Here is a 72,089-nt window from a genome sequence, read left to right as displayed (position 1 = left end):
AAACCGCCCAGAGAGCTATGCTAGTCGGGCAGTATAAAAATCTAACAGTGAGTGGCTCAGGGGTTACGTGCCCTGCCACCTGTGCAGCCGTGGGCAAGTGGCATAGTCCCAAAGAACCCAGTTGTTGAATCAGAGACCTCCCTCCTTTTTACCTAGTTTTCACTGGCCTCCCAACAACTACCTCTCAGCCCAGGACATTTCCTCACCTGAACTGCCCGATCCACTCGTGTCCATCTCCTGATCCTCGGGCCTTTCAAAGATGACTTTTATTTGTTCTTATTTGGAGACCAGGGGATGGATCTTATACTTCCTGCAATGTTGTAGAAAAACACTCCTACCTCCCTTGACCAAGGCCTACACAGGAGACTCTGCTGAGCCAAAAAAGACACAAATATGCCAGGGAGAATCTCAAAATGCCGGAGTCTGGATTAGGGTTGCCAGGTCGGAACCATCCAAAAACCTGAGAAAATGGGGGCGGGACCTAGTGACATCGTGGGGCGGGCCCTAATTGAGCATGATACATTAAGTATCAACCACAGTTTCTTGGAGCATACCGTTCAAAAAAAATTTCTCTGATTAGAAATTAAAATAGAAATCTTACCTAAAATAGGGTGTTCCCAGGTCCATCTGAAGTGACAAGGTCATTCCTTCTCACAAGCTTAGGGAGCATGGATGCAAAATAGAAATGGACTGCCTTCAAGTTGATCCCGAATAGGGTTTTCATGGTAAGCGGTATTCAGAGGTGGTTTACTATTGCCTTCCTCTGAGGCTGAGAGGCAGTGACTGGCCCAAGGTCACCCAGTGAGCTCCATGGCTGTGTGAGGATTCGAACCCTGGTCTGCCAGGTCACAGTTCAACGCCTTTAGGGAACATTTAATCTAACTTACTTGCTTCTGGCAAGAAGGGTTTACGTGCCCTCAGGCCAGGCCATTGTAGGAAGAAAGGAGCCTAGTGTTGCAGAGATGTTAGATGGGAGCACAGATGGATGCCCCTGAAGGCAGCAACTGTAAACATGCTTATTAAGGAACTAAGCCCCATAGAACTCAGTAGGACTTACTTCTGAGTAGATATGGTTGCAGCCATGTTAAGGACAAGGGAGGGCATTCTAGGCAAGCAGTTGTCAACTGCCTGCCAGCATTGTGCTGTTGCTAAGACTTGACTGGGGATCGTCCACAAAGTTATCCATAGGCCAGTGCAACTTTATGTGTTGGCTGGCTACTGTTCTATCTGTCTCTATTCAAAGAAATTGAACAATCACAATTATACAGTTACCTCTAGTATTAAGGTAAAGGTAAAAAAGTGAGGAGAGAGAAATAAAACCAATAGCACCAGGTTACCAACATTTTTTTTAATTAACAAACACTCTTTCAGAGAACAAAGGCAGGTTACATCACCAATCAAACTGCTAATCATAATCCAATTGCTAGTCCCAACTAGAGTAGAGACCCACTGAAGCAATTAACCAAGTTCCCATCGATTCAATGGGTCTACTCTAGTTGGGACTAGCAGCTGGATTTAGGCATTTAGAGCTTGGAAAAGTTACTTTTTTGAACTACAACTCCCATCAGCCCCAGCCAGCATAGCCACTGGATTGGGCTGATGGAAGTTGTAGTTCAAAAAAGTAACTTTTCCAAGCTCTCTTACAAAAGAGAAGTGGATGACATCCAAGGGATGTTCTCAAACATTACAAACAGTATTACTCTTTCTAAAAGAAAAACAGAAAGAATGAACAAGGTGCTTTCACTGAAGTAACTGGATTTAAAGAACAAAAAAGGCCGAGTTTAGAATTTGTACTTCTCCTTTGAAACACAAGCTTTAAGCAACCTTTGCTCTTCCTTCACATATTTGAAAAAATCAGCACAGTTCATGCCAAAGTTTAATTTGACAGAAAGCTCTGCTTTGACAAGGGAAGATAACATACGGTTCCTGTTGTCAGTCCGTACGTTGCCCATGAGTGAAAACACTCTCTCCACGAAAGCATCGCTTACTGGGATGGCAAACACTGCACTGACAACCTTCACCAGAATTCTTGATCTGATGCTCTTTAGCAACTTCACCCATTTCTCATCCAAAGGAAGATCAGATGTTCTGACCTCAGGTACAAACTTTTTAACCAGGCAAAGTTCATCAAAAAGTCTATCAACATCGACTTCAATGCCCAGATTTGAAGCCACTTTACTAACATGGCCCACTGTTAGCTCCTCTGACTCTCTGTCCAGATCAAAGGCTGTGAAGTCTTTTAATTGTGAGTTCTCAAAATCATACCATTTATCAAGGTATGCTATTGCCCGATTGTACATCTGGAGAGCATCTGTAGTGAAAGATGCACGTTGAGATTCAGGCAGGTGTTTTAGACCAGAAAGCACCTTTGCTCCAAAAAATCTGTTGTCCACACGATTTACCAGCTTCTCCCTCAAGCTACACATGAAGGTGTGGAGGTGTGGACTTACTGAGTGCTTTCTTTCCAAAACACTAATAGTCTCATGAAACAGTTGCATGTAGTGATGCACAAAGTAGAGGTAACATTCTGGGACAGAAATCTTTTCAGTTGTGTCACTAGTTGCCTCATCTGCCTGGTCTCCAATAAAGTTCCATATCATCTCATTGGTCTGCTCTTCCCCAAGCTCCAGGAAATAGGATTTTATAGCAGGCCACAACTGGAGTAGCCACTCACCAGCTGGGAACAGAGAGAGCCACCGTGTGTTTCCATGTCTAATTACTGCATGGTACTGCATGCCTAGCTCATCAAAGCATTCTCTGAGTTTCTCATTTTTAAGGGTGCTCCTGGAGAACTCCGTGTATACCTTATGAACCAGATACTCAACATCGTACTTCTTGTTAAACCAGCCATGCCTGGCAGCATTGTGTAGAACATGGCAAAAACAGTTTGCCTTCACAGTGGAACTTTTCTGTTTCTTTAGGAACTGGAAAACAGAGTTCCTTACACCGTAATTGACAGCAGCATTGTCTGCTGTGTAAACCACTATATTTTCAGCAGATAATCCCAGATCAGTCACAGTCTTCAGAAGGCTATTGCTGATGGCAACAGCAGTCTCTGATGGTAACTCATAGAAGTCCAGCAGTTTCTCTTGGACTCCAAGGTCAGCATCAAAGTAACGCACAGCTACAGGAAACATTTTACGGTTGCCTTTGTTAGAGGCATCCGTGGCAATTGAAAAAGGAACTTTTTTAGTGGAACGTCCACCTGGTGCCCGCACCACATTTTCTATTGATTTTGATCCAAGCACGTTTTCAACAATGCACTCTGCCTTGGTGCAGTTTTTTCACAAGAGAAGAGTCCTCGATCATTGTAGAAATCAGTTTTATTCCACAATCTGTGCTCCTGTAACTGTGCTGGTGCATAACTGCATGATACACGCTGCTAACCTCTAAAGCAGCAACATGGAGCATTTCTGGTGTACTTTTCTTTGCAAAGAAGGATGTCATGGCAGCACTCTGCTTCACCGTTCTTGAGGCTCTAATGTGTGCACCATTTTGCTTGTGTCTCCGAACGGCCCTGACACCATCGTATTTCACAGTGAAAGTAGAATTACAGTACTTACATCTGGCAAGAGAGTCATCTACTTTTACGATCCAGTCTTTGAAATTATCATTCTGCAACCATTCAGTCTGAAATGATGCTGCATATTTCTTCTTCGGCTTCTCTCCTTCTGGCTGCATTGAAACAACAGATGTGCAGCACAACAGCACCTGTACAGGAAGAAGAGAGGGTTCATAAGAAAAATGCCTAAATCCACAGCCAAGCAATACCTTTGTTAAGACCAACCAAAATGTCACAAACTAGGAAGCAAACTTTCAAGTTCTCCAGAATGCTTTACCAAGCTGTATGGCAAAGCTGGCTTGCTGTTGTTGCCACAGTGTCTACATCTGGTCGCAGTCTGGACAGAGTGTAGGAAGAGGAGATTTTATTTAATTTCTTTATTTTATTTATTAGGTTTATATCCAGCCCTTTCTCCCAGTAGGAGCCCAGGACGGAGATAGCAGACTGGCAGCACAATCCTAAACTCAGAAGTAAGTCCTGCTGAATTCAATGGGGCTTTCCCCTAAATAAGTGGAGTTAGGCTTGCATCCTTAGGCTGCACTCTCACTTACTTGCCAAAAAGCCCCATTCAAGTCAATGAGACTTACTTCTGACCAGACATATAGGGGATTACACAGTTACTTTTGATTACTTTGCAAATCTCATTGCATTTAATGTAACATAGTAAATGTGTTTAGGATTGAAGCTGGGTAGTTGGATTAATTGGATGCTATGTGGTTTTTAGGTTGTGTTACTAAATGTAGTAAGAATATGCTGAAGCCAGCATGCATAGGATCAGGCTACCTGGTGAGAGGTCCATCATCATAGTAATAATAATTTTAAAAACTCACCACAGTGCTCTTGACTGTGCTTCACAAGTCAATCAAATGATCCTCCAAACTTCTTCACAGACTATCCTTCGCTGCAGAGACAGGAATGAGTAATGGTTAAGAAGATTCTCTACAATTTCTTGGCTACCCTGTTGTGGGCAGCTATAAACTCACTTTGAAAGACAACCCAAATCTAGTGAGTAATAATTGACAGAGAGAAAACACCCATGGTTTGGTCTATCTTCACGGGCAGCAGCTTGGGAACAACAACTGCAGCCACATTTCCAAATATGTGGATTTTCTTTTACCACTATTGGGCAAGAAACAAACTGCCATGCAACCAACAAGGTGCATCATCAATGGGTTTTAGGGGGTTGAGCTGAGCGCCTGGAACCACTGCTGTTGCTTCTATAGCTGTAAGGGAGTGAGGTTAAAGGTACATGAAATGCAAAAAGAAAATGAAAAACAAAAGACAGTGATGCTTTCCTAAATGCAATACCATACCAACCACAACAAGATTTCAGAGCAGAGGTATCATGTGTTGATAGGATCTCACTCATGTCAGAAATCGTGCTGCAGCATTCTGCATTAACTGACAGGTTGCCAGGATTTTTTTAGTTTTGGTTTTTGGTTATGAATCCTGACTAGTTGTGGGATGCTGAGCTGTGTGCCTTACTCAAAGGAATCTTGTTGTGGTTGGTATGGTATTGCATTGACATCTGCATTGGTTGCTGATTTGCTACCAGGCCAAGTTCGAAGTGTGCTTTCCATGTTATGGGTGCCACATAGTACTTGTTCTGCTCTTGTAAGAAATCAGTCCTTCAGTGTGGCAGCACCTGCACTTTGGAATTCCCTGCAGACACCTTCATTGTACTCTCTTCAGCACCTGCTAAAAACATTTTTGTTTCGGCAAGCCTATCCAGGCATGTAGAAGCTATTGAGTTTTTAAATCTGTTTTTAACTCATTGTTGGTTTTATTATTTTGAATGGTTTGAATGTTGGTTTTATTAGCAGTCAGAATATTTGGTTTTTTTACAAGGGCCCCAGGCCAGGCACCGGTGGTGGGGCAGCTCCCTATGGCAGCCAGCCTCTGATGCTGGACTCAGGGTGGGATGGGGTGGGGAGGTGGTGAGTCACACAGGATGTGTTAAGCAAGAAGAATTGACTCTGGGCATGCACAGCATCCGAGCCCGTTCTGCTTGTATTTTACACATCCCCACAGAGCATTTATTGTGTTTCCAGTTCACATTGGCTGTACCAGGGAAAGGAAAGATATAGAGCTCAAGGTTTCTGACACCCGTGTGCATTGACATAGAAATTTATATCACATTCCCCCCACACCCATACCCACAAATGAAGGGGCCCAAAGCAGCTCACAAAGAAACATGCAAAATCAATAATAACAACTTTAAAAAACAGTAAATTACAAAAAGGCAGCAGTTGCACATTAAAATGGAAACATTAAAAAAGAGTCAGGATGTAATGTTGAAATAACCAAATAAAAGAATGTGGAAAAAAAAGTCAGGATGATAAAGATTACTGGAAAAGAAAGTCTTCTGGTGGCAACGAGAGACTGGCAACATGGGAGACAGGCTAACCTCTTAGGGAGGAAGTGTGGCATTTACCTTTCTGATGGTAGCACTTTTGTGCAGAATTTGGGATTGTACAGGTCTTCCCTATGAACAACCAGCCCTCAGGACAAGCTTGGTAGCTTGCAGGTCTTAAGTGCACTGAAGGGTCACACCCCAAAACTTCCTAAATTATTGCTGTATTTTTTCAATTTTTATACATCACTTTTTTGATCAAAAGTTCTCAAGCTGGTTAACAAGTTTAGATAAAGTAAAATAAACGCACTGTATATAGCATAATAAAACACAGCAAGACCTGATTAATGCATTCTCCATAATTCTACCTGATATGAGATAAAATGGTTTTTCAATGCTAGTGCTACTCAGAGTAGACCCATTGAAATTAATAGACATGGCTAACTTAGATCCATTAATTCCAATGGATCTACTCTGAGTAGGACAGGACTAGCATTGGATATAACCCTGTACATTGAGTGCAACAAATTAATCAGGCTCTGTTCCTGCAGCTGCTCTCACTCATCTGACTGCTGGGCTGAGACGCTGCCGGTGACACACTGGAGCTCGAGGGTGCCGTTGGGCTGGCCAGGTGCTGCGAAGACGGCCGTGTGGATCAAAGACTCCCTGGAGCCAGCCCTCGAGGCTCAGGAGTGCCTCCTTCTCCTCCTCAGGGCCACGGCTGGAGGATGGTGCTGACCAGGGCCGCGAGGACACCGCGCCTCTGGTCCCAGTTCAGGACCCGAATCGATTCCCAACAGTGGCAGCAACCGGTGGTGGTGCTGCTCCTTGGCGCCACCCGGGCAGGAAGGAAGGAGGGAGCGGGGAGGCAGCGAGCAGCAAGCAGAGAAGGATGGCTGACTGGGAAAGGGCGGGCGGCCAGAGCCTTCAGCGTATGTGTGTGTGAATCACGCATGCGTGGCTGGGGGGGGCGCTGGAAAACCAGAGATCCACGTGTTTAAGGTGAATATGGCTGGAGACCAGAGAGGGCCCCCTTTTGCCGAAGACTCCAGCTGAAAACCGGAGATCTGGTAACCCTAGTCTGGATACTTGGGATGGGAAGACTTGCATCTCAGTGCTGGAGAGCAGGAATGCTTCTCACTGTCTTCGAAATTAAACCTGAACAAAAGCATTGCTTTCCTTGTTTTCTTATTTTTCTCTGCGGTTCTTGCTGTAGGATAAAGAAGCTACTTTGCTATAAAGAGCACAGTGGGTTTCACAGGCAGGGTGTGAGTGCCAAGAGTGCAAAGGCCGAACGAGGGAGCTGCCTTTTTTGTCTAATGCTGGGCATCCAGGAAGCTGCCTTATCCCAAGTCAGACCGTTGGTCCATCTAGCTGCGTATTGCCTTCACCAAGGGCTGCATTCAGCTTTGGTAAACCCCGCAGGGTTTGCATGCCAGCAGTGGCTGTGGCCACCCCACACTGCACTGGGGGTGGGAAACTTCAGGCTTGGGGCCAAATGCAACCCCCTGGGCCTTTTCACATGGCCCTCTGGACTCTCCAAGCCACACCCCCTCTCCCTAGGCCACACCCCTCACTGCCCCTGCTTCACACCCCAAAGCAATATATTTATTTATTTTCTTCATTTATGTCCCACCTTTCTTTCAACAAGAAACCCAAGGTGGCATACATTTATTTATTTTATACATTTAAAATATTTTTTATCCCGCCCTTCTACCCTTTAATAGGGCACTCAGGGTGGCTTACAAAAATAAAATCAGACATGTACATAATAAAATTGTGGTCTCCCATCCTGGCACTGACCAGACCCAGACCTGCTTAGCTTCAGCAAGGTGGTGGCCTCATGTGCCTTCAGACCATCCCCTGGGCTTGAATAGATGCTTGAACTCTCAGCCTGTCTTGAACCGACTCTCCTTCTGGATGCTCGGGTGACGTCTGTGGCCAGGATGAACGGGAACACACATGAAACATGAGAAAAGCCCACCAGAAATCTATCTCTTCAAGTGCCTCCGGGCCTAGCTAACCTGAGCCTGCTTTTTAACTAAGTAGAACTCTGGGGAAAGATAGGGAAGTGTGGGCTTTTTGGGCCCAGTGTGTTATCTTCTGAAGTTGACCACTTGGCAGAAGCTTAACTGCAACAGGATCCATGTTGAAGGAGTACACTTTACCTTGGATATAATCACACTGAGACGCTGGGTTTTGGAAAACAATAAAGCTTGCCTTTATTGTAGGAAATATGCACTGGATAGGAAAGATCCTAGTTCAATATAACTAAATTAGCCACGCTCGCTCTTTGATCTATGCAGGAGAGAGAATTTAAGAAGATCTTGCTGGATCACGGTAATGCTGGGGACACCAGCTGTCGGTATGGCCCCAGATGAGGCTTGGTGCTTGCATCTCCGCCAGGCCGCTGCCGCCGCTACCTTCATAAATGGGGGCGTCAAGCCAGGCTGGAGCTGGAGAGGGGCTGGGGCTGCGGCCTTTCGGCAGGCCTGGCACCATGGCCTGTCCCTGGGAGATGCCGCGCTATTGCAATGTTTTTTCGGTGACTGCTGAGGGCAGGGGAGTGCCCCCGCAGCTGCTGCTATTTTACCATCTGACCTCTCTCTGCTTCGCCTTGATATCGGTCGTGCTTACATCCTAGTGCCTTTGTTTTTGGCTTCTCTGAAGAAAACCTCCCTGTTAGTCACGACTTCAAGGGGTCTGTTTGCTGCGCCCCACTCTCCGCTGAAAGTACTGGACGCTGGATGCTGAGATCAAGAGGGGGTGTCATTTTTCGGTCTTGCAAATGGACTATCACCCACACCGGTCTTGTGCTGGGGTGGGAAGACTTACATCAGGAGTTTCCATCTGAAGGCGCACTTTTTCAACTATACAGACGAGAAGCCTTATTGTAACTGAGTTGTTTCTATGTTATTGTTTAGTTTTATTGCTGTTTTTGATGTTCTTGATGTTTTATGTGTTTTTGCTTTGTACGTCACTCAGAGTGGCTGGGTACCAGCCAGATGAGCGACTGATAAATCAATCAAACAAACAAACAAACAAACAAACAAATAATGGTCCATCTAGTCCAGCATCCATTCATAGGGTTTTCATGGTAAGAGGTATTCAGAGGTGGTTTACCATTGCCTTCCTCTGGGTCTGGATGCATCTTAGTCTGGTGTCTCAGCTTTGACCATTCTGCCTCGGGTGCCTCTGCTAGGAGTCTACCCTCTTGGTCTAGACTCCTGACAGCATTGCTGTCCGCTTCTTATAACCAATAGAGTTGCTACAAGTTGCTACAAAGGGTGTGAGACAGGGGGGTATTTTATCACCCTATTTGTTTAATCTATATGTAGAACATATCATATGGAAAGCGGGACTGGACCAAGAGGAAGGAGATATGAAAATTGGAGGGAGAAATATCAGTAATTTAAGATATGCAGACAATACCATACAGTAGGGCCCCGCTTTTCAGTGCCCCACTTTTTGGAGTTCCGTTAATACAGCGCCAGCGGGGCGATCAGCTGGAGGGGCACTGGAGTGCCCCACACTCCAGCTGATCGCACCAGAGGAGGGGAAGATCAGCTGTAGATCGCTACAGCCGATCTTCTCTTCTGGCGTGATCAGACTCCCCCGCTCGAGCTGATTGCCCTGGAGGAGAGGAAGATCAGCTGTAGTGTGCTACAGCTGATCTTCTCCTCTTCTGGCAAGATCAGACTCCCGCTCGAGCAGATTGCGCCCGAGGAGGGGAAGATCTGATCTTCTCCTCCTCGGGTACGATCAGCAGGTTAGGTTCCAGACCCCCGTTCTACAGCTGATCCGCTTTTTGGCAGTTTTCGATTTCCGGCGGGGGTCTGGAACCTAACTTGCCGTATGAGTGGGGCCCTACTGTACTACTAACAGAAACCAGTAATGATTTGAAACCAATGCTGATGAAAGTTAAGGAGGAAAGCACAAAAGCAGGATTACAGCTGAACGTCAAGAAGACCAAAGTAATGACAACAGAAGATTTAGGTAACTTTAAAGTTGACAATGAGGACATTGAACCTTCAAGGTTTATCAATACCTAGGCGCAGTCATTAACCAAAATGGAGACAATAGTCAAGAAATCAGAAGAAGGCTAGGACTGGGGAGGGCAGCTATGAGAGAACTAGAAAAGGTCCTCAAATGCAAAGATGTATCACTGAACACTGAAGTCAGGATCATTCAGACCATGGTATTCCTGATCTCTATGTATGGATGTGAAAATTGGACAGTGAAAAAAGCAGATAAGAGAAAAATAAACTCATCTGAAATGTGGTATTGGAGGAGAGTTTTGAGGATACCATGGACCGTGAAAAAGAGAAATAATTGGGTGTTAGAACAAATTAAACCAGAACTATCACTAGAAGCTAAAATGAGAAAACTGAGGTTATCATATTTTGGACACATAATGAGAAGACATGATTCACTAGAAAAGACAATAATGCTGGGAAAAACAGAAGGGAGTAGAAAAAGAGGAAGGCCAAACAAGAGATGGATTGACTCCATAAAGGAAGCCACAGACCTGAACAGGGTGGTTCATGACAGATGCTCTTGGAGGCCACTGAGTCATAGGGTTGCCATAAGTCGTAATTGACTTGAAGGCACATAACAACAACAAAGTCCAGCATCCTGTTCTCACAGCGGCCAACCAGTTGCCCATGGGAAACCCGCAAGCTGAATCAAAGGACAAGAGCACTCTCCCCTCCTGCGGTTTCCAGCAACTGGCATTTGGAAGCATGCAGACACTCACTATGGAGGCAGAGCATAATGTTATGAGAGGAAAGCTTTTCTCTATTCACTCTCTCCATGCCATGCAACATTTTATACGCTTACATCATGTCACCTCTTATCTGCCTTTTCTCTAAACTAAAAAGGTCCAAATGCTGCAAACTTTCCTCACAGGGGAGTCTCTCCATCCCTTTGATCATTCTGGTTGCCCTTTTTCATCCTTTTTGAGGTGAGTGGCCAGAACTGTACAGAGCATTCAAAATGCAGCTGCACCATAGATTTATGTAACGGCATTATGATATCAGCAGTTTTATTTTCAACACCTTTTCTGTTGGCCCTTTGCATGAAATTTGCCTTTTTCACAGCTGCCGCACAATGGGTTGATAACTTCATCGAGTTATCCACTACAGTGCCTATGAGTTTTTTGCTCTAATATGCACAACTTCACATTTGTTTACACTGAATTGCATTTGCCATTTTACTGCCAATTCACTCAGTTTGGAGAGGTCCTTCTGGAGCTTTTCGCAATCCCTTTTTGTTTTATCAGCTCTGAACAATTTAGTATCAGCAAACTTGGTCACCTCACTGCTCACCTCTAATTCTATGAACAACTTTAAAAACACAGGTCTCAATACTGATCCTTGGGGGACTCCACTTCCAACAGCCCACCATTGGGAGAACTGTCCATTTATTGAGCTGAAAGGACCTTGGTGGCCATCTAGTCCCACCCACTCTTCATCGCAGGATTCAAGTACAGCATCCCTGACAGTCCACTGCCTTTGCACAAAAACGTCCAGTGAAGGAGAGGCTGCTGCCTCCTAAGGCAATCTGTGCCACTGGCAAGCTGCTCTCGCCACTAGAAAGCTTCACTCAATGTTGAGCCAAAATCATCTCATCTGCAATTTCTTCTTGCTGGGGATCCAGTGTGGGGGGATCCAGTGTGGTATAGCAGTTAAGAGTGTTGGACTAGGACCTGGGAGACCAGGGTTCAAACCCCCACTCAGCCATGAAGCTCACTGGGTGGCCTTGGGCCAGTCACTGCCTCTCAGCCTACCCTACTTCACAGGGTTGTTGTGGGGATTAAATGCAGAAGGGGGGAACCATGTTTGTATGCCACCTTGAGCTTCTTGGAGAAAAAACAGGGATATAATAATAATATTAATAAATACATAAATAAAATTAATAATTAATCATTAATAATTAATTCATGGAGTGGCTTGCAAGATTAAACATGAATGTTGCAGTTCTAATCCCATTTAGCTAGGAGTAAACCTCTTTTAATGCAATAGGACATACTTTTAGGTAGACATGATTAGCATGGTATTATACAACACTTGAAAGAGATGTGGACGCTAAACGAGACGTGTTGATGGGCATGTACTTGCATATACCAGTGCTACAGACAAGATGCCTCTGCTGCTTCCCACGGTGAGATTTAACTTTGGGATTCACAGGAAGGAGGTGACCACTGAACAAAAAAGCCTGGAAACACACACTAATTGTGTGTGTGTGTGTGTGTGTGTGTGTGTGTGAGAGAGAGAGAGAGAGAGAGAGAGAGAGAGAGAGAGCTGATTCACACTGGACCTGAATGTCAGATTAAATACGAAGCGTTTCTCATCACGATGGAGTTTAAAGGTTCACACTTGTTACCTTATATAAGCCCTCAATCTGCTGTTTTGCATGCACACTGAAGGGAAAGGGTTAATCTCGCAGCTTCCTAATGACCACGCCCTCTTAAGGTCAAACTATCTCTGCCTCTGGTTACCTTGGCCACTGAGCATGCACAGTTTGTTCCAGAGAAAGTTGCCATTAAAAATAATGAAATAAACAAAGGGGGCGGAGGGAGTGGGCGTGAGCTCACCAAAGCATGGGAGCGAAGCGTCTGCAAAGCCCTCCAGATGAGAAGCACAGACAGTTTTTCCTTCCCTTTTCGGATTCAAATTGGAATGGAAAGTGGGCAAAAGCACAAAATGAGTTAATAAATCCTCATCAAACACTTACTGAATCTGCCTAATGAAACACAGCTATAGATGCAACGTACTTTTACAATAGATTGAAAAAAGGTTCTTTGATCAAATACGATTTGTGAGTGAATTTCTTTTTATCTGTTTATCTCTCCATCCTAATAAACCATTAAGGCTGTTTCCAGTGCCTAGGATAAATCCTAATTTTTCAGCCTCAGAAAAACTTGGGATTAGCAAGGCCCTCCAGATAGTTTTGAATGCCCTTTCCACCAGCCCCATCCAGCATAGCTGGTGCTCAGGATGATGGCACTTATTGTGGGGTTTCCATTCCTGCAATACTTTTTCTCTTGCTCTCACTTTCTCAGTGCTTAAGCAGACTCCCCGAGAAGTAAGCTCCATTGCACTTAGACCCACTTGACTGCAGCGTCAACGTGCGTAGGCTTGTTGCCAAGGCTACAGTCGTGTGCCTACTTACCTGAGAGTAAGCCCCATGGAACTCAATGGGGCTTACTTCTGTGGATACATTATAGGATGTACTGGAAAGGATCGAGTTTCACAGAACTTAGGAAAAACTTCTAGAGGGGAGAACTACATGTAATTACTGATTACAATCTAGAGAGACTTGCAGCCTTTCCCAGCCTTTGGTTCCCCAGAGGTTGCTGGACTACAACTCTCATCAGCCTCAGCCAGCATGGCTAGTGGTCAGATATGATGGGAATTGTACTCCAGGAATATCTGGGGACCCAAAGGCTAGGAAAGGCTGGATTCCTGATCGCCAAAGAGGTAGGTCTGTGGGTCAATAGGCCAAGGGCTGGTCTCGTCCTTGATGAACGGGCAGGGATCAGGGCCAGGCCAGGTGAGGTGCGTTGTGCTTCTGGGCCTCATCAAGGAGTTTCTTCGAGGGATATAAAGGCTGGTTGGGAGGGCTTGCATTTAAAACACGCTTGCCAAACAAAGGTCAAACGAGGTAACTGGATGGAGAGAGGATAATAAGGGTCTCAGAAGAGGTTTGGAAAGGTGTCATCCTGACGGGCTCCCCGCTGAGAGAAGTGTGAGTTATGACAGAGGCTCTGATGTGTGTGCTGGTTTTGCTGTTGGCTGCCGGAGGCACCGCTACGGGGACCACAGGCAAGTTGTGTCATACCTGGGTGTACGGGGAGGAAGCGCCGGCCAGAGCATTCCCATGCTGGGTGTGGCGTGATGGGGCAGCGCCAAGTTCTGTTGCAGGACTTGCCACCTGCCCTTCTGCTGCTCATCGGGAGAGGTGCGCTTAGACCAGAGGCAGTGCCCCTGTGCTCTTCATCTCAAGGGGCAAACTGTCGGTGTTCCACCAACCACCCAGCCCCTGACTGATCCGTGGTTCCGCAGTAAGTAAGGCAGGCCCGTCCACCACTTCAAGGATGGTTTTGAGAGAACCCCTTGACCACGTGAGCACCTAGTCATTTTCAGAGAATAGCATTGGGTGATTGTCTTTCGGCCCCCTGGCAGGTGTGCTGTGGGGTGCCGCAGGGTACTATCTTGTCCCCCATGCTGTTTAACATCTACTTTGAAAGAAAATATTGATAATCTGAAAGAAAATAAAGGAAAGTGGCTTTGCCACCACCGCCTCCTCTACTGTGAATGAGGCTGGTCACTTTTCACATTAGTGAAGACTGGCTGTTTTCCTTTTGAAAAGGAAAGAAGGAAGGCAGCTTTCAGTGTCCCCCCAACCCCAGCTCCTCCTTGGCAAGCCTTGAGTCTTTAATGTGGGTGAGACTTGGCTTCCTTCCTTCCACTTGGAGCTTGGCTTATTTGAGTGGATGAGCTCTACCCCCTACCCTTTTCTTGAAAAGAAAAGATACTGGCTCGCTCTCATGCCTCTTTTTTGAGAATGTATAACACAGGCTTCCTCTTTGTCTTTTGGTGTAGGGGAGAGGGGGAAATGTTTAATTTTACAGATGAGAATCTGAATTTAAATGTTTGCTGTTTTCTGTACAGTAGAGTGAGAGTGGTTTCATAAGCCAGAGCTTTCCTCCTCTCCTGTCTATCCCCCTCCATGGCTTAGCACAGCAGGTCTTTGCCTTCTCTCCCCCAGGTCACTCTCCCCCCACCCTCCCCAACACATAAAAAGAGAAAGAGCTCTCTCTAAGAACATAAAAAGGAGCCCCAGTTAGTCTAGCATCCTGTTCTCACAGTGGCCAATCAGATGCCCAAAAGGGAAGCCTGCAAGCAGGACATGAGTGCAAGAGCACTATCTTCTGCCCGTCCCACCTTCTTTCTACCCTTTCTTCTTCTTTTCTCTTTTTCCTCCCTTGAAACCAGAAAAAACTTCCTGGAGTGATAATTGGTATGGTGTTGGTTGTTATCCGTTTGCTTGTAGTTGCATGTTGTTTGGTGTCTTGCATCTGGATCATTCCCTCCTTCGCTGTCTTCCCTCACTACTAGGTACCCCACCATGGCTCTACTCACCACAAGGGTTTTAGAAAACATGCCCAGCTGTTCGGGCCTGTTAAGCATCCAGGCTTATTGCTAGCATGGAGGACTTCTGGCCAGTTTGGGCTAATCCTAGGGGTACGATGCTGGTGTAGTGAACGGGGATGGATCCTTGGATGGGTCACATGCATCTAAGGTGAGTTCCACTGTGTTTGGTCCATTGAGGGGTGATTCCTTTATTCCTGGCTCCACTCCTCCCTTTGTTCCTGGAATCCAAGCCCGGCTGATAGCACTGAAAATTCCTAGTTGGAATGCCAGCAAAAGGTGGCAGGTCCTACACAACCTTAAAAACTTGAAAGGCCGTCCTTCTGGAAATGTACCTCCCCTCAGATGAGAAGAACAGATTGAATAAAGAATGGCTAGGGGACGTCTATGCTAACTGGTTATCTAAGAAGTCCAAGGGGGTACCTGTTTTGTTCCACAAGAAAACCCCTTTCTCAGTTCTGAAAGGGGTAGCAGAGCAGAATGACCGGTATCTCATTCACACATGCCCCAGTGAGCAAAGACACCAAGAACCTCCTCTGAAAACTATGGTCCCATGCTGCCCTTGATCCTGTGTCCAACCATCCTTTCCCTTGCTCATCCGTCCCCCAGCCCACCACACCTCATGAAAACAACAAGGACAATTTGCGACCATGTTTATTTAGACCTCATCTTGAGTATTGTATCCAGTTCTGGACCCCATACTATAAGAAGGATGCAAACAAACTGGAACAGGTTCAGAGGAGGACAACAAGGATGATTAAGGGACTGGAAGGAAAGCCCTATAAAGAGACTGAAAGAAATGGGCATGTTTAGCCTGCAGAAGAGAAGACTGAGGAGAGATATGATAGCACTCTTCAAGTACCTGAATGGTTGTCACACAGAGGAGGGCCGGGATCTCTTCTCAATCATCCCAGAGTGTAGGACACAGAATAATGTGCTCAAGTTAGAGGAAGCTAGATTTTGGCTGAACATTAGAAAAAACTTCCCAACACCATAGTTGGGAACTATTAGGAAAAAACAACAACAAAGTGGTACGACAATGGAAACAATGACCTAGGGAGGTGGTGGTCTCTCGAACCCTGGAGGCATTCAAAAGGCAGCTGGACAGCCAACTGTCAGGGATGCTTTAAGTAGGATTCCTGGATTGAGCAGGGGGTTGGACTGGATGGCCTTATAGACCCCTTCCAACTCTACGATTCTATGATTCTAGACTGGTCCTCCTCACAGTGGTGAAACAGAGGCCTAGAGGAAGTGCACAAGCAACCAGCCCTCTCTGCTTTCTTTGGATCTGGAAGTGTTGCCCCCTTCTACGCCCTTCTCCCCCACTTCTGAGTAGCACCTTCTCTCCATTTAAGAACATAAGAACATAAGAAGAGCCTGCTGGATCAGGCCAGTGGCCCATCTAGTCCAGCATCCTGTTCTCACAGTGGCCAACCAGGTGCCCGGGGGAAGCCCGCAAGCAGGACCCGAGTGCAAGAACACTCTCCCCTCCTGAGGCTTCCGGCAACTGGTTTTCAGAAGCATGCTGCCTCTGACTAGGGTGGCAGAGCACAGCCATCATGGCTAGTAGCCATTGATAGCCCTGTCCTCCATGAATTTGTCTAATCTTCTTTTAAAGCCATCCAAGCTGGTGGCCATTACTGCATCTTGTGGGAGCAAATTCCATAGTTTAACTATGCGCTGAGTAAAGAAGTACTTCCTTTTGTCTGTCCTGAATCTTCCAACATTCAGCTTCTTTGAATGTCCACGAGTTCTAGTATTATGAGAGAGGGAGAAGAACTTTTCTCTATCCACTTTCTCAATGCCATGCATAATTTTATACACTTCTATCATGTCTCCTCTGACCCGCCTTTTCTCTAAACTAAAAAGCCCCAAATGCTGCAACCTTTCCTCGTAAGGGAGTCGCTCCATCCCCTTGATCATTCTGGTTGCCCTCTTCTGAACCTTTTCCAACTCTATAATATCCTTTCTGAGATGAGGCGACCAGAACTGTACACAGTATTCCAAATGCGGCCGCACCATAGATTTATACAACGGCATTATGATATCGGCTGTTTTATTTTCAATACCTTTCCTAATTATCGCTAGCATGGAATTTGCCTTTTTCACAGCTGCTGCACACTGGGTCGACATTTTCATCGTGCTGTCCACCACAACCCCGAGGTCTCTCTCCTGGTCGGTCACCGCCAGTTCAGACCCCATGAGCGTATATGTGAAATTAAGATTGTTTGCTCCAATATGCATAATTTTACACTTGTTTATATTGAATTGCATTTGCCATTTTTCCGGCCATTCACTCAGTTTGGAGAGATCTTTTTGGAGCTCTTCGCAATCCCTTTTTCTTTTAACAACCCTGAACAATTTAGTGTCGTCAGCAAACTTGGCCACTTCACTGCTCACTCCTAATTCTAGGTCATTAATGAACAAGTTGAAAAGTACAGGTCCCAATACCGATCCTTGAGGGACTCCACTTTCTACAGCCCTCCATTGGGAGAACTGTCCGTTTATTCCTACTCTCTGCTTTCTGCTTCTTAACCAATTCCTTATCCACAAGAGGACCTCTCCTCTTATTCCATGACTGCTAAGCTTCCTCAGAAGTCTTTGGTGAGGTACCTTGTCAAACGCTTTTTGAAAGTCTAAGTACACTATGTCCACTGGATCACCTGTATCTATATGCTTGTTGACACTCTCAAAGAATTCTAATAGGTTACTGAGACAGGACTTTCCCTTGCAGAAGCCATGCTGGCTCTGCTTCAGCAAGGCTTGTTCTTCTATGTGCTTAGTTAATCTAGCTTTAATAATACTTTCTACCAGTTTTCCAGGGACAGAAGTTAAGCTAACTGGCCTGTAATTTCCGGGATCCCCTCTGGATCCCTTTTTGAAGATTGGCGTTACATTTGCCACTTTCCAGTCCTCAGGCATGGAGGAGGACCCGAGGGACAAGTTACATATTTTAGTTAGCAGATCAGCAATTTCACCTTTGAGTTCTTTGAGAACTCTCGGGTGGATGCCATCCGGGCCCGGTGATTTGTCAGTTTTTATATTGTCCATTAAGCTTAGAACTTCCTCTCTCGTTACCACTATTTGTCTTAGTTCCTCAGAATCCCTTCCTGCAAATGTTAGTTCAGGTTCAGGGATCTGCCCTATATCTTCCACTGTGAAGACAGATGCAAAGAATTCATTTAGCTTCTCTGCAATCTCCTTATCGTTCTTTAGGACACCTTTGACTCCCTTATCATCCAAGGGTCCAATTGTCTGCCTAGATGGTCTCCTGCTTTGAATGTATTTATAGAATTTTTTGTTGTTGGTTTTTATGTTCTTAGCAATGTGCTCCTCAAATTCTTTTTTAGCATCCCTTATTGTCTTCTTGCATTTCTTTTGCCAGAGTTTGTGTTCTTTTTTATTTTCTTCATTTGGACAAGACTTCCATTTTCTGAAGGAAGACTTTTTGCCTCTAAGAGCTTCCTTGACTTTGCTCGTTAACCATGCTGGCATCTTCTTGGCCCTGGCGGTACCTTTTCTGATCTGCGGTATGCACTCCAGTTGAGCTTCTAATATAGTGTTTTTAAACAACTTCCAAGCATTTTCGAGTGATGTGACCCTCTGGACTTTGTTTTTCAGCTTTCTTTTTACCAATCCCCTCATTTTTGTGAAGTTTCCTCTTTTGAAGTCAAATGTGACCGTGTTGGATTTTCGTGGCAATTGGCCAGTTACATGTATGTTTAATTTAATAGCACTGTGGTCACTGCTCCCAATCGGTTCAACAACACTTACATCTCGCACCAGGTCCCGGTCCCCACTGAGGATTAAGTCCAGGGTTGCCGTCCCTCTGGTCGGTTCCATGACCAACTGATCTAGGGAATAGTCATTTAGAATATCTAGAAACTTTGCTTCTTTGTCATGACTGGAACACATATGCAGCCAGTCTATGTCCGGGTAGTTGAAGTCACCCATTACTACCACATTTCCTAGTTTGGATGCTTCCTCAATTTCATATCTCATCTCAAGGTCTCCCTGAGCATTTTGATCAGGGGGACGATAGATCGTTCCCAGTATTAAGTCCCTCCTGGGGCACGGTATCACCACCCACAACTATTCTGTGGAGGAGTCTGCCTCTTTTGGGGTTTCGAGCTTGCTGGATTCAATGCCTTCTTTCACGTATAGAGCGACTCTGCCACCAATACGTCCTTCCCTGTCCTTCCGATATAGTTTATATCCAGGGATAACCGTATCCCACTGGTTTTCTCCATTCCACCAGGTCTCCGTTATGCTCACTATATCAATGCTCTTCTCTAAGACCAAGCACTCCAGTTCTACCATCTTGGTTCGGAGGCTCCTAGCATTAGCGTACAGGCTACCTCCCCACACTCTGCCGCCTCAAACACTTTTCTTCCAGCCCAGCTCTGATGCCAGAAACAGAGTATGGGGTAGGGTTCAGGTCCCATCACCTGCATGCCCTCCTTGATGTAAACATTAGCACACTGAGTCTCATCCATTTAAGAAGCGACTGGGGCAAACACACAAACTGCAAACACAGCTGCCTTAGTTGCACCCGGTTTGGCCCTATATGATAGACATTGATTGTGCGTCTTTCCTGAGAGTGCACTGGGCCTTGTGCAAGCTTACCTGCAGGGGAGTTGATTTTATAGATTCCCACTATATCTAAGATTACAGCTTCCATGTTCATGGGTGTTGTATCTCCAGTTGTTCAACTTACGGGGAAAGCTAAAAGGACAGCTATTGTGTTTGGTTTTAGTGTGAGCAGCCCTGAGTGCCCTTTTTTAGGGTAGAAGGGCAGGATAGAAATATTGTTTAAAAATAGATATTTATTTATACCCCGCCTTTCCTTTCATGCTAGAAACCCAAGGCGGCTTACAGATGGTTCCCAGGTGGTCTCCCATCCAGGCAATGAGCAGACCTGACCCTGCTTAGTGCTGGCCTCATGTGCCTTCATACCATAGCCTGGGACCAGTAAGAAAAACTTCCCGAAAATGTCTTGTTGGCTGCTTTTAGAGAACAAGTGCAGGACCAGATTACCTTTGATCTGATCTAACAAAGCAGTTCCTGAATTCTTAAACATTGAAACACGCAAGGGGAAAAGCCCAGGATGAGATATTCCATTCCCTTAGTCCCATGGGCAACACAAGAGAGGATACTGGAGACTAAATATGCTTGAAATATATTGAAATTAGGGTTGCCAGGTTCTTGGCCTGAGACTGATCCTCTTTAGGAGAAGAGAAAGTCAGCCAAGTGCAGGTGTTCTTGCAACCCTGTAATGGGAAAAACCACAAGGTGGAATTCTCCCTCCCCCCTGCACAACTTTTAAAGATACAGAAGACCTCTTGGAGGCCGGGCCTGGCAACCCTAATTGAAATGCATAATATACATTTTTAAGCAATAAACAGTTAATTGCTTAACTATTATTTATTTATTTATTTATTTTTATTTATTTTATTAAATTTATATACCGCCCGACTAGCATTAGCTCTCTGGGCAGTGAACAACAGAATATAAACATACAAAACATCTCAGATCTCATAATAAATACAGGATAAACATATATAAAACAATAAATCAAAAACAATTACAACAAAATTTAAAACTAAAACGAGTTACATATTAAAACGCCATAGCAAAGAGGCAAGTCTTAACCTGGCGCCGAAAGGAGAGCAATGTCGGCGCCATACGCACCTCTTTGGGGAGACTGTTCCACAGTTCGGGGGCCACCACTGAGAAGGCCCTAGATCTTGTCACTGTCCTCCGAGCCTCGATGTGGAGCATAGTGTACGAGCAGGTTCATAGTTAAATGGTAATGTCTCTCAAACTTTCTGGGTTGTAGTCAGCTGAGTATCTGTATTCAGAGTAGAGCAGACCCAATGAAGTTAATGAGTTAGTCATGTACATTACTTCAAGGGGTCTACTTTGAGTAGTACTAGCATTGACTATCAACCTCTGAACTTAAGCCCCTGAGCCAATCTTTTAGCACCTTCTGAGCTCCCCCAACTCAGCACCAGCCACCTGTCTACAAGGGAATGGAATGCAGAGATTTATGCATGTAGTCTTGCATATAAAGCGTGCTGCTGTGTGCAAGGATCTGTGGATCAGGGAAATAATCCCACAGGAGGAGCAGAGCAGGAAATCTCTGAGCTGCTTCTGAAGCTGAGGAGAAAGCAAGAAAAGAACAACGCTGCAGCTCTTTCTAAACTCCTTTCTTCACACAACCCCGGGAGACGGTAGGGCAGTGAGGGTGCAGTGAAGCATGCCAACAAATCCACTTTGAAGGCAGTGAGGGTTCGGTATCAGGCTGCCCAGATCTTGCCCGATAGTGGAAGAAGGCTGCTGGAATCTTCTTCCTCACTAGAATTTTGCAGCCACTCATTCCCCATGCACACCCCCCCCCAAAGGAGGTCTGCTCCACAGTTGAGCAATACTGGCTTGCAGACATTATCCACGCTTTGCTACGGGCTCCTCAACGTGATTCATAACCTTGTTGTACTCTGGCACTCCAAGAGGAGCTGACATGAACCAGACCTCATTAACTGGGACATTCCAGTGGCTAAAACGACTGCTGTGAACCAAAGCATCACAAGGCCTGAAAGGGATTGTTGACTGGTCACATCCAACTCCCCACCACCCTGCCTTGAGGCACTAATGGCCCTGCTGCCCAATAGTGGGCGAGTCTCATCTTGAGGCTGCTTCTGGCATTTAACACTACTTTTGTGTTACACATTTTTCCCCATATGTCTGTGTGCCGCAGCTTATCCTGTCCTCATTACCTGAAAGGAATAATAGGTCCCTGTCCTCATAACACCAGCTCCATTAGCTTGCAGACGGTTATATTTCCTCTCCGTCTTTGTTTGGTCTAGACAAAATTAACTGAACACACACACGCACCCCAAATCATTTCAACTAGCATGTTTCACATTTGTACCATTCCCTCATTTTGAAACAAAACTGTGCTGAGTCCCAAGGAGATTATCCGTTTTCTTTTCCACATGCAGAGCTTTTCAACATACAGATAACAAAGAGTGAACCCAGAATCCAAGACATCACTAACGAAGGAATTTCACCCCCAATGTCACATCTCCAATTGTACAAAGAAGTCATATAATGAGACAGTCCAAGGATGGAAACCTGCCACCTGAGAGAGAAAAATGAGGGGAGGGGAGGGTGGCCGAGAGAGAGATAATGAGGAGAAAGGGGAGGGCAGAGAGATAAAAGGGGATGGCAGGGGAAAAGGGAGGTAGAAAAGGGGTGGGAGAGAGAGAGAGAGATGTTTTGACCACTGGCTCTGCCCCCATCCCAGCACCAGTAAGTGCCCCCCACAGCCGTTTAACTCCCAAGGGAGCTCAGCCCTCAACAAAAAACCTGAGGTAGAGCATTGGCCTGCCTAGATCTGTACTTTGTATCTTGATGCTGAGCAGCTCTCCAAGAACCTCTGCTAGTCTTGTTGTCTGAAAACCTCCTCAGTGGAGATGGGATGTGGCGCCTTCAGCATACAAAGCACCTGCTCTGCTACTGAACTTTGGTCCCATCCAATACTCGCCCCAAACACACATTCACAAAGCTAAACAAATCATGCGTCTGTGGGGAGGTTTGCACAAATTTGCAAGGCATCGTTCTATCAATGGCTACCAGCCGTGGTGGCTATGAGCCACCTGGAAACAGCCCTGGGAGAGTGCTGCTGTGCTCATGCCCTGCTTGCAGGCTTCCTGTAGTAGGCAGACATCTTTTTATTTTTTGTTTAAGGAAGATTTATTTACATATAATTGACAAAAGAAACATAGTTTTCCATAACATAGTGTAAATTGAAAAAATGCACTTAGTAAGGGGGGAAATTGTGCAGATGTGTGTGCATTTTAAAGAAAAGCATACAAAATTTTTATAAAGATATATTATTTCCATTTTCAGATTATTTTCCTTTTCTGTTTATAATAATATATATAAAGAGTATGGGTAGATATTATATTGAATATTGTTGTTCCAAAACATAATAATTAGAGACCTCCATTCTACAAATCTATTTACTTGTCCGTTTTTTCTCTTCTAAGGTATGCCAGTGTTAACATTAATATTGTCTCCCAAACTTCATTAAACAAACCCAAAATTAATTGAGCTTCTTCTTCCCCCCCCATACCTTAGTGATTGTCATTTTTGTTACAACCAACAGATTTAACATAATTTCTAAATCAGATTCTGGAACTAACAATAGTACTTTGGGGTCATTTGGCAAATAATATTCGGTCATATCTAAAATTATATCACACACATTAGTCCAGTATATGTGGACAGGCATCTGTTTGGACACTTTGAGAAACAGGAAAAGCACATCCAATGCACATTTAAAGCTCATGACTTTCCCCAAAGAATGCTGGGAACTGTGATTTTCCTCTTATAGAGCTACAACCTCCAAGCACTCTTAACAAACTACAGTACCCGTGATTCTTTGGGAAAGCCATGTGCCTTCAATGCATGGGGAGGACCTCTTTGATCCAACAGGGATCTTCTTACAGTTCGTCTTCAGAATTATGATGGGGGAATGTGTTTATTGTTTGTTTGCTAATATACTACCACCATCTTTGGACACAAACGTTTACAAAGAACAGGATAGGCTTATACTCCAAGGAGTTTTCAATCTAAAGCAGTAGTGGAGAAACAACTGAGGAGCGAGAAATATGGAGGCTAGGGTAGTGTGGTGTAGTGGTTAAGGTGTTGGACTACAACCTGGGAGGCCAGGGTTTGAATCCCCACACAGCCACAAAGCTCAGTGGGTGACCTTGGGCCAGTCACTGCCTCTCAGCCTCAGAGGAAGGCAATGTTAAACCACCTCTGAATACCGCTGACCATAAAAACCCTATTCATAGGGTCGCCCATAAGTCAGAATCGACCTGAAGGCAGTCCAATATTTCAGGTAGTCAGGGAAAGAATATGTGATGAGCACAGGTACACATACTTACACATGCTTTGGTTTAGTTACAATAAGGCAGCCTTCGCCAGCCTGGTGCCTTCCAAATGTTTTGGATTACAACTCCCAGCCCTAGCCAGGGTTCAAATAACAGGCAATCAACTGAAAATATTTGACCACTGAAATAACCAGCATGCCAACAGTTTAGAGCAGGTGCAGGGAACCTGTGGCCCCCCAGAAATTGCCAAACTACAACTCCCATCATCCCTGACCACTGGCCATGCATGCTGAGGCTGAATGGATTTATAGTTCAGCAACATCTGGAGGGCCGAAGGTTCCCCACACCTGCTATTGAGATTTACTCTTCTTTTTATAATGACAGCTGAACCTTTAGGGAAGAATTCTTATTCATTCATTCATTGGCGATCACTCGGCCAAGTAAGATTGTCTTCCAAGATAAGGTCTTTAATAGTGACTGTGGTCCAGCTGCCTCTTGAATGCCTCCAGTGTCGGAAAGCCCACTACCTCTCGAGGTAATTGGTTCCATTTTCGTATGGCTCTAACAGTTAGGAAGTTGAAATCTGCTTTCCTGCAACTTGAGCCCATTATTCCATGTCCTGCACTCTGGGACAATCAAGAAGAGATCTCGGCCCTCCTCTATGTGACAACCTTTCATGTACTTGAAGACTGCTATCATATCTCCCCTCAGCCTTCTCTTGTCCAGGCTAAACATGCCCAGTTCTTTCAGTCTCTCCTCATAGGGCTTTGTTTCCAGTCCTCTGATCATCTTTGTTGCCCTCCTCTAAACCCGTTCCAGTTTGTCTGCATCCTTCTTGAAGTGCGGAGACCAGAACTGTATGTAGTATTCAAGATGAGGCCTAACCAGTGCTGAATAGAGGGGAACTAGTATTTCACGTGATTTGGAAACTATACTTCTGTTAATGCAGCCTGATATAGCATTTGCCTTTTTTGCAGCCACATCACACTGTTGGCTCATATTCAGCTTGTGATTAACAGCAATTCCAAGATCCTTTTCACATGTCGTATTGCTGAGCCAAGTATCCCCCATCTTATAACTGTGCATTTGGTTTCTTTTTCCTAAGTGTAGAACTTTGCATTTAACCCTGTTGAATTCCATTCTGTTGTTTTCAGCCCAATGCTCCAGCCTATCAAAATCACTTTGACTTTTCTTTCTGTCTTCCAGGGTATTAGCTATGCCCCCCAACTTTGTATCATCTGCAAATTTGATAATCGGAGAGTTGAGAATCGTTCATTAATGCCAGTAGGAACTTCTGACAAGAGCTTCACAAGATCATTTTTAATAGCAAAGCCTACTCCATGTATTCGTCGTTCTTGCTCAGGCAGTCCTTTCCAGAAGAAGGTGCAACCTCCTTTTTCTTCCTTCAGTTGTCCTTCTCCTGCTCTTCGAGTTTCTTGGAGCGCTGCTGTGTCAATATTAAAATGTCTCAACTCCCTTGCAATGATGGCAGTCCTGCGTTCAGGAAGTTCACTGAGTTGTCCAGCAATGTCTGTATATTCCATGTTCCAAAGTTCAATTGTCTTTTGTGACCACTAAGTGGTGACCCCACTGGACGCGGTAATCCAGTCAGGGAGAGAGATGAGGCAGACTATGTTTAGGGCACCTTTTCTAGCCCCCTTCCCATATGGGATGAGCAGAGTGGATCCTGAATAGGGCTGCTCAGTCGTGGATATAGCTGCCGAACTACTCAACTGCTTCAGTCCTTGAGCCAGGACGACTGAGTCTGTATCCGTTGGCCATATGCCGGTCCATGACTAGGGGCTTCCGGATTTCACAGTCCGGCCCCTGTTGCCATTTGCCATTCGCTGTTCGACCTTAGCCATGTTCTTAAAAAGAATACACTCTCTCTGCGATGTTCATGCCTAGAACTAATTAATATCCACTTCGGAAGGGAAAATCTAGCCATGGGTGTATTTTGGTGAAGGCAGGGATTCTTCCACTGGAACGGGAGGTCTGGGAAACAGACTCTGCCACCAACACCTTTTCTCCCTCTTCAAGATGCGGTCACAGATATTAAGCCATTCCTTTGCAATTATTTTCCTCTAATAAACACCTTGAGAACAAACTGGAAACATCTAAATAATGTCCAATTCTCTAACCTGGAATAAAAAAAGCTTTGTGCTCCCTCCACCGTTGGCCATTTGGTGACTTCCCACTTCATCTCTTGACCCTGACTTAGTCATTCATTTCGCCTCTACTTTTTTTTTTTTTTACAGAATCTTCAGAGATAATGGAATATATTTGGGGACTGATACAACCAGAGGAGGGTCCTTCTTCTTTGGTGGAGATGGAATGGCTTAATCATTAAAATAGGGGTGGAAGCAGGCAAGGGATAAGGTTGAGTAAGGAAACTGGAAGATCCTGGCCTTGGGAATAAAACTGAGTATCAAATGAAAGGAAGGATGGGGGCTTCGCATGTCTAGGGGTGGAGGGTGGAAGTGGACTTTAGATTGGCTTTTAAATACACACATATATGAGTGTGGAACTAAATGTTATAAGAAACAGAGGGCCTTCTGTCCAAAACAGGCATCCTGTGTTGATCTTCACTGAATGATGTCTAGTACAATTTTCCTAGCGTCCTCAGTTAGGGATGGGGGAGAAATGTGGTTCTCAACCTACCTAATTTGTTTGCACTTCCCAAAATAATATGTGAAATGAAACACAACTATTATTTCAAATTCACACTTCTCTGAATTTTGCAACACAGCTCTCCCACCAACAAGGTGCACAAAAATGCATATTAGGGAAAAGTATTCATAAAATGCATATATTAGGGAAAACAACATACAAAAATCCATGTTAGAGGAGAGTGGTTCCAAAAATATGCAAATTAAGGAAAATTGCTTGCAAAAAAATACAAGTATTAGGCAAACATTTGTATATTAGGAGAAAAGCACACTAAAATATTGATGAATTTTCATGAGGATCTTTTTTTAAAAGAAAAATACAGTGATGTGAAAAGGTGGTGGACCCAATGAGAAAAAATGAGAGAACAAATTAACAAATTCATCCACCCCTAATCCTGATTCCATTATGTGGTACATCCAACTCCTGTTCAATATCACAGGCTGCCACTGAAAGGAGGGCAATGCATAGGATAAGCTGTACCAGTTGGTAAGAAGGGGGTAGGGGGACTCAACACTAGTAATGAATGGAGCAGCCTATTTCTGGTGTGCATCAGTTTCACACATGTTCATTTTACATCTGTGATCCACCCTGATTCTGCGTCATTCTGCAAACTTTCCCCCTCTGCATATAAGTTTGCATTTTGTGGTATGTTTTGTACATGTTTTACCCTAATGTATGCTTTTTGTATCTATTTTAGCACTTTTCCATTGTATTCTAAATGTTAGGCCACATTCACACTGTACATTTATTCCATTATTATTCCACTTTAAACAGTCATGGTTTCCCCCAAAGAATTCTGTGAAGTGTAGTTTGTGAAGGATCCTGAGAGTTGGGAAAGCCATAGTCCCCTTACAGGCCGGCAATTCCCAGAGTTCTCTGGGGAAAAGGACTGACAGTTAAACTACTCGGGGAATTGTAGCTGTGTGAGAATAGAGGTCTCCTAGCAACTCTCAGCACCCTTCACAAACTACACTTCCCAGGATTCTTTGGGGGAAACCATGACTGTTTAAAGTGGAATAATAGTGGAATAAATGTACAGTGTGAATGTGGCCTTAGTTTGGGAAGTCCAAATTAGGCCAATGTGCTTTAAAATGTGAACAGACCAACATCCTCGAGAGTTGCTACTCAACACAGGGTTACTGTTTTCAGTGGCAGCCCCAAACCTTTTGCAGTAATCACACGGAGTCTTGATCAAGCAATTCCATCTTCTAGCAGATACTCACCATAAACAGTTGACTTAAGGCAGGTTGTCTCAACCCACCAACCATATATGTGTGCCCTGTCAGATGCTTAACAGGCCTCTCCTCCAACCCCATCCCACTTTTCATTTCCAGACAGAAAGCATACATGGAGAATTGCTGAGCCCCTGATGGGCTGCCCTTCATGGCTGGTGGGCTGTGCTGTGACTTGTGGATTACAAGCTGTGTGGAGGCTTTGATTTAAGTGAGGAAATAGCCAACTGCATCCTGTTCACCAGTTTATGCTAACAATTCACAGTCTGAAGTGCTTCAGTCACCTTACCTTTGTTTCCAACTTTTCTTAAGCCAAAGACATACTTGTTTTTTCATCTTTCCTCTTGGTTCGCATCATTTTAAAGCTTACGTGGAGGTAAGCCCCATTGGACATATTGGGATGCACTTACAAATAGGAATGGGGGATCATTTTGGTTCAGTTTGCATTTAAAGGCAAACCTACTGAATTCACACTTTTCAAAACAATACGAGGAGTGAAAGACAGTTGTTCTTTGGAATACTTTCAATTTTGCAATGCAGTTCTCTGGCCAAGCAATTTGTGCAAAAATACATATAATTGATATATGTATATAAATGCAAATATTAGTGAAAATAACATACAAAAATACATTGTAATAGGGAAAACTGCATTGCAAACATTTGTATATTAGGCAACACTGCATACAAAAATGTGACATTGGGAGAAATTTACACTAAAATGCTGATGAAATTTCATGAGGACTTTCTTAACTGACGTGGAAATGTGGAGAACTTGAAAAGGCTGGAAAAATGAGAAAGTGAGAACCAAAACAGACAGATTCACCCATTCCTACTTCCAAGTAAACACACTTAGGATCATGATGCCACATTTGTTAACTATTTATGTACTCTCCCACTTTGATTATTGTTCTTGATGAGACCTGTACACAATGCACAGCAAGGATCCAAAATTTGCATGTTCCCATGCAAACATTAGCAATCCTCGAGGACTGGGAAGTGACTCTACCCACTCCTCTGGCATCTTCAGAGCTTCTTCCTCAGGTATCAACTAGGGATGGGGTTCATTGCCTAGTTCCAATCTGGTAGTGAAAGGCTTTTGGATCATAAAGACAACTGGCTTTTAGTGGGGTGATGCTATGGACATTGTCACTGCTGATCTCAGTTTAAAGTTGGATTGTTGTTCTGTGATTTTAATTCTGGTTTTAATTGCTGTGCTGCTTTGCAATATTATTTACATCATTAGTTGCCTTGTGCTCCTGGCTGGATGAAGGGTAGGGATTAAAAACTATGAATAAATAAATATTAACTGGAAAATACACTCTCAGCTCTGCTAATTTGATTTGTAAAGTAAATGTATGAAATTCATACTGACTCATCATCATCACACAACATTTTGTGCTAATCTTTTGGCCTCACTGGCCTGTTATTAATTATTTTTATTTTTTTATTTTATTAGATTTTTAAACCGCCCTATAGCTTTCTAGCTCTCAGGGCGGTGTACAAAAGGTAAAAACAGATTAAAATACAGTAAACATGATAACAATACACTGTAAAATATAGAAACAAAATCAAGACAAAGACAAATTAAAATAAAATTAAATTAAAATGCCTGGGCAAAGAGGTAGGTCTTTACCTGGCGCCGAAAAGATAATAAAGAAGGCGCCAGGCGTATCTCATCAGGGGATACACAGGAGAGCCAGTGCCTGCAAGGGAGGAGGACCATCTTAAACTGAGTCAGACCATTGGTCCTTCTAGCTCAGTAATGTCTACACTGACTGACAGCAGTTCTCCAAAGTTTCAAATGGCATCTCTCCCTGTCCTATCTGGAGATGCCTGGGATTGAACCCGGGCCCTTTTGTGTGCAAAGCAGATCCTCTGTCACTGAGCTATGGCCCTTACCAATACACAAGGAAGAGAGTGTTGTTATACTCACGTCCTCTTCTGAAGGTCCTGGATGCATCTGGTTGGGCAATAGGACATAAGAACATAAGAAGAGCCTGCTGGATCAGGCCAGTGGCCCATCTAGTCCAGCATCCTGGAGCCCATCTACTCCCACTGCCTGCAAGGGGAAGAGGACCATCACTGCCCAGGGAGGGAGAGCCATGTGCCTGCTTTGCTGCTGCTGCTTGACCAACATCTCTGCTCTCTCCTTCTTGGGCTCCTGCTCTGCACGTGGGCACCTTGCAGGACCAGGCTCCAGGTACTCAGCCAGCTGTGCCTGATACTGTTCCACCTGTCCCTTCTCTGGAGGGGATATATAAGCCGGCTGGCTGAGGGGGCTTGGGAGATCCAGTGCCTACAAGGGAGGAGGACCATCACTGCCCAGGGAGGGAGAGCCATCACTGCCCAGGGAGGGAGAGCCATCACTGCCCAGGGAGGGAGAGCCATCTGCCTGCTTTGCTGCTGCTGGATAACATCTCTGCTCTCTCCTTCTTGGGCTCCTGCTCTGCACGTGGGCACCTCGCAGGACCAGGCCCCAGGTGGCGCTTTTCCCGGGAAGAAGAACGGTTTGAGAGCTGCGTTGGTGCGCATGGAGCACGGGACTGTGGTTGTTGTGTAGACCTGAATGAAATGAGTGGATGTTTGTATGACTGTATGTTGTGAGTGTGTGTGTATTTTTATTTTATTTTATTTTTATTTTATTTTATTTTATTATGTGCCTGGGCGGGAGGATAGGGTATTGGGAGGGGGGACCAGAGGGGGCCCCTGTTAGCGTAGTGACGGGTAATGGGAGGTATGGCGTTGTGAGGAGGACATGCCGGTTGAGGGGAACTCGGCACAGACAATTGGTGGCTGTACTGTGTTCCGGTCCTCCCCACATCCACAGGATTGCTGGTAGTTCTATCAGCCAACTCTCGGATCTCCAGTTGCTGCTTCTTAATGCCAGATCAGTAAATAATAAAGCTTCCCTCATCCATGATTTAATTGTGGATGAGGCGGCCGATCTGGCGTTTATTACTGAGACATGGGTGAGCGATCTGGGAGGCATTAATCTCTCCCAGCTGTGCCCACCTGGGTACTCGGTTCAGCATCTGGGTAGATCCGAGGGTCGGGGAGGGGGAATCGCTGTGGTCTGTAGAAGTTCCATCCCTCTCATTAGGCACCCTATCCAGGTAGCTAATGGTCTGGAGTGTCTCCATATTACGTTGGGTCAGCGAGACAGACTGGGAATACTGTTGGTGTACCGTCCACCCTGCTGCCCAACAGCCTCCCTAACTGAGCTGACGGAGGTGGTCTCGGGTTTGGTGTTGCGATCCCCCAAATTTATGGTATTGGGGGATCTCAACATTCATGCCGAGACCGCTTTGTCTGGGGCGGCTCAGGACTTCATGGCCTCCATGACAGCCATGGGGCTGTCTCAATTTGTTACTGGCCCTACGCATATTTCGGGGCACACTCTAGACTTAATTTTTGCTACTGGAGCAGGGGATGGTGATCTGGGAGTGAGGGATTTTACATCTATTCCTCTGTCATGGACAGATCATCGCCTATTGAGGTGTAGGCTCACAATGTTTTCTCCCCTCTGCAAGGGTGGAGGACCAATTAAGATGGTCCGCCCCCGGAGACTAATGAATCCTGAAGGTTTTCAGAAGGCTCTGGGGAGTTTTCCGGCTGATAAAACTGACGCTCCTGTCGAAACCCTGGTCAATCTGTGGAATACGGAAATGACCCAGGCAGTTGACATGATCGCCCCGGTGCACCCTCTCCTCTGCAGAGCTCAATTGGTTCCGTGGTTTACCCCGGAGCTAAGAGTGATGAAGCAAGAAAGGAGACGGCTTGAGTGCAAATGGAGACGAACTCCCGACAGCTGTAACCATGCACTTGTGAAGGTCTCTAACAAGCTCTATGTGAAGGCAGTGAGGGCAGCAAAGAAGCAGTACTTTGCTGCCTCCATTCAGTCATCTTCTAACCGCCCAGCAGAACTTTATAAAGTTGTTTGGGGACTTTTACACTCTGGTCCTCAGAACGCAATAATACCATCAACAGCCCGCTGTAATGAGTTTGCGAGACACTTCCAAGATAAGATCACGAACATCCGTCGGGACCTTGACTCCAACATTGTAGCAGTTGAACCTAATGAGGTGTCCGGAGCACAGGCCTGTCCTGTTTTATTGGATGAATTTCAGTTGGTTCAGCTCGAGGACGTGGACAAGGTGCTTGGACAGGTGCGGGCGACCACTTCTGCTCTGGATCCTTGCCCCTAATGGCTAATAAAAGCTAGCAGGAACGGAACAGCCGGATGGGCCAAGGAGGTGATCAATGCCTCTTTACGAGAGGGAGTGGTACCACCCTGCCTGAAACAGGCGGTGGTGAGACCGCTCCTAAAGAAACCCTCCTTGGACCCTGAAAATCTTGACTATAGACCGGTAGCAAATGTTCCGTTCCTGGGCAAGGTTTTAGAGCGTGTGGTCGCTCACCAGCTCCAGGCTCTCTTGGATGAAACTGATTATCTGGATCCATGTCAATCGGGCTTTCGGCCAGGGTTTGGTACAGAAACAGCCTTGGTCGCCCTGTATGATGACCTCTGTCGGGAGAAAGACAGAGGGAGTGTAACTCTGTTGGTTCTCCTTGATCTCTCAGCGGCTTTTGATACCATCGACCATGGTATCCTTCTGGGACGTCTTGCGGACTTAGGAGTTGGAGGCACTGCTTGGCGGTGGCTGTGCTCCTACCTCAAGAATCGTCTCCAGAAGTTGGTGCTTGGGGAGCATTACTCGAGTCCCTGGATACTCCAATATGGGGTCCCACAGGGTTCAGTTCTGTCCCCCATGCTCTTTAATATCTATATGAAGCCGCTGGGTGAGGTCATTAGGAGATTTGGAGTGCGTTTCCAGCAATATGCTGATGATACGCAGCTCTACTTCTCCTTTTCATCTTCTTCAGGTGAGGCTGTTAATGTACTAAACCGCTGCCTGGCCGCGATAATGGACTGGATGAGAGCTAATAAACTGAGACTCAATCCTGACAAGACTGAGATGCTGTTGGTGGGGGGGCTCTCTGCCCAGATGGTTGATGTCCGACCTGCCCTAGATGGGGTTACACTCCCCCTAAAGGAGCAGGTCTGTAGTTTGGGGGTCTTATTAGATCCGCTCCTGTCACTGGAGGCTCAAGTAGCCTCGGTGGCACGGAATGCGTTCTACCAGCTTCGGCTGGTAGCCCAACTACGACCCTATCTGGATAGGGAGAACCTTGCCACAGTTATCCATGCTCTGGTAACCTCTAGATTGGACTACTGTAATGCACTCTACGTAGGGTTACCTCTGAAGACAGTTCGGAAACTTCAGCTGGTGCAGAATGCTGCGGCCAGAGTTCTCACTGGGACAAAAAAATTTGATCATATAACACCTGTCCTGGCCCAGCTGCACAGGCTACCAATATGTTTCCGGGCCAGATTCAAAGTGTTGGTTCTTACCTATAAAGCCCTTAACGGCATCGGACCGCAATACCTGGCGGAACGCCTCTCCCGCTATTTACCTACCCGGTCGCTGCGCTCGACGTCGAAGGCCCTTCTCCATGTCCCAACGCATAGGGAGGCACGGAGAACGATAACTAGAGCTAGGGCCTTCTCAGTGGTGGCCCCCGAACTATGGAACGCCCTCCCTGATGAGATACGCCGGCGCCTTCTTTGTTATCTTTTCGGCGCCAGGTAAAGACCTACCTCTTCGCCCAGGCATTTTAAAAATTTAAAAATTTGAATTTAAAATTGAACATTTTTAATTATGTTTATTGTGTATTGTATTTACATTGTATTTAATATATTTACTTGTATTTTAACCTATTTTATTATGCTGTACACCGCCCTGGAGCTTATTGCTATAGGGCGGTCTAAAAATGTAATAAATAAAATAAAAAAATAAAAATAACTCGGGGGCCACCACTGAGAAGGCCCTAGCTCTGGTTATTACTCTCCGGGCCTCCATATGCGTTGGAACCCGGAGAAGGGCCTTCGATGTCAAACGTAGTGAACGGGCAGGTATATAGCGGGAGAGGCGTTCCACCAGGTATTGCGGTCCGATGCCGTTAAGGGCTTTATAGGTAAGAACCAACACTTTGAATCTGGCCCGGAAACATATTGGTAGCCAGTGCAGCTGGGCCAGGACAGGGGTTATATGATCATATTTTTTAATCCCAGTAAGAACTCTGGCCGCAGCATTCTGCACCAGCTGAAGTTTCCAAACCGTCTTCAGAGGTAACCCTACATAGAGTGCATTACAGTAGTCCAATCTATTAATTATAGCTGTTTCCCCTCTTTGCTTAGCAATAGGGATGGGATATGTTGGCTGGTGCTGGTGCGAAAGCATGCTGTCAACCTGACAGGCCACTATCGATTTGAGTTAGTTCTGCTAGTAGCTGCTTTTGCCAATCTGGTTTTTTTCCTTGCAAAAAATATTGATACTGATATAATTTCAAAGGCAATATCAATAAATGAAAGGATACATTGATAAAATTTACATTCTTAATATTGATATTTTAGAGACAAACCCCCACTTTTTTAAAAAAAATCCATTTTCAAAAATAGCTGCTGAAAATTGCTACATAAAAAACCAATCTTCAATTATAGAAAATAAACAAATCAATGGAAAATTATGTATCAAATCCAAATCGGGTGGAATTCTAGCACACACCTACCTAGTAGTGGTTTCCATGAGATGAGAATGAACATTCACATTTTAGATGAAAATCCTGTAGCCAGAAATATTGTGGTGGGAGACCAGAAGGTTCCTCTGCAGTCAGAGAGGGGAAGAGTCAAGGCTGAACAGCCAGAACCTAAATACAGGTAGTATAATACATTAAACATTATTTATCAATTGTAAACCATATTAATAAAATAGACATAAATTGTGTAAAATTTGAAAATAAGTGCCTACTGGTTATCAGTTACCCCAATATTTGGCTAGAATACGAGAAGGTAGAAACAGCTTCGCCTAAGTGAGCAACTGGGTAAAGTACCCTATGCAAGCTTTTTCTGTCTCCAAAAGTAAAATGACTTGGAACAGGACAAGTATGAGACAAGAGAAAGAAGTAGTTCACGGAAGGAGCCTGATGCTTACATCGTCCCCCTCAGTAGCTATATTTAGAGATGGACAAAACTGTCCACTTTGATTCATCTCCAGTTCTCCTTTTTCACACGTAAGTGCCGTTCGTCACCTTTCTGCATCACTTCGTGATTTTTTTTTAAAAAATCCACCTGAAAAATTATCAGCATGTGTATTTCTCCTAATATACCAATTTTTGTATGCAATCTAGTCTTATACATATCTTTGCATATCCTCGAATATAGCACATTTTTGTATATTATTTGTATATTATTTTGTATATTATTATTTGGTTGACTGCAAAATTGGGAGAAATGCTCATATTGAAGGTTAGCTGTGTTTTGGTTTGTGTGTTGTTTGGGGAAGTGCAACCTAAAACGCGAGCCAAGCCAATCCCCCCCCCCCATCCCTAGTTACATCTTTGTAGCTTGATTTCATATTTCTTTATGACGAGTCTATGCAAAAATATGCTTTATTGACACACAAATCTAGATCTTCTAAATAGGCTTTGGCAACTTGGTAAAAAAGCACTTGCCTCTGCAAATGTTGGGTTTATGTGCGTGGTTTTAATTTCTTTGCGGCACTTTCTGCGGCCTCTTCCTTTCCCTCAGCTCCCGCTACAAAGTACAGAATCCAAAATTAAAAGGCAAAGCACTTCCTTTGGCAGTACTGGCAACTTTCCACCAGTAGTTAAAGTGGTTTACAGCCTGCATGTGAATGACACAGAACCCTTTGAAGTAAATTCAACACAGATAGCTGCACACTTTCAGTCAAGTTCCCTCCCTTCCTGAACTCTTCGTAAAGTAAGCAATAAAGCCATTAACTTTCTGTTGTGGTTTTCTTGCTGCTTCCTACTTATAGTGCTGACAAGCGACTAGTAAGTTCACGATTTCTTCTTTTTGGCTTTATATCATGTGCAACTGTATGGCCAGCAAGGGGGAACCAAAGGCCCTCCAGAGGTTGCTGGACTCCAATTCCCATAATCCTTTCCGTTGGGTCAGGCTGGGTGGGGCTAACGGGAGTTGGAGCCCAACAACCTCTGGAGGGTCATAGGCTCCCCACCCCTTTTGTATGAACCATTCTCCGTGGTTTGTTTTCAGGACGGCTTTGTTACACGACGAATGGAAGAAAACTCCTCTTCCATGTTGGCTCCAGGCTGAATCTGCTAATGGCAAACCAACTATATGCAACTGCCACTGCATACGTATTGTGACTTGGCTTTTCACGCACGTTGCTGCAAATCTACCCCTTTTCTACGGGCAACATTTTCCTACCTTGGACGATGTATTAATAACATGGTGTCATCATTCATCTCAATCAAACTTGCGAGAGCGCCTTACCACATATGTGCCCACTAGAGAACTTGGATCTGCAAAACAGTCACAGTTGCAGATGCCACATAATACTCATTGCACACTTGCAAGAAATCATTCTTTTAGTGTGACAATACCTGCTCTTTGGAACTCCCTGCCTCTTGACATCAGGCAGTCACCTTTGCTGTATTCCTTTGGGCACCTGCTTAAAATGTCTTTGTTTAGGCAAGCATATCCAGACACATATATGTTGTCGTCGGTATTATTTTTACAATTATTATTAAAATTTGTATGCCACTTTTCCATATAAATATGCTCAAAGCGGCTGACAACAGTACAAAAATGCAAATCACTACATCAATAACAATCAAATACTAAATAATTTCAAACATAACAGTCCAACAAATAAGTCGATTTCATTACATGAACATTATAATATTTAAAGTCATCATAGAACAAATAATCAATTCAAACATAGCAATTAATGACAAACATAACAAACATTCCCAGCACAGGAATGTGTAGTTAATCTTTCCCCCTCCAATTCTATTTTTAAACAATTAGGGCTTATTTAGGTGTCACTGCTGTTATTTAGCAAGAGACTAACACTGATTAAAACAAAAACACATCTGCAATGACCAACTGGTTTTGATAATAAACTATTACATGGGTTGTATGTATTTTTACATTTCCAATGTATGTGTATGAAGGCTTTCCTACAACTCTTTGAGGTAGGTTAGGCTGAGAGTTGATTCAGTGAAGCTGCACATGCTTACGAGTATTTGTGTGTGCATGTGTGTGTTGGCAAGCTTTTTTGTTGTTGCTGGTAATTTGCAGTAAAATATCAGGACTGTGGAATGTTGCAGTTAAACAAATTGGGGGGGCTGCCTTTGTTTATGTCCCCCCCACTGCATAGTTTGTAAATATGATGATACATTTGCACCTCGATTTTCTTCCTGGGTTTGAAATAAACCTGTGAGATAGGTAGGCTGAGGGGTGGTTCTGTGACCAGCATTGATCTGTTATATATATTTTTGGTTAGGAGCTGTTTTAATTGTTTTAAATATGTTTTTAATTATTTGTTTTTAACTGTTTTATTGATAGTTTGTAAAAAAAATTGTAAACGGCTTAAAAGTCTTTATATTCAAGTAGTATGTAAATTTTATGAAATAAATAAATAAATAACTCTCCTCTCAGAACAATGGGCTCCTTCCCCCTTGCAGCTGGCTCAGGGGCATCGCCCTCCGCATCCTGTCCTCCCTTGTGCCCACTCCCTCCTTGCCACTCTTCTACATGCATCAGACTCTCCATCTGAACTATGTTCCTGGTGCATTTGAACTGAGGTAATTCTGGGAACAAGGCCATGTTTCCATAAGATCACTGTTTGCCAATGTGGTGCCCTCTAGATATTTTGGACTACAGTTGCCAGACATCTATGTGTGTGTGGGGTTGTTACCAGGTTCACAAAGGCTATACTACATGCTGCCCTCTAGAAAATGGTACTTTAGAAAAGTGCTTTGTCTACTAGTAACATCTGTCTGGATTCTGACAGTGAACAAACCATAGAATCATAGAATAGTAGAGTTGGAAGGGGCCTATAAGGCCATCAAGTCCAACCCCCTGCTCAATGCAGGAATCCAAATCAAAGCATTCCCGACAGATGGCTGTCCAGCCGCCTCTGGAATGCCTCCAGTGTTGGAGAGCATCTCCCTAGGTCATTGGTTCCATTGTCGTATTGCTGTACCACAGTGGTTCCCTACCTTTATGAGCATGGGACCCCCTTTATAAGCTGAAAATCTTTTGTGACCCCCTCCCCACAGGGAGGCAGGCTGGCTGCCAGGAAGGAAGGGGGAAAGCAGCCTTTCTTTGCAGGCTTGCTTCTTTTTGCTTCACAAAAAGCTCTCTCCTCTCATTCTAAGCAAGGGCGTTGCCAGTAGCGGCAGTGCAAGGAGACAGGAATAAGTGATAGTAATCCCCTCTTCTTCCTGGTAGCCCCACCCTCAGCCTCCTTTGGCATCTGCCATGTATTTTATAGGCAGATGCCTGCCCTTAGTGCACCTGAAAGACGCTCTGGCGCTTCAGCAAAAGGCCTCCCCTCTCGTTTGGAGCAAGGGGGAGGTGTCATCTGCAGCGGCAGTGGAAAGCAGACAGTGTAGAGGGAGTGAAGACTTTTTCAAAAAAATTAATAAATAATTCATTTCTTTACTGTTCACGACCCCCTCTGGATTACTTCGTGGGCCCCCCCTGGTTTTTCCTGATGTCCAGTCGAAATCTGGCTTCCTGCAACTTGAGCCCATTATTCCGTGTCCTGCACTCTGGGACAATTGAGAAGAGATCCTGGCCCTCCTCTATGTGGCAACCTTTCAAGTATTTGAAGTGTGCTATCATATCTCCTCTCAGTCTTCTCTTTGGAAGGCTAAACATCCCCAAAACGGTCTTCGGATTTTATAAGATCAGTATGGTGCAGTACAGGGGTAGCCAATATGGTGCCCTCTGGATGTTGTTGGCAGAGCTTGGAAGATTACTTTTAAAAAGTAATAAATTACAGTTACAGTTACATGGCCCAAAAAAGTAGCAATTACCATTACAATTACAATTGCTCTGAAAGTAACTGATTACTTTACTTTTCCTCCAAAGTAATCGCTACAATTACATTTCAGTTACTTAAAAAAAACCTACAAGGTGCTGGCCTTTGCTGCTGCACATCTAAGTAGCCTAAAACAACATTAAAAATAAACACACACATACAGAGGTAGTAGAATAATTATTTTTATTCATAAGATAGCAATGGTTGTCTCTCCGCTGGTAAGGGAGGTGGGGAGGGAGACTGAGGCCACTACTCAGATCTTTGCATGTTAAACCAAGTGCAATCCCCCCCCTCAGCCAGCCAGCATAACCTCTCTCTCTTAACCACCTCCCAGACCCTGCCCTGCCACCAACTAAGGGACACTCACTCAAGCAAACATTTTCCCCTGAGATACAAAAAAGTTAAAATACTGCATATGCAGCATAGTAGCCAGAGAGGGTGGTGGAGGCCACTTTGTGTGCTAAGTGCAAACACACACACACACACGCTTTGTCATCTTTCACCTCCACAGTTCTTTATCTCCATTCTGCTGCTGCCTCCTTCTCCTCCTTTATCCATGTTTTTGACCTCCGGCTCCTTTTTCCCTCCACTCCATTCTTCACCACCACTATCCATTTTTTAAACAATTGTTTTCTCCACTCCACCCCATTTCACTCTCCGCCTCCTCCCTCGTCACCTCCTACCCATCCACGGAGCATGAGGGAAGAGCGATGCTGCACAGAAGTCCAGTTTGAGGCACATGATTCTCATCCACAAATCCCTCCCCAAAGTAATGCCCAAAAGTAATGCCCAAAAGTAATGCTGGAAACGTTACAATTACTCCACAAAAGTAGTAATTACTCCTAGTTCTATTGCAATCAAAATGTAAAGGAATTACCCACTCGTTACTCAAAAAAGTAATGAATTACAAGTAATTCGTTACTTGTGACTAGTTACTTCCAAGCTCTGGTTGTTGGACTACAGTTCTTATCACCCCCAGCCAACATGGCCAATGTTCAGGAGTGATGGGAGTTGTAGTTCAGCAACATCTAGAGGGCACCACTTTGGCTATCCCTGATGTAGGACTGTGCTTGGAAGCATTGGGTTCAAATCCTTTCTCAGCTGTGGATAACTAACTGCCTCTTAGCTCAAGTTTCTTAACAGTATTGCATGCAAGGATTAAAAACCACGTACAGCGCCCTCAACTCCTTGGAGGGACAGAAATGTGGTAATCCAGTAATACTGGAATGTTTAAATAGGAGAGAAGATTATTGCTCTTGATCTCCTCTGTCACTTAAAGCATGACTTCGGAATCCGTCTTGCCAAGGAATGGAGCTGTGATGTCATAACATTTGGTGAAGTGAGTTGTCATATGTTTGGCATGCACTATGAGGAGCATAATTAAAATCATCTCAGTCAAGCAATTTTTTTTAAAAAAAAAAACAACCTAAATCTTTTTTTACATACTTAGTAGCTGTTCAGGATTTGATTACTTGAAATGCCAGAAAGACAATTAGACAAGACCAGGCCTTGGAGTGACAGCCATTTCTTCAGGAGACCTGAAGCCAGGTGGCTTTCTGTGAAACAGTTTTGCTATTGTCGATGAGACGGTGAGCTTTAATTAAGCAATGAGATGTGCCAGACAGAGCCTTTTCTAGGTAAGCCTGGTCTAGCCCTGAGGCTCAAGAGCTACTCGAGAAGGGCTGGCAGACATCGCACAGCCTGAGGTGTGATGGTACCATTGCTAAGTGGAATTTACATCATCCATAAAAAGAGAGAGAGAGAATTAGCTGCTCAGGCCAATGTTGTCATCACCTCTGCATTTGCAGTGCAGTGAAGACATGCCCACGGCCTCCCTGCCAGACAGCAAAAGAAAGGTCTGTTTCTGTTCCACATTCTGATGACATGATGGCAACATCTCCAGGGTAAGCTTACAGCAGGTCTTTTTTAGGGGAATGATCACTAGAGTTCATGTCTCAGTGGACGTCTACACAACAAGGCAATGCCAGCCCTCAAAGCAGAAACAGAAAAGATCAACAGTCAAGAACATACGAAGGTGCCTTAGGAGCACAGGAAACAGGGCTTCAGGCAGGGATCTTTCCTAGCCCAACTTGGAGATGGAGGGAATTAAACCTGGAACCTTCTACCAAATCAGACCATTGGTACATGTGGTCCAATTCTGATGCCACTGAACAAGGGGGTTGTTTATTAACTAATTATTTAAAACATTTCCAGGCCTCCCTCCCAGGGCTGTGGAGTCGGAGTCAGAGTCATGGAGTCGGAGTCAGAGTTGGGAGCAATTTTGGGTGGAGTCAGAGTCGGAGTCGGTAGAAATGTACCGACTGCAACTCCAAAATAAATTTTGATTGACAATTAAAAAAATATATAAATTCAAAATGTCAAAGAAGCTTCCCATGAAGTCAGCTGTATTTGAGCATTTCACCATAACTCAAGATGGAAAACATTTTGTGTGTCAGTGTATGACACAGGACCCAGATGAAGACAAATGCTGTGATGCCAAGATCAGTGCATATTCAGGCAGCAATAAAAATGCTCCTATGAGAGCTTCCAATTTAAAAAGACATTTACAGCACTTTCCAGGGCTGTGAAGTCGGAAGCAATTTTGGGTGGAGTTGGAGTTTGAGTCGGACAGTAGAAAAATAGAGGAGTCGGAGTCAAAGGTTTGGCGTTCCGACTCCACAGCCCTGCCCCCTCCATCATATTTTGGGGTGTGACAAAGGCAGGGGCACTCCCTGTGGGTGACTGGTTGTGAACAGTTGAAGGTTCTAGTTTTGGTATATAAAGCCCTGTACAGCTTGGAACCAGAATACCTGAAAGACTGTCTTACCCCTTATATACCCAGTTGGTCACTGCGCTCTGCAGGTGAGGGCCTCCTGCAGATACCATCTTATCCCACCCTTCCTCCCAGAAGGATCCCAGGGCGGCAAACAAAAACAGTAAAATCACTCTAAAACATATTACAAACAAAAGGCTTTAAAACATATTAAAACAAAACACCTTTTTAAAAAAAAACAGTTTTAAAGTCATCTTAAATAGCAATTCCAACACAGACGGAGACTTGGATAAGGTCTCTACTTAAAAGGCTTGTTGAAAGAGGAAGGTCTTCAGTAAGCACCAAAAATATAACAGTCTAATATTTAATTTAATACATATTTCTTTCAAAATGCATATTTAAATTTGCATTTTCTCTCAAAATCTGTATTTCAGTGTGTTTAAACTGCCAAAAACTGGATGGGAACATGCATAGAAATACAAAATCTGTTTGATAGTTAGCTAAGTGCTGGCCTTCACCTGAGAAGTGCAGATCACAATATTTTGGGTACGAGTTTACAAATAATGAATTCCTCAAACATCCCTAATTTGATGATGAAATACTAGCATGTTTGAAGCCCGTAGGTGACCCATCAACATGGTGCCCATTGACACAATGATGACTCTGAAGTCATCCTCTGGAGCTCCTCCACATTGAGTGCATCCTTGGTCATGAGACAGTGGTAGGAATGTGCTAGAATTCTGCCCAATTTGGATTTAGTATCAAGTTTTCCATAAATTCTCAGTCATTGAGGATTGGATGTTAATGTAGCAGGTTTCTGCAGCTATTTGTGAAAACTGACCTTTTTTCTTTTTTTTTTACAATAATTTTTATTCAAATTTTCATAAAACATAGAAAACAAAATCATAAAACATTCAAAGACAAAAAACAAAACAAAACAAAAATGATTAAACAAAAAAAATAAAATGTTGACTTCCCATTTGTCACATATCAAATCAGTTATAGGTCTACAATATATAACAATCCTGTCTCTTAAATCATATTATAAAATCACTTTCCTCCAGTAGTTATCTTAATTAATCATCAAATCTCATAAACATTACTTTATTCTTTCCACAAAAAGTCAAAGAGAGGTTTCAATTCTTTAAGAAATATATCTATCAATTTTTCTCCAAATAAACATGTCAATTAATCCATCTCATTAATAATTATAATAATCTTATTGTCATAACCATAGTCCAAATAAACATTTTGATTAATCCATCTCATCAGAATCTGTTAGGTCCAATAATTTCAATAGCCATTATTCCATTATCCCTATTAGTTCCATCTTCCATCTTCAATAGTCCTGTTAAGTCCAGTAATTTCAGTGTCCAATCTTCCATTATCAGTATTCCATAATAATCTTGCTGTTGTAGCCATAGTCATATAATAAGAGTCTGATGGGAATTTCCTCTATCCCAAATATTTTCTTGCCATCCATTCTGAATAAGTTGCTGAAATACTGTTGTAAAGTCATATCTGTGTTCTTCTTTTTTTTTTTTTTTTTTTCAATAATTTTTATTCAGATTTTCATAAAACATACAAGACAAAATCACAAAACATTCAAAGACAAAAAACAAAATCAAAAATAGTCAAACAAAAAGAAAAAAAGAAAAAAAAAAACAAAAATAAAAAATAAAGAGTAAAATATTGACTTCCCATTTGTCAAAGATCAAATCAGTTATAAGTCTATAATATATAACAATCCTGTCTCTTAAGTCATATTATAAAATCACTTTCCTCCAGTAGTTATCTTACTTAATCATCAAATCTCATAAACATTACTTTATTCTTTCCACAAAAAGTCAAAGAGAGGTTTCAATTCTTTAAGAAATATATCTATCAATTTTTTTTTCCAGATAAGCATATCGATTAATCCATCTCATCACTAACCATGATAATCTTATTGTCATAACCATAGTCAAAATAAACATTTCAATTAATCCATCACATCAGAATCTGTTAGGTTCAATAATTTCAGTAGCCATTGTTCTATTATCTCTATTAGTTCCATTTTCCATCTTCCATCTTCAGTAGTCCTGCCAAGTCCAGCAATTTCAATATCCAATCTTCCATTATCAGTATTCCATAATAATCTTGCTGTCAAAGCCATAGTCATATAGTAAGAGTCTGATGGGGATTACCTCTATCCCACATATTTTCTTGCCATCCATTCTGAATAGGTTGCTGAAATACTGCTGTAAAATCATATCTCTGTTCTTTTTTTCAAAATACACTGGGTCATCTCTTAAAAGTTTTTCCATTGTCACATGGCTGCAGTTAATTCCATAGATTTTCTCTATATTGGGCTCCATCACATCATTCCAGCCCAGAAGATTATCCATGCCATTGATAACTTTATCTCTAGAATCTTCATTCATTTCTTCAGAGATAACATTGAGTTCCAAACAATAGATTTTATTTCTAAAGTCCATAGACTCCAAATCTTGTTCCTGTTCCACGTTGGTTCCAATCTCCGGGATCTCCTCTCTCACAGGGACCCCTATTCCAGTCTCCAGGGTCACCTCTCTCACAGGGACCCCTGTTCCAATCTCTGGGGTCTCCTCTCTCACAGGGACCCCTTCCAGGGTCACCTCTCTCACAGGGACCCTTATATCTTTAATCTCCTGCTTCATTTTACTCAATTCAATTTTCATTATCTCAATCTCATCCATTATTTTCTGAAACATAGTTATTTCCAGATTTTCAGCCACTTTCTTAATTGCCATTTTAAAAGAAAAATATAGGAAAACCACTTCTTATTTCAGCAACAATTGGGTTAATACTCCAAACTTGGTGACATCACAGTATAAACAGAGCAGACAGCCTTATCTCTCCAATAGTTAAGTAAACAAAATGCAGTTCCCAGGATCGAAACAATTAATGGCAATCGTCAAGAAACAGATTCGTCAAAATAAAATAGACCAAAAAGAGAGTAGTCTCAAAACAGTATAATATTTTTCAAAATAAAAATCTGGAATAGAAATCCCTCTTCTGTGTATATCTTTAGAATGCAAATCCAGGACAGCTTTTTGCAACAAAAACAGAGATAAGCTATTAATTAGTGCGTAGCAGAGAGAAGTTATGGCTCCCCAGTGAGATGTCAAAAACTGATCAATCTGGCAAATCTCTTTTAAACAGCAACAATTTAAGTCAAGTAAAAGAAAAATATAGAAAGAAGGGTGCTTGCCTGTTAGTGCGTTCTCTCTTAGAAGATAAGATGAACGTTCGCTTTAACAGATAGAGCTTGCTGTTGAAAATCCGTCCCACCTTCGTCGGCTGGACCTCGTCCCATAAATTAATGAGATCTGGTCGTCCCAACAAAAATAGGCTTTGAGGTTAATCTCTTCGTTTCTCCCTACCCGGGAGAAGTTTAATCAGTCAAAAAAAAAAGAAAAAACTGACTGATATATCTGAATAAGCTTCTTTTGAGGCAGGAACCCGTCTCAAAAGCAGGCACAGGCTAAGTCACCCTTCCCGGAAGTCATCTGTGTTCTTCTTTTTTACAAAATGCACTGGCTCATCTCTTAAGAGTTTTTCCATTGTCACATGGCTGCAGTTAATTCCATAGATTTTCTCTATATCAAGCTCCATCACATCATTCCAGTCCAGAAGATTATCCAAGCCATTGATAACTTTATCTCTAATATCTTCATTAATTTCTTCAGAGATAACGTTAAATTCCAGACAGTAGATTTTATTTCTAAAATCAATAAACTCCAGATCTTTTTCCAATTCCACATTTGTTCCAATCTCCAGGGCTTGTATCTTCCCTTTATTTTTTCTTTTCTCATCTCTGATCTCATTCTCCTCTCTCACAGGGTCCCCTATTTCTTTAAACTCCTGCGTCATTTTGCTCAGTTCAATTTTCAGCTCCTTACTACCCTGTCGCAGGGTTTGTTTCGTTATCTCAATCTCATCCATTATTTTCTGAAACATAGTTACTTCCAGATTCTCAGCCACTTTCTTGATTGCCATTTTTAAAACCACGAAAACAAAGCAAAACAAAAATAAAGAAGAACCACTTCTTATTTCAGCAACAATTGGGTTAATATTCCAGGCTTGATGACATCACAGTATAAACAGAGCAACCTGCCTTATCTCTCTATGTTCAAGAATGCAAAACAAATTTAGTTGCCAGCATCAAAACAGTTAGTGGCGTCGTGAAGAAGCAGATTCGTCAAAATAAAATAGACCAAAAAGAGAATAGTCCCAGACAATATAATATTCCTCGGAATAGAAATCAGGAATAGAAATCCCTCTTCTGTTTATTATCTTTAGAATGCACTTCCAGGACAGCTTTTTGCGACAGAAACAGAGATAAGCTGTTAATTTCGTGAATAACAGAGAAGAGTTATAGCTCACCCAGAAGTTTTCCAAAGCCGATCAATCTGACAAATCTCCTTTTGCTGCAACAATTTAAACCAAGTAAAAAAAAAAAATAATAGAAAGAAGGGTGCTTGCCTGTTAGTCCGTTCTCTCTTTAAAGAAAAGATAAACGTATCGCTTAAGCAGATAGAGCTTGTTCGGAAGTCCGTCCGGCATTGTTGGCTGGACCCTATCTCATAAATCAATGAAATCCAGTCCTCCCAACAAAAACAGGCTTTTGAGGTTAATCTCTACGTTTCTCCCTGCCCGGGAGAAATTTCATCAGTCAAAAAAAAAAATGTTCTGACTGATTTATATCTGAATAAGCTTCTTTTGAGGCGGGAGCCCGTCCCAAAAGCAGGCACAAGCGAAGTCACCCTTCCCGGAAGTCCGAAAACTGACCTTTTTTCAAAATCTGCCTCTGAAATATGGATTGTAAGAATGATAATTTATCAATATTTCCTTCAAAAATATTGATGCTTCCTTCAAAATATCAATATTTTAAAAGGAAATATCAGTGGAAAAACCATGGGTTGGTAAAAGCAGGCGCTACCAGATAAAGAACGAATTCTAAATGATGCCAGCCTGTTAGGTCAGCAGAATGCTTTCAGACCGGCACCAGCCAATGGATCCCATCCCTAGGTGGTGGTGAGGATAGCTACCGTTTTCTGTCTTGAAAAACACATAGAGCTGAAGGAAGAAATTGAAGAGTGACACTGTTCCCCACTTCCTCTTCCGACTTTATGTGCTTTTCAAGGCTCAGATAAATTCTACTAGATCTGACTTATATCCAATTTGTTAACTAGGGGCACCAGGGCCAATACCAGAGGGCAGCCAGGTTGGGCCCTGACCAAGGGCCCCTGCAGCCCAGAGAGGCCTTCTCCTCCTTAGGGTGGGAGGATGGCACTCCCATTCTGCATTGGGTCCTGCAACCCACCCCTTCCATGGATTGTGGGCATGGAGCTCCTAGCCCCCCCAATACAGACAGCACAGGCTTCAATAAGCCTGCCTGCACACACCACCTACCCCTTCCGTCAGTGTGAATGCCTTGCACACTGTGTGCACATGCCTGCCATCACCTAAGATGGTGGCAGGGGCTTCCCTAAGGGGCTAATGTCCCTGTCGCCATCTTGACCGATGGCAGGCATTCATGCTGTGCGTGCGCATCATTCACACGACATGAGAGGCAGGTGGGGCACACAGGTGGGCTTATTAGCCCTGCACTGCCTGTATCGGGAGGGTGTTTGGCTATGGCGCTGTGAGCCCAGGGCAGGCTATGGTGCCCAAGGGTCCAGTCATGCCTGGTGCCAACCCTGAGGGGCACCTCTACGATGTATGCTATTTTTATTTTATTTTATTTTTATTATTTGATTTATATCCTGCCCTTCCTCCCAGCAGGAGCCCAGGGGGGCAAACAAAAACGCTAAAAACACTTTAAAACATTGTCATATAAACCAGCCACAAAGCAATAGGTGAGTTTAAGTGAATCGTTTTTTTAACCAGTGTAAAGGTTAGGCTGTCCTTGCAGAAGAACCACAGCAACTATGAAACCTGGCTGTATTCATTCCCCCAGAAAGGGTCTACTACACTTGTAAATTGCATCCAATTGTGCAAAAAAAAAAAAAAACCCTTAAAAAAATTCAAATCAAGGATACCCAGCACAACCACCCTGCCCCAAACTTATTTCCCTGAATTCAGCCACATTTATTCACTCATGAGAGGATGCAATTCCTGCAAATTTCATCCAGTTCTGTCACAAAGAAAAGTTATAACTATTTTTAAATTTCCCCATAATAATTAATGGGAAAGCACAAACAGACAGTTTTCCCAGATTTGGATTCAAATTCAGACTCAAGCTAAATCGGGCTGTTTTTCTCAAGCGCCAAATCTGGGTCCAAATGGAACCTTCACTCCACACCCTAGTAGGAAGTAATATATCTTTGACTGTAGGTGGCGCCTTTCAACTGGAAATCTAGGTGGGCTTTTATTGTTTTCTTTCCTTAAATGCCCACAGAGCTGTGACCATTAAGAGAAAAGGGCAAAGATTTTTATGAGAAGCAATTATATAGGGTCATTTTTCCCAAAGGTACAATGTACTTGGTTCTCAGATTGTTACGTTGTGTGATGATTAATAACACTTGGAAGAATACATCAGAAGCATCACCGTTCAGTGAAAAATACTACATTTTTTCCATTTTGCTCCATTTGGACTGTGTTAAGGGAGGAGGGAATAAAAAGCTTAAAATATGTTGAAAAAATATTATGTTTGTGTGAGTGACTAAAATGTACTGTGCCAAGAGACCTCATGGCCTTGATGGATGTATCCACTATATGAACTGATGACAGAAGCTCAAATCTCACAGCTTCTAGGACAAGATGTAGCACACACACACAAATTGTTGGTTTGACCTTTGTGGGATGCATTCAGCATTGAGCTAATTTGCAACCACTTAGGACCCTTATGCAGGTTTTTCTTTAATCTCAAGTGCTCACTTCCTCTGAAAGGCCCTACCAGAATCATTCTGATAAATGTGTGCTTATATATAAATATATTTATGAAGAGATGTGGAACTCACACAGACAAAAAAATCCTCTTAAAATATTTCTTCCACATCTGTTAGTAATAATTGTGAGGGTTATTATTTTTTTTAAAGACATTAAAAATAAAACCAGTATTTTTCCATTTTCAATATTTTTTTAGAAACTTCCACAGTGGTGGCCATGTTAGTCTCTTGCAGCAAAAACAACAAAGAGTCCTGTGGCACCTTAAAGACGAACATAAGATTTTGTGGACTCAAGCCCACTTTGACAGAAGCATGAATTGAAATCTTAGTTGGCAGGTATATAAAGATGAAAATCGTAATGTGGGAGCTGAATGGCAATGAGATGCAAAATTTACAGTCAATGATACTTAGAGTTTAAATGTGTGTGAAATAGGCACATCTTTAACCTTTTACAGGTTTTACATTTTTTACTTACACATTATTTGGAACTAAATGCCGCAACAGACAAAATGCTGTCTGATTGCCTAACTATGGCTGGAAGACAGAGGACGTCTGCAAGCCACCTCCTACCCTCATGCATACAAATTCCTCCCTTCATTTTTGGGGCTGACCATAATGCACTCTTATGTCTGCGCTGGTGTTTTGATTAACCACGGCTAGCTCCAGATCACAGGTTGTAACCTTAGCTAGATGCAGATTTGCAAATGAAGTTTGAGCTATGCATGATTAGCTCAATGTACTACCTCCATTGTATGTCAGTATGCCTCTGAATGCCAACTGCTGGGAATCGCATGTGGGAGAATGCTGTTGTGCTCCTGTCTTGCTCACAAGCTTCCCATAGACATCTGGCTGGCCACTGTGAGAACAGGATGCTGGACTAGATGGGCCCCCTTTGGCCTGAAGCTGCAGGGCTCTGCTTATATTAAGAACGTAAGAACATACCATACTATATAATAAAAAGGTAAGACATTACACCTTCATGACATCATAAAGCATGGCCTCGTGGGCGGCACAGCAGCAACACACAAAAATGGCTGATTGGGCGCAGGGTGTCTGGGGCTGCAGCACTGAAGCAACAACCAAGAAAAGTAGGTTGAGTCCAGTGGGTACCTGGGTGGTGGCAAGGGGGATGGTGAATGAGCCAGCCAGCCAACGAAAGAAAGGGAATGAGCAAAGCAAGGATGGCATGCAGGAACGTGAATGAGCATCGGGGACAGCGAGCCGGTGAGGGAGCAAGCGGGCCAGTGTTTGGGGCGGGCAAGTTGCCTGTGGGTTGATGGGTGGGGGATGTTTGGGGAGTTGTCTGTGAATGGGGGATGTTTTGGGAGCTGCCTCTGTGTGTGTGTGTGTGTGTGTGTATGTGTGTGTGTGGGGGGGGAGTTCCTGAGGTGGGGGTTGGGAGTCCCTGTGTGTGTGTGTGTGTGTGTGTTTGGGAGTCCTGTGTGTCTGTGCATGTGGGGGGGGGATTGGCGCACAAAGCATGCAGGGATGAAGCCCCTAGTATTCTTATAGTTTGTTAAAATGACAATGCCATACCATGATTATTTCCAAAAATTATATGGAAAGGGGAATGTGTATATGAGAGGGGGAAATGGGGTGTACAAGTCTACAGGGTGCTCCTGGCAGCTCTAGGCCTGCCTTGGCCACTGAATGAAGCCTGCCTTAGAGCAAGCCTGTGGCCCTCCAGATGTTGCTGTACTACACCTCCCATCATCATCGCAGACTGTTGGACATGTTGACTGGTGCTGATGGGAGTTGGAGTCTGACAACATCTGGAGGGCCACAGCGTAGCCACCACTGCCCTAGAGAGTTTCAGTTTCCAGTTCTCAACCAGCATCACAAACATTGCATGGGTGCCGATACAGAACCCCATTTTGTTTTCTAGCGATGGAGGTCATCCATGCTCAAGCTTCCTTCTTTACTTCAACAGAGAATGCAACAATTCTACGCATGCAAGGAGCTGCCTGGCAGGTAGCATTGGTTCTGGATTAGAGATATTAGCAACTGGGGCTACAAGGAGGCAAGGCTGCATTTAGCGCAAGGAATCTCAAGAGCTCTGGAGCCCAAACTGCTTTCCCTCCTGCCCCCTCAGGAGCAGGTATCAGTAGTGAGGTTCTGCAACTTCGTCCCCAGCTTCTTAAGTGCTGCTGTGCAAACCCTGGAACCAATGCTTTCAACCCAAAAACAAACTATGAAAGTGAAAACAAAAATGCAATGTTTGTATTCAGCTCCTTGCTTTCCTTCTTTTTTTCCAGAAACTGGGTGACATTTTTCTCCAGCCCTTGGGAGTCTAGTGGGAAGCTCCTAAGGTAGGTGCTCAACACATAAAATGGTCAATTGCTTCACTCAACAAGCATCCTCCCTCTACTAATAAGCTCTGTGCCAAAGCCTACAGCATCCCTTTCTATAACAGAGCAAGAGGGTGTCCAAGACCAAACTAATTTTTGCTCCATAACACCTTGCACAGCAGTCTGAAAACATAAAGGCTGCCACCAGGAATGGGGGAGAAATTCAGTTCTTATTTAAAGCCAAATTGATCAAATCCGCACTTTCCAAAACAATATGAGAAGCGGAACACAGCCACCATTCAAAATGCGCATGTCCCCGAATTTTGCAATGCACTTTTCCAGTCAAACAGTGCTTATAAAAATGCACGCATTAGGGGAAAATGTGTGTAAAGATGAACGTATTAGCAAAAATGACCTACAAAAATGCATCATGTTAGGAGATATTGCTGGCACAAATGTGTACAAAAGTAAATGCTGCAAACAAAAATGTGCTTATTAGGATAAATTCGCACTAAAATGCTGAAGTATTTTCATGAAGTTTCTTTTTCAAAATTTGCAAATTGCTGGAGAAACTTGAAGAACTGAATTTATGACTGGGAAAATGAGGAACAGAGGGAACCGAAACGGGCAGATTCTTCCATTCCTAGCTACCACCCAGTCTAAAGAATGAGCTTACTGTAACTCCCTGTACAGCTTTGTGGCAGCCTCTGACGGGGGTGTGGAACCCCCCAAGAGAAGATCAGAAGAGCCAAAGGTCCAGGCTGGCTGACTCTACCAGCTTAAGAGAGAGGCAGCGCAGCAGAGGTATGTGTGGAAGACTCCACATTTTAACTCTGATCATCTCCCTTCTTTGAAATTTGATCTCCTGGCTTTGCCTTTGTTTTGATCAGTTTAATCTTCAGCCAAGTTTCCTAAAAATGTTATTGGTAATTTAAAAATTTTCAAGAGTTTAATCTCTTGCTCTGTCAAAGCAAAACATTTCGCAACATACCTCAGCTCCCTTCCAACTGTATTTACTTGAGCTGCATTGCAAAGAGTTTGGATCTTGCATGCTAACAAGACCTGAAGCTTAATTAATCTTGCAGAACTTTCCTTCCTCTGATACTGTGGTTTCCTAGCCCAGTTTAAGGTGCTGGTAATGGCCTGTAAATTCCTAGACCAAGGAAGGGGGAACCTCAGGGATAGGAGCCAAATGTGCCTTTGCAGACCTCCCTATCTGGCCCTTAGGACTTTCCCCAGGCCATGCCTCCTTCTCAGGCCACACCCCTTTCCCTAAGACACACCCCTCACCGATCCTCCTGTGTGCCCTCCTTAGGCGCCTTGAACTGCCCAAGCCTGTTGCTTGCTTGCCTGAAAAGAAGATGGAGAGAGATGCTTGCAGGAACCTCTGCTTTGTGTGTGGTTGAAATGAAGGCCACAGGGTAAAGGTGAGGGTTGTATTTGAAATTAAATTAAATTCAGACAAGACAGAGGTGATTTTGGTGAGCAGAAATGCTAAACAGGATTGGGGTTGTTGGCCCACGCAGGATGGGGTTGCACTTCTCTTGGAGGAGCAGGTCCACAATCTGAGAGTCGTTCTGGATCCGGTTAGATCAGGTCTGAGCTTGGAAAAGTTACTTTTTTGAACTACAACTCCCATCAGCCCAATCCAGTGGCCATGCTTGCTGGGGCTGATGGGAGTTGTAGTTCAAAAACGTAACTTTCCCAAGCTCTGGATCAGGTAGCGGGGATGGCAGCCCTGTCTTGGATGCTCACATCTGACCACTCTCACCCATGCCCTAGTCACCTCTTTTTTGGATAACTGTAATGTGCTCTGCATGGGGCTGCCTTTGAAGACTACTCGGAAGCTTCAGCTGGTTCAAAGTGCGGCTGGCAGGATGTTAACTAGAAAGCTGCGTTGAGCACATTCATGCCTGTGCTAAAAGAGCAACCTTGGCTCCCAGTTTGCTTCTCAGGACAATTGAAGGTGCTGGTTTCGACCTTTAAAGCCCCGGATTTCCAAACTTTACAGATTAGGTGGCTGAGAGAGTAGGTCAGCAGGCTACAGAGAGGGACAGGCTCAATGGCCGCTGATCATGGCCAGTAAAGAAAACCTTAACCCTCAGCTGCTTTGCCTGTAATAGACACCAGAAGTCAAACTCTCACCCCCAACAATTTCTTAGAAATTTGCCTGCCCACCCACCACGAGGAAAACAAGGAATTCAATTTTCCTTAGGGGGAAATGGCCCTACAAAAACGCAGAGAGAAACTGAGCCTACCACTGACTTAAACAGGCACAGCTCTGTCTGTGGTGAAGGGAGGGCCCGGAATCTTCCAAACTGACAAGAGGGAATTGCCTGGGTCCTTGCTGGGCTAAAGGCAGCTAAACATGCAAGGTCTGAGGTGCAAGTCCTTCCTGCATTGAGCAGGGGGTTGGACTTGATGGCCTTATAGGCCCCTTCCAACTCTACTATTCTATGACTCTATGAAGTCCTGGCAGGTTGGGACTGGAGCTGGGACCGCAACCATTAGGACAAAGCCACAGGGTGGCCAAACAGAGACCGAATCCATTTTGAGCCAGGGTCTGAACTGAGAAACCTGCCTAGACTCCAGTGGGATTGAAATGAAAGCAAGCATTATTTCTTCCTTACATCTTTGCCCCTCCTTTCTTTCCCTGTGGAACTCAAGGCGGCATATATGTGGATCCCATGAGGTCTTCCCAGCAGGCACTGGCCAGACCCAGAGCTGCTTAGCTTCAGTCTGGGTGGCTTCATCCGCCTTCAGACCAGTGAAGGCCGGTACATTAGGGTGAAGGGGGCCCTGCCAACCCCACTCTGGCCGTAGCCAGCCCTGCCCTGCCCATCTTCTTACTTACACTCAGTCCAGCGCATGGCCCCACCCATCAGCACCTCCCTCTTTAGTATCAGTGTTGCTTTTGCAGAACTGATTTGGGAAGAGGAGTGGGACCATCCAAGAATGAGTTGGCTTAGCCTATCATTGGCTCTGGCTCTGCCCGCCATCGGCCTTCCTGCCTACCAATCCCCATGGGCACAATCAGCCACCACTGCTTCAACCCTGGATAGAACAGGCAGCAAGGGAAGCTGACAGGAGCTGACAGGCAAAGAGGCAACAAGGGAAGGCACAAGCAGAAATATGTGTGGACTCCTGAGGGTTATTGTTTATTTATTTATTACATTTATACCCTGCCTTTCTTTTTTCATGAATCCCAAGGCGGCTTACATATGGTTCCCAGGCAGGCACTGACCAGACCTGACCCTGCTTAGCTTCAGCAGGGAGCTGGCCTCGTGTGCCTTCAGACCACAGCCTGGGACCAGGCAAAGACCGCAGCCTGGAAATAATTATAGCCAGTCCAGGACTGAAGGAAGGGCCACTTTTGTCACCATTAATCCCCAGCTGGTGACTCCAACCTGTTTGTCCTTGTTCTCGGGTTATCAATTCACATGACCTTTATTCCCACTGGTAGCGGGTGGAACAAAACCGCAGAAAGGCAAAGGGTACATCTAAACTACAAACCCATATTGGGGTTTTTTAACACCAGTTTAATTGCCATTGTTTCTCCCTAAAAATCCTGGAAATTATAGGCTGATGAAGGTGCGCAAGATTTAGTTGCAGATTCCTTGCCGCTCCCTCCCTCACTGGACTACAGTTCCCAGGATTACCTTGAGAGAAGGAATGACTGTTAAACCAGTTTAAGTCTGTAGTGTAGATAAAGCCCTCAGAGCAAGCTAGATTGTGGAATCCCTGGCCCAGTGGCAACCAGTGGCTCCATGTCAGTGGGGCAGTGGAATCTGCTCCGGATTTTAGTCCAAACTTCCAAGTAGCTGTCCAAGGTGCCTTCACTTGGAGACACAGAACTACTAGCCACCACTCCCTTGGCCCTATTTCCCACATCCCACATTGTCTCTCCATAATACTGCGTTTAGTTAAACTGATTTGCTTTTTTTAAAAACAACAACACTTGTTTTAGTTTTTTCTTTTTTTAGGTTCAATAAATATTATTTTTGTGGATCTCTGCAAAACAAATTTGCTTTTTGGCTCAGAACTTCTAGAGGCATTCCAGGACATACATATTTATGGCTGAGTTATAAACCCTTGCAGAAAGGGACAAAACAATCTTAGCCTCTGAAAGTGAAGTGTGTAGCCAAGTTTTGATCACCTCCAGGAACATACACCACCGTACATCATCACAGAATCCTGAGAGGGGCCTCAACCAGAAGGCTGGAACTGATTGCTAGTAAACTTTGATGGTGACCTTAGAAGACCTCTGGGGCCATCGCTCCAAACCATGGAGTGTCTGGAGTTCTTCATCTATACTGTATTGTGCCTTTGGCTGTGGTGGCTCTCATACTGATTGAGTGAGTGGGATGGCATGGAATGTTCATCAACATTCCAGCTGTTTGGGGAACAAGGGCATGATGTTTGCAGTCCCTCTCCAACTTCTGTGAGAGAAGGAAAAGTTTATTCTCAGTTTTATTTGAAGTAAAGTCTCACAGGCCCCTGGGGTCAGCAGTGGCTGTATAGAGAAGGCTAAGGTGCCAATTCAGCAAGGGAATCTGAGGGGCTGGAGGTAGATGATTTGGTTGGACGCTTGCAGAAATTTTTTTAAGTTGAGACAATCTATAATCTTTTGATATCATCACAATTCCGCATAAGGCCTAAGTTTAGACCACAGAAGCAAATTTGGCAAATGAATCAGAAGACTTTCTGAATTTTAGAATAAGCATTAAGTGATACTGAGAGAAGGGCAAACTCCTCAAAATCCGGTCCATCAGTAAAACAGGCCTTTAGGGATGGATGCTTTAGTTTATTTCCAGTCTCTGTCAGCTTCACAAATTAAGAATTTTGTTCCATCCCATTTCTGCATTAATTTGTAAAAGACAAAAACAAATCAAAGTTCATATTTAAATATATATATTTGAACATGTTTTCTCACGAACTGGATATTTCAATATGTATTTTCTGTCAAGAGATTTATTTCTAAACATATTCTATCCTAAAATAAACATTGTTATATATGTTTTTGAGCCAAAAACTCCATTGCAAAATTAGAAGTGCAAAATCTGAAAGGTAACTAACTGCATTCTGAACCGCCCAGTCATCCAGAAGGACGATCAGGTCAGTTCGTCTCACATTCCACAAAGAACAAATTCCTCACACTTCTACCAGATTTGCTGAATATCCAGTGGACATCCAGAAATAATCCAGAATAGGGGTATCAGGAGAATTTCCATACTGGAATTCTTGTGAGCAAAATCAAGGCAGACACACCCCACCTTGAGCAGGCTGTCTGCTTCAGCTCCGCTCACTCAAAACCTGGCCTCTGCTGCCTTCTACGCCATTGTTGTCTCCATAGAGGAAAAAAAAAATCTCATTTTGGGGGTCAGGATGGGGTAACAGTCGGTCCTTTGAAGCCATGGGCCTCTCTTTCTCTCCCCCTTCCCTCCAGACTCTGTTGGTAAAGTGAAGAAGGCACTACTTCTGGCTTTGTCCCCAGGGGTTCCTGGAGGCCGATCTGCAATCCAAATAGATCACAGCAACATCACTGCATCTTGCTTCTAGGGCAGCCTTTCCCAACTAGTGGGCCACCAGGTGTTGCTGGACCACAACTCCCATCAGCCTCAGCCAGCATTGCCAATGGTCAGGAAAGATGGGAATTGTGGTCCAACAACATCTGGTGGCCCACTAGTTGGGAAATGCTGTTCTACGGCACGTGTATAAAATGCCCACAGATTAAAACTGCAGCTCCATGCATTTACATGCCCTATATCCGCTGCTGGGCCAGGTTTTGAACTGTTGATAAGGTACTGGAAGACAACTTGTGTTTCTCCAATATGTTTTCAACAGGAACAATCGTTTGCTTTAACATCAATGGATGGCACACTATCACGGAGTAATTGAATACAGCAAGTACAGCAGAACCTTCAGCAATGGGAAAGGGCTATAGCTCAGTGGCAAAGGGCCTGCTTTTCATGCAGGTTCAGTTTGTTGTTGTTGTTGTTGTTAAAATTTATATCTGCACTTTCCTCCAAAGGAGCCCAGGGCGGCAAACATGTCAACACTAAAACAATACAAGTCAAACTTCTAAAAACAGCCTTCTACAAACAATTAGAAACAACATCTAAATGCAACCACCTGCTCTCAGACTAGTAATTTCAGGGTTGCCAGGGCTTTCAGCCATCAAATGCCTAGGTAAACTGAAACGCCTTAGATTTAATGTCAATATTAGAACCTTCAAGATAGATAGCAGTAGTTGTGGTATGTTAATGGATTCTTCCATAATATTAGAAATTTCCTGCTGAACGCTATAGCAAAAGTCAGCAACCTTCAGGCAGGCCTATCAGAGATAGAAAATTGTACCTCTTCTGCACCCACATTCATACCAGCAATCCATTGGAAACCCAGAGGTCATATGCAAGGGTTGAAGTCCCACTTTCAATGGTACTTGTTCCTAAGTACACATGGTCTCTTAAGCATTACTGTATTCTAAAACTGAAAAGCAGAAATAGTTTGAAATAATCATTGGTTTTCTTTCCACATTTCGGGATTGATACTCAAGTAGCATTTGTATAGCCTTTCCATATTTGTCCAGTGTCGTATCCACTTTGAAAACAGAAATCCCTGTAACTTGCAATAAGAGATGGATCTGTCAATTTCAGTTCTCTGTTTCTCTTTTTTTCCATTCTTGAATTCAGTTCTCCACATTTCTGCAGCCCGCAGCTGTTGAACGCCTTTTTAAACAAGAAAGAGATCTCTGCTTCACTTCAGGTTCTTCATCTTCAAGTGAAGCTGGGAAAGGTTCCTGTCTGAGACCCTGGGGGCCCACGCCCAGTTGGTGCAGGCAACACTGAACTAGGTGGACCAATCCTCTAACTTTGTACCAGGCAACATCCTATGTTCTTATTGTTGAGTGTTAGAAGCACATGCTTTGCACAGAAAAGATTCAATCACTGATGTCTTCAGGTGTGGCTGGGAAGGACTCCTGTCTGAAAACCTGGAGAGCCACTGCCAGCCACTGCCAACAGCACTGAGCTAGATGTGCAAATGGTCTGACTTGGTATAAACAGCTGGGGGCTGTATCATATCACATCTACATGCAGACTCTGACTCATGGCTCTGGACTACAGAGGACTAAAGGCACCTACCTTGTGGAATTCCCTCCCCTTGAATATTAGGCAGGCGCCAACTCTGCTATCTTTTCGGTGCCTTTTGAAGACTTTCCTCTTTCAACAAGCCTTTTAAGTTGAGACCTATCCCAGTCTGCATCTGTGTTAGAATTGCTTGTTAATATGTTTTTTTTAATAATATGTTTTTAACCCTTTTTTAAAGCTTTTAAAAAATGTTTTTAACATTGTTTTGTTTTAATGTATTTTAAGGTCTGTTTTTATGATGTTTTAAAGTGTTTTTTGCGTTTCTGTTTGCCGCCCTGGACTCCTGCTGGGAGGAAGGGCGGGATATAAATCAAATAATAAATAAATAAAAATTTTGCAAACATGCCGTCTCCAAGCATTTGAAAGCTGCTTTTGAGCCAGTTAAGCCGCTGTTTGAAGGCTTAATGATATTGCCTGGAACCTATTGAGGCTTCTTGCAACAATGGACTCTAAAGATGGCGCAAAAAGTTACGAGGATTTCATGACTTTATGATAGTTTCTGGTTGCTTTCTACATTTCAGTGTCTTTAGGTCTGCAGCATAGCACATTCTTATATCCCCCATTTCCACAAAGGAACTCAAGAGTTTATGGTTCTCCCACTCCCAGTTTATCATCACAACAACCCAGTGAGGTAGGCTAGGCTAAGAGGGAATGAATTGTATTCAGCGAAACTCTACTTCAGCGGATATATTCTGAGTAGGACAAGTGTTGAATCGCACCCATAGTGACTGGCCCGAGGCCACTCAGCGAGCTTCGTGGCTATCTGGGGAGTTTAACCGTGTTTCCTTTCAGTCTGGCTCCAACTGTCTGCCACGCGGGAGGCTCTAGTTGTTCAGAGGAAGGTAACGGGGTCTTCTCCCCCTCTTCTCCTTGAATGTTCTTTCCATTTTCCAGCCTATCCATTTTTAACTTTCGCTTCCACATTCAGAAGCTGCACTGCCTTTAATGTTTTGGATCCCTAGCTGTTTTTCCTCTCTTCCTTCTGCCCAAAACTCAAAAGTGCATTCATACATCATGTGCTTGTCCCTTGATACCTCAAGTATTTTCCACTTGCGTTGCTAGTTTTCCGAGTAACAGGCCAACATTAGAAAAGAGGGAATGAAGGTAAACAGAGAGAGAGAGAGAGAGATCATCTACTGTTACAAAATCGTATGCACAATGGCCTCCATACAATGGCCGCTTTAAACTGCTCCACACAGGGGCTGTCTCTACACTGTAAATCAGCCTTCCCCAACCTGGTGCCCTCCAGATGTTTTGGACTACAATTCCCATCTAGCATCTAGCTAGCAAGGTCATGCTGGCTGGGGTTGATGGGAGTTGTAGCCCCAAATTTAGGGAGGACGCCAGATTGGGGTAGGCTGCTCTGAACTGTTTGTGTTTGTGGCCTCAAATACTGCATCCAGTTCTGGTCTCCGCACTTCAAGAAGGATGCAGACAAACTGGAACAGGTTCAGAGGAGGGCAACAAGGATGACCAGGGGACTGGAAACAAAGCCCTATGAGGAGAGACTGAAAGAACTGGGCATGTTTAGCCTGGAGAAGAGAAGACTGAAGGGAGATATGATAGCACTCTTCAAGTACATGAAAGGTTGTCACATAGAGGAGGGCCGGGATCTCTTCTTGATTGTCCCAGAGTGCAGGACACGGAATAATGGGCTCAAGTTGCAGGAAGCCAGATTTCGACTGGACATCAGGAAAAACGTCCTAACTGCTAGAGCCATACGACAATGGCACCAATTACCTAGAGAGGTAGTGGGCTCTCCGACACTGGAGGCATTCAAGAGGCAGCTGGACAGCCATCTGTCAGGAATGCTTTGATTTGGATTCCTGCATTGAGCAGGGGGTTGGACTCGATGGCCTTATAGGCCCCTTCCAACTCTACTATTCTATGATGCCTTATAGGCAGGGGTGTAGTCGTCTGGGGTCTCAGGGGTCTTAGACCCCTTACCTTTTTGGGAGAAGGGTCCCAGGAAGGCCCCTATGTTTCCAGCATCCTACGAGCCAATCAGCATGAAAGGGGAGTTTGTTAGCCACTGAGAAAAGTCTCCTAACATGCTTCCTTGTCCTTTCCTGCTGATTGGTGCCTATCAGAGTGAAAGGAGGAGAATCAGCCACTGAGAAGACTCTTCTCAGTAACTAGCTAGCTCCCCTTTCAGAAAAAGGCTCCCTTCTCTGTTTGGCATCCCCGCCCGCCCGATCTCCTACAACGGCAAGAATTGGAGTAGAGCCTCCAATACCCCTAAATGGCAGGCAGGCTCCTGAAGAAGCAGACAGACCCTGAGGTATCCAGGTCCCATGTGGCTTAAAGCTTTAAAACAGTCTTCCCCAACCTGATGCCCTCCAGATGTTTTAGACTACAAGATTTGAGTTTCAGAGCATGTGCAGAGTTCCTTGCATGAAAGGAGAGAGCTTAAAAGCATCTTGGGATCCATAGTTTAGATGGTTCCAAGGATAGTCTCTCAAAACTATAAAAGCCAGCCTCTTAATGGAATGGTGAGGAAGGCTCCATCTCTGATGTAAATGGTAAGGTAACCAATTAGAAATTCATTTACAGGCTGCTCCCAACCTCTTTAATGAATTTGAACTACATTGCAAAAGAACTAGTGCGTTCAGATAAGTTGACTATTATTTTTCAAAAGAATTCACTTGAGAAGTGTTTTCAGAAATAAAACCCGATATATCTGCCTATTCAGGTTTCACTGCAGGGGGTGCCAACTCCCAGATATGCCAGCAGGCACTGTTGAACTATAGCAGATCATATGCTTCATCACAGCTTCCAGCAATTGTGCCTCTGCACGAGTGGCTGCCCTGAGCATGCCTCCTTCCAATCAAGACATGCCTCAAACAGGGCAACTGCTCCTCTGTTTTTACTTTCATGTTGCACGCTCTCAAAGGAAACCTATTTTGGTGTGAAGTGCCCGGAACGTGCCTTCAGTTTTAAGTCAGGGATCAGGTGGGTGGGAAGGGAAGATTTGCTCTAGGGAAACAGGCTTGAAACCCTGTGGGAATGGCTGGTAAATCTCAGAAGCCAAGAGGGCAACATTTCCAGGAATCAGGCAGTGAAGTGTCAGTGGATGCCACAACAACTTGCCCCTTCATGCAAAGCAATGCATTTCAACAGGATGGGGAAGTGAGCTTTCGGAGTGCATGATTTTCATTTACTGCATGCAGTCAAATTCTTATTGTTATTATTTTAAAGGCAGGGTAGATGCAGCTGTGATGACAGATTTCCCAGCAGGGTTACTTCAGTCTTGCCTACAATTGCATTTACCTATGTCCTGACGTAGAACAACCCACCCCACACACACATACAATCTCAGCGGCATATTTTTCCAGGAATTGAGCAAAGACTCTTAACCTACAGTCAACAAATAACCCTCCCTGTGCTCTCCTCCCCCCCCCCTGCCCCGTTGTTCTTGCAAATAGTATGGGCAAAATGCCACCTCTGTTGGAAAGGCCTTTTACATGTGCTATACGAGCTTGGGAAAGCTGTCAAACATACCAAGCAGCTGCTGAGCACAGAGCCCTCCAGTCCGTGTGTGCTTTGGCATGGCCAGGATGCACAGGAGCGAGGGCAGCTTTGAAGTCTGCTTGGTGGCCTTATATTATCCTTGGCTGGCCGCATGTTGGAAAATGCACTGCAACAATTTCTCAGCATTGCTGAAGTGCACAGTCCTTTTCTTGAGGCTCTGGAAGGCTGGTTTTAGCATTACATGCCCCTACGAAACACTTCAGTCATGCTGTCGCTGCACTGTGCCATTTTATTGCTGTCTTCTGCATTGTTCCAATACACGCACCTCCATGCAGCTGGTGTCCTCCGGAGTCTGTCATTTGGATGTGGGAGCAGTTTAAAATAAATAAACAATAGATTTCTCCTCTTTTTCTCCTACTGTCCTAACTATACAACAAAGGTATGCATTTGTTTTAAGTATTTATATGCTGCCCTGTAAAGAAGTTCTCAGGATCGTTTACTGCAAGAATAAAAACAAAAATTAAAAATACAATAAAACAGATGCAATGATGGACTCTTTCTAAAAGTAACCTCATATAGGAATCATTATAATGATCCAGGCTGGATAATTATCCACCTGGTCATGGATACCCAGAAGTGTAGTTGCCTGGGGTCTCCGGGGGTCTTGGACCTTTTACTTTTTTGGGAACAGGGTCCCAGCCAGGTCCCTATGTCTCCAGCGTCCTACAAGCAATTCAGCATGAAAGGGGAGTGTGTTATTCATTAAAAAGAACTTTCTCAGATACTTCCTTGTCCTTTCCTGCTGGTTGGTGCCAATCAGAGTGAAAGGAGGTGAGTCAGCCACTGAGAAGACTCTTCTCAGTAGCTAACACCTTTCATGCTGATTGACTGCTAGGGATGTCTGCTATTGTGGGAGAAAGTGCATGCGTCACATAGAGGAGGGTACAGATTTGTCACATAGAGGAGGGTACAGATTTGTTCACAGCTGCCCCAGAGGGTAGGACTAGGTCTAATGGTTTTAAGTTGCAGGAGCGTAGATTCAGATTGGACATTAGAAGGAACTTCTTGACAGTAAGGGCAGTTCGGCAATGGAACCGACTGCCTAAGGAGGTGGTGGGATCCCCTTCGCTGGATGTCTTCAAGCAGAGGCTGGACAGCTATCTGCAGGAGATGCTCTAGCTGTGGATTTCCTGCTGTGAGCAGGGGGTTGGACTCGATGGCCTACAAGGCCCCTTCCAACTCTATGATTCTATGATTCTCTATGCAGGAAGGATTAAGGAGTGTGGAGATGATGATGGAAACTAAGCAAGCAAGTGAGGGGTGTGGCTCTGAGGGGGCGTGGCATGACTGTCATGAAGGGATCCTACACTTCTGAATTTGCCCCTACATTGCTGTGGATACCTATGGCCATAGCTGGTCCAAAAATAGCCATAATGCCTTGCCTCTTCATCTGAATATCCAAGGATTAATATGATGCAGAAAATGCACTTGCGATGCAGTCATCAAATATCCAAGCAAAGTGTATAGTTGTCTGTCATTTTTATACTATGTTAACTGTTGCAGTTTCCTTCTCAGAATCCTGGGAAACGTCTGCTACGCTTCCCAATGTTTTCCTAGTTCACTGCATCACAAATGCATTTTCTACATCACCACAATCCTAAATTCAATCTCTTTGTTTGTTTGTTTGTTTGTTTGTTTGTTTATGTTTTATTGATCTATTATTTGTGCTCACATGGAGCCCTTCACCAAAACGGTCTCAGGTGAGCTGCAAAAAATATTGCACATAAAACAATTAAAACGAATACAAATTAAATTAAATTCATAAAATAAAGCCACTAAACTAAACAATATCAGAGTTACACAAAACAGCCGCAGCACAGGGACAGACGTGCAGATGGAGGAAAGACCCCCATCGCTCAACCCAAGGCCTGGGTAAAGAGGGGCCTCTGGACCTATTGTTGAAAAGCAGGCGGGGGTCCTCTTCCAAAGCCATCCAAGTCATTCCAGCCAGGCAGAAGCCCTTGGGAGAGCAGGGCGTGGGGCCAGCCAGGGGTAAGGCCTGCGGAGAGTCCTTTTGAGGAGGGATGGGGGAGGAAATCCAATCCAGTGTGCATTTAAAGGCAAATCCATCAAATCCACACTTTCCGAAACAATGTGAGAACTGAAACACAGCCGTCCTTCAAAATTCGCACTTATCTGAATTTGGTGATGCAGTTCTCCAGCCAAACAGTGTTTACAGAAATGCATATGTTAGGGGAAAGTGTGCATAAAAATGAATAAAGGAGCGATGGGGAAAGCAAAAATGCATTATGTGATGAGAAATGGCTTGCAAAAATATGTAAGGTAGTCAAAACTGCCTACAAAATGTGTTTATTAGGAAAAGTCCACCCTAAAATCCTGGAGTATTTTCATGAGGATATTTTAAAAAACGAATTTGCAAATTGCTGCAGAATTGAATTGAACGCTGTGAACACTAGTCACCAGAACAAAGCATAGGTCACACCTGGAAGGGGAACGGGTTGATCCGCCAATCAGTTGTGAAATCTTTTTGAACCTGAATAAAAAAAAATGCACTCAAACTGCTCCCACCAGGTTTTACAGTACAAAGGGGTGAGGTTTGACTAGTGTCACGTGCCCCCGTTTTCAGAAGAGAGAGGCGGAGACACACTGGAATTGGCAGAACAGTGAGTGTGCCTCCTCCACCCTGAGACTGGAAAAATGAGAAAGAGAGAAAGCCAGAATGGACACATCTTTCCATCCCCTAGTCCTGGGGGCCACGTAGAGAGGCCTGGAGGGCCATATGCGGCTCCAGGGCCTGAGCTTTCCACCCCCGGACTAGATTCTAGACCCCTCCCCCACAACAGGCATTCATATACAGTGCACACCACATATGCATGCACATAGATGCATACACACTCACACGCACCACACCGGCTCAAGTAATCAGGCTCGAAAAAAGCATGCTAACTCTTTGCAAGCATAAATTGTGGTGTGGGTGTGGGTGTTCTTCCTGGGAGTTCCCTCCCCAGCTACTTTCTCTGGGAAAATCCAACTCTGCAACAAATAGGCTTGCCAGGTGGTAGCGGTGGGCTTCTGCTGGGCCCAGAGGGGAAGGTTTCTTCAAGCCTAATTGTCATTGGAGGGCATTATTGGTGGGGGGAGTCACAGAGCATGGGGAGGGAACTTCCCCAGCTGCTTTTTTCATGCCTAATTGGGGTGGGGGGAAGAGGGAATCCTGGGAGCCAGATGGGGCAGCCCCAGAGGCTGCCTCCAAACCACAGGTCAGTGTTTAACTACCCCTGTACTACAGCATGAAAGAATCCTAGAGAGTTAATTTTTACATCATTTAGGGATTCTAATTGCCATCAGGTTAGTTGCCGGATGGGAGAGTTGCAAGGGAGGAGCTTTTCTGACCTGGACTCTGTCACAGGAGCTGCTCCTGGATCTGATCAGGGGAGGGACTGCTGGGGGGGGGAGGACAACCACTCTTTATCAAGACAGAGCAAGACAATCAGTGAGGCATTACTGCCCTTAGCTGCATTCTAAGAACTGTAGCTTTAAGAACTTGCGCTTGTGCTTGCTCTTCCCTCCCCCCCCCATTCCTTTTTCCTTGTGTGTCTTGTGTTTTTACATTGTGAGCTGGAAGGTTTGGACCATTGTACTGCTGAGTCTTGCACGCTGCTCTGAGTGCCTTTTTGGCAAAAGGGCAAAGTATAAATCCTGTAAATAAATAAATAAATAATAAGTAATAACTGGACAGATATTACATATGCTAGAAATGTAGAAACTTATAAGGATAGATAGCTTGTGCTTGGTTAATCCTTAGTTTCACAAAAATAGTACTTTGCTCACTGTTCTGTTCATACTGAGGTTTAAAGAGGTTCTCAGTCAGCATAATATTAGGTAAATTAGGTCAATGCATCATAAAAAAATTAATGTTCTCAGCCTCTGAGATGATTTACAAAATCTGGTCACCTTAAAGTCTATGCAAGACCTTAGATAATGTTTTGGTCCTCAACAAGGTCCTAGTTCTGCTAACAGTTTGCAGAAAGTGGAAATAAAATTTTAGAGCAAGTCTATAGGCTGGTCTGGGGAGTCCATGGCAGAGGAATGACCACATCCTAAGCCAAGGGCATGGAACCTATGGCCTGGGGGCCAAATGCAGCCTTCTAAGGATCTCTGCCTGGCCCCTGGAACTCTCCCATGCCACACCCATTCCTGGTCACGCCCTCTTTCCTTCCATGCACCGTCCTTGTGTGTTCACCCTTATATTCTGAAAATGACTCTTGCTTGCCCGGATGGAGAAAAGAGAGGGGTGTCTGAGTGTGTGTAGAAATGAGGCTCCTGTAGAGAAGTACAGTTTGCATTTGCCGCTTGGCCCACTCTTGCCCCTCTGGCCCTGCCCACTACTGACATATGGCCCCCAGAGAGTTGTCCAGATGTGAATGCGTCCCTCAGGATGAAAAAGACTCCACACCCCTGTGTTAAATCCGGCTTGGTTTGCATCATCCAAGCCAGACGGTGAATGGCAGCTTTTCCCATTATTCCCCCTTTTTTGTTCTTTTCACATCTTCAGGTCAGTCCAGACATCCTATTTATGATGCATTGATAATAATTTGAGCTCATGGTGGCTGTATTCTATCTCCACTGTCGGAGGCAGAATGCTTCTGAAAACCAGTCGCCGGAAACTGCAGGAGGGTAGAGGGCTCTTGCACTCAGGTCCTGCTTGCGGGCTTCCCAGAAAAGGCGTCTGGTTGGACACTGTGAGAACAGGATGCTGGACTACCTGGGCCACTGGCCTCATCCAGCAGGCTCTTCTTATGATGGTATCAGGACAAAGTGATTATATACAACCCCACTGTCAATACTGTTTGCACCTGCAAAAGTTTCAGGGTCGATAATACTGGTTAGTTCCCAGTGGGCGAATGCCCCATAACTTCCTGCTGAAATCCTGTAACTTTTTATACCATATTTTGAGGGGATGGCAGTTGCCTTTTTGCGCCTTTGTTGCACTGTATCTCAAGAATGCCCCTCCAACACAATAACATTGAGCACGCATCACAGAACTAATAAAGCAGAATGATGTCTGCATGGTCCACAAATGCATTATTGTTGTGTCAATCTCATGTTGCAGAACAGACTCACAAATAAATACCAGTCTGAAGGGCCCTCCTTGATTTCAGCTCCAGTTCCAGGGTTGTGGTAGTTCTTTCTTGTTGGGGGAAACATTAAGCCCTTGGAGTCAATGGATCTCAGGCCTCCCTGGATACACCCCTGACTGTTGGAGAATTCCCATGAAAAGGGAAAAGCAAGCAGGATTTGCTACAGTTCACGTGTTTGTCTGTGATCCGGAATGGAAATCAGTTAAGTAAATGCCATTCACATTGTTATTGTTGTCAGTTTTAAGTCTTCAAGCAATATGTAATTAGTGACTTTTATGTTGTTTTGACATTTCCATTATAGTGAAATCAATGTAAGTTATGAAAGTTTCATAAATAGTTAGGTAACTTACATAACTTATGTTAAATAGCAGAGAGTGAGACAAACTTGGCAGAAACGGAACTGCACTGGAACGGAAACAGCTCTGATTGTGAATACAGACCAGAATGGAAATGGCTGCCTTCTCCCGTCCCTACCCAACACACTCCTTTCAATCTCCTGCCAGCAACAGAGCAATGGCAAAGGGGCTTTCCACCACTGCCACACAGAGCCCTCCAGCAGGAGACCCCCTTCTTTGCCTTGGGACCTCTCTCCCCTGCAGCAGATAAGGGACTCTGCAGCATGCCATCATCTCATAGCCCCTCAGTCTCCAGAAGCTTTGGACTGCAATGCTGCCTTCTTCTTACCTACAACAAAGTCTTTTAGACTGCTAGAGTCCAGCAGGACACTCACTTGCTGAAAGCCTCCTGTTGCATTTTGGCTTGTCTCTGAAGAATGGCAGTTGCTCAGATGAACCTGCTCACAGGCTGCAGTCGTCGGGGGAGGCTCTGATGTCTGTTCTATCACCTTCAGACGTGCAGAAGATGAAGAGCCAGGATCAGGAGGCCTTCTCAGTGGTAGGTGCTGGGCTGTGGAATTTGCTGCCCCAAGAGGTCTAGCAGCTGCCTCGCTATCTGCCTTTAGTCAAGAACTGACAACAGTTTTGTTGGAATGCAGTTCCTCATTTGGATGTTTTCCTTGATAACATTATTATTGTTGTTGCTGCTGTGATGGTTTACTGCTCCAAGTTATTGTCCAAGTTATTGCTGCTGAATTATTATTTTTATTGCTTACCACCTATTTTTGTTTCAATATGATGTACATGTTTTATGTGCATCGAGATATTAATAAAATTATAGTGAATGGCCCAGTAAACTTCACAGGGATTTGAACCCAGACAGAAACCCAACACAGCAGAGGGAGAGAAGGGACGTGGGGCTATTCCATTTGCCCTGCTGAGCGAGCAGCTGCCTTTGGGTCCCCCTCAGCTGTCACTGAGTAGCAGCCCTTCATCAGACTGCAGAGCACAGAGAAGATAGGAGAAGTGAAGAAAGGCTATTCTATCACTCTGCTGTGACGCTAGCTGACTTTGGTTCCCCGTCATGTGTCATATAGCACTAGTCATTCCATCAGGCTATCTGAGCTGTTTCCATCCCAGCTGGTTATTTTAAGAACTGTCACTTTAAGAACTGGCGCCTGAATTCGCTTTTTTCCTCTTCCCTCCACATCCCCTTTCCCCTTTTGTGTCACGTCTTTTAAATTGCCCTCCACCTCTGTGACTCTTTCTCCTTCTGTTCCTGGCCAGAACGTCACTTGCTTTCATGCTGTTCCCTTTTTATTTTTTGTACAGGAGGCTAGGAAGAAATTTCAATTGGCTGCACACGTTTTTCACAGGGTGTAAGCCAGAGGAATATTGACTCCAGAAACATGATGCTCCATAAGAAGAACAAAATGTTCACCTGGTCGCTGCAGTTCACATTTGAACTGAGGCTGTCAAGGCCAGAGTGTGTCCTATAAACTAGCACTTCGGGATGACTCACTTTTTTCTGGACACATATTTATAATGTCTTTTTCATGTAAACCTGTCTGGAAAGTTGTTTATCATCCTGCAGGCATTCCAACCAAACTGGATTTTGCAAAGTGCAATGATTTATATAAGTTGAGGGGGCATGTAGATCTTTTACAGAAGTGAAAAGAAAAGAAAAAAGCTGAGCAAGATGGATCTTACAACAACTCAGCATCCAACTCCTTCTTGGACTGCTAAGGTGTCTCAATTTTCTTCACCGGCCTTGTTTTATGTTCCCCAAGAGCGTTGCTTCACTTCACATGGCCTTACAGGGGGGAAGGAGGAAAAACACGCACATCTGTTTTGGGCAGTGGCGCAGCTACTGAAGCCCAGAAACCCACAGCCCAGAGGGCCCCCAAATCACCATCCAGAAAGTGGCAGATGATTAGGGATGGAAAGAGCTGTCTGTTTCAGTTCTCTCATTTTCTCATTTTTCCAACGTTAAATTCAGTTCTCAACATTTCTACAGCAATCTGTGAATTTTTTTAAAAAAATCCTCATGAAAATTCTCCACCATTTTAGTGCGAATTTCTCCAAATACATTTTTGTAGGCAGTTTTGACAAAGGTACACATTTTTGCAAGCCATTTGTCATCGTTTCATGCCTTTTTGCATGTTATTTTCACTCCTGTATTCATTTTCATGCACACTTTCCCCTAATATATCCATTTTTGTAAATGTTGTTTAGTTGGCGAACTGCATCCCAAAATTCTAATAAACGCAAATTTTGAAGGATGGCTGTGTTTCAGTTCTCATATTGTTTCGGAAATTGCAAATTTGATAAATTCTGCTTGAAAAGCGAACTGAATTGAAATGCTCACCCATCCCTACAGGTGATGGGGGCAAGCAGCAAACAGGCCCCACATCAGCACTTGGACTGGCGAGGGTGTGCATCCCATTTTCTTATTCTTATTTTTAAAAACATTTAATAGCTGGCCAGCTAGGTATGTACCGTAATAGATGATAGACAGGTAGAATTTCTTTTTTCCTTTAATGCTGTATGTGCATTTGTATGTGCATACACAGCCAATCACATCACATTTGAAATGTGAGGGTAACAACTCCAGCGGTCTGGAAGGAGGCAGAGTACAGTACACAGGTGGGGGGACTGAACCCCCAGATTCCCCAGGTAAGATATAACTGATTTTTGTGTTTTCAGGCATCGCTCTATTCTCCAAACAGTGGTCTGGAGACAAGAATTATGTACTGTCACACAACTGACCCCTTTGCGAGAGTTCAGCCTCTATATAAAGTTGAGGCCTATTGCTATTAAGGGTGTCCCCTATATGAAGCACATATGCCTGAGCATAAGAATCTGTGTATACCCCCCATATAAAAATATAACATTAAAGGGTTGAATCCACACCTGTTCGTGAAGGGACCCTGAAGAGCAGAGGCTCCCACGTTCCTCCCCTGATGTGTCCCCCTCCATCTCTCACACTACTCTAGAGGGTCCCTCATATCCTTATCTCCAACAAAATGGTGCTTATTCCCAAGCAAATATGTTTGGCATCAGGGTAGGAGAAGCAAAACTCCATTTTATTCCTGTGGGTGTGTCCAGGAGCCCACCAGGCCTTATGCTAGTCATAATGACAAGTGATTGACACCGATCAAAGCAGATTGCTGTGAACACTGATCAGTTGGTGGGTGGTTACAGAAAGAGACCTAGTGGGTTACAGAGGTAGGAGGCTGAACTAGGAGAAGGCTTCAGCACTTTAGACAGTGACAGCTCCGCCCCCTTAGTTTCAGTTCCAGCTGAAGAAACATTACTGTCTGACAATGAGATGGCCCCTGTTCCTCCTCTTCCCCTTTTCTCTGCCGCTGCTGCCTCTGACTGAGGTTCGGGGAGGGAATTGCAGGCTGGACCAGAGACGGTGTCCAAGGAAGCTCTGCTAGACCTGCGTCTGCCCCCTTCACCGATGTGCCGACAGATGAGCTGACAGGCACAGTTAGCACCCACTCGTTGCCCTGTTCGTAGGAGCACCTGCTTGCTGAGGTTCAGAGGCACCTTCCCCATGCAAATGGAAAGCCCGACCTGAGCCTTCTTAAAGAGTCTCAAGGGGTGTGTCTAGTGGCTGCAACAACATCTTAGCGTGACTAGTCATGCTCTATGTGGCTGTGTAGAATCCTGTGCAGAATCCTGTGTAACCTGTAAGCTGATTAATGAAATGCTCAACATTGAAATTCTACATTAAACATAGCGGAGACAAACACACAGTGAGTTTGAGTCTGAATCCAACGGCATTGGCTAGGACAGTGCCTTTGGCTTGCTCAGTTAGTTCAAAGTTGTTTGCATTGAAACTGCTTGCTAAAACAGAACAGAAAGCGATTTCAATGCAAACTGCTTCAAAATAGAGCCCCCTCGGCTGCACTAGAGTTTCCAGTGGGGAAATCCCTAGGGCAGCCAATCCTCCTGGGCTAGCTGACTGACTCTGGCAGGGAGCCCCACATGCAAAAGAACAACCAAGAGCTCACTTTGATAGGGGTTCCTCACCACTGTCTAGAAGGCTAGAAGGCAAGAAATGCACACCAGGCGAAAAGGAGGCTGTTGCTTTCTGGACCAACTGAAGCTTCCAGGCAGTCTTCACAAGCAACCCCAGTGCAGAGTACATTAAAGTAATCTATTCTGGAGATAACTAAAGCAAGGAAGACTGAAGGCAACAGTATTCCTTTGTTGTTTTGTTTTCTTTACGAAGACTTTCCCTGAAGTGTGACAGAGACATTGTATGCAATAATAATTGTACAATTGTAGAAATGGTTTTATTGCTTTTAGTTTACTGCGTTTATAAACTTTTGTGTCTTGTCTTTCTTTATTTTATAGTATACCGTTTCACTTACGTTTGGTTGTGAAGTGGTTTACAAATCTGCAATGGTAAATAGAATAAATAAAAATGTGTACTAGCATCCTGCTATCATCCTGTTGTGTGATTCCCCTCCCCAGCCACACAACATTGGCTGTGCACTGTGAGTCACAGTTACTATACCTTGCAGAGAAGGAGCACTTGCTACTATACGGATGCCATTTACAACAGCAGCCGGATGCTGTTCATGATGCCCAGTTCTGCCCTAAATGCACACTTACTGGGGTTGTCTCCATGCTCGCATTCCTCGTAGGGGTGTGGTCGACCAGAGTTTTAGGGGGTTTAGACCCATTATTTTTTTGGGAGCCAGGTCCCAGCAGGGTCCCTATGTCTCCAGCATCCTATGAGTCAACTAGCATCAAAGGGGGAGTGAGTTAGCCACTGAGAAGAGTCTTCTAAATTGTTTTCTTGTCCAATGAGAGTGAAAAAGAGGTGAGTCAGCCACTGAGAAGACTCTTTCACAAACCCCTTTCATATTGATCGGCTCCCAGGGGCATCTGTTGTTGTGGGAGAAGATGCACATGGGAAGGGCTAACAAGTATGGAGGCAAAGATGGAGAGCAAGCAAGTGACTTGAGTTTGCAAAGGAAGAGGGTGGACACACCGAGGACGATGGGAGACAAGAGAAAATGGAAAAGGGGATGGGGAGAGAACTTGGGCTGAAGAGCTCTCTCTCTCTCTCTCTCTCTCTCTCCTGCATGCTCTCCAATTTGTTTGTTACAATGATCTCTCTCTCAGCTTAGCAGCAAAAAAGGGGGAGAGGAGGAAGATGTGTGGCT

The sequence above is a fragment of the Rhineura floridana genome, chromosome 16 (assembly GCF_030035675.1).
Source record: "Rhineura floridana isolate rRhiFlo1 chromosome 16, rRhiFlo1.hap2, whole genome shotgun sequence".
In the NCBI taxonomy this organism is placed as follows: Eukaryota; Metazoa; Chordata; class Lepidosauria; order Squamata; family Rhineuridae; genus Rhineura; species Rhineura floridana.
The sequence above is the reverse complement of the archived record's forward strand: the minus strand, read 5'-3'. Positions refer to the sequence as shown.